This window comes from Tamandua tetradactyla, chromosome 7 (genome assembly GCF_023851605.1).
Source record: "Tamandua tetradactyla isolate mTamTet1 chromosome 7, mTamTet1.pri, whole genome shotgun sequence".
Lineage (NCBI taxonomy): Eukaryota > Metazoa > Chordata > Mammalia > Pilosa > Myrmecophagidae > Tamandua > Tamandua tetradactyla.
The window spans coordinates 161,914,101-161,976,356 of NC_135333.1; the positions used below are offsets into that span (position 1 = coordinate 161,914,101).

Here is a 62,256-nt window from a genome sequence, read left to right on the forward strand (position 1 = left end):
GCCAAGTCATTTATCCAAGTCCCTCTTGGCCAATGGAAACTTGAAGGCAGAAATAATGTTTAGGGAACCCAGCACTGATCTACTTCCTCTCTCCTCCCCCACTGCAAATAAAGAAGAAGACTTGGACGCAGCAAGTCAAATGTTTATAACATTCCCTCAAATGAGTTAACAGAAGGAATTAGTCTATATTATTCCAGAAAGGGGATGCAGGCCCTGAGTTTAAAAGAACAATGCTGTTGTAAGAACTGAGCCTCCTTCTTCTGGCAGGACCCTACCAGGTTCAGGGTCTCTGGAGGCATATGTCCTGATTAGGGACAGGGAAAGGGGGACAACAGGTCTTTTGCTGAGATGGGCTATATATCTCCTCTTGCCCTCATGTTTCCTCCTATTTCATATCCTTGGCAAACCAAAGATGGAGTTCATCTAAGCTGAGAGTGGTTTTTCTTGTTTGTTCTCATTCCACCATTTTCTACCTTACCTGAACTGCTGTGTTCCTCATCCCCACATCTAGTCTGTCATTCAGTTTTTTCATCCTCTTCCATTTTTTCTGTCATTGATCAGTTCCCTGGACTGTGGTGATAGTCTAACTTCTCTCTCCATTGCCAATCTTCACTGCCTTCTACACTCTCTCCACTAGAGCAATCTTTTTTAAAATAAAATTTAATCCAATTATTTCTTCCTTAAGCCTTTCCATACCTCCTCAGGGCTTACAGGAATGCTCGAAATTCTTTTGCATAGCATTATAAGACTTTTATCTTACGGTCCCTGCTTATCTTCCATGTTTCATCTTTCAGTACTGTTCTGGTTTGCTAGCTGCCGGAATGCAATATACCAGAAACGGAATGGCTTTTAAAAGGGGTGATTTAATAAGTTGCTAGTTTACAGTTCTAAGGCCAAGAAAATGTCCCAATTAAAACAAATCTAAAGAAATGTCCAATCAAAGGCATCTAGGGAAAGATACCTTGGTTCAAGAAGGCCGATGAAGTTCAGGGTTTCTCTCTCAAGTGAGACAGCACATGGCGAACACAGTCAGGGCTTCTCTCTCAGCTGGAAGGGCACATGGCGAACATGGCGTTATCTGCTAGCTTTCTCTCCTGGCTTCCTATTTCATGAAGCTCCCCGGGAGGTGTCTTCCTTCTTCATCTCCAAAGGTCGCTGGCTGGTGGACTCTGCTTTGTAGTGTTGCTCTCTCTGAATCTCTCTGAATCTCTCTCTCCAAAATGTTTCCTCTTTTATAGGACTTCAGAAACTAATCAAGATCCACTCAAACGGGTGGAGATATGTCATCCCTAATCCAGTTTAACCACCATTCTTAACTAAATCACATCAACCAGGGAGATGATCTCATTACAGTTTCAAATATACAGTATTGAATAGTGATTATTCTACCTTTAAGAAGTGGGATTTATATTAAAACATGGCTTTTCTTAGGGGGCATACTTTCTTTCAAACCAGCACAAGTACTCTCTTGCAATTGAAGTTGAAGTTTGAAAGGAAAATCAGTAGCAGTAATTGAGAAGACTAAGCAAGCAAATGACAACAATAATCTAAAGAAGCAGCTGTTAACTGGAGGAGAATTGAAAAGCGGCACAAGAAAAGGAATGCGGTCATACTACTAGGCTGAAGTCACTGAAGTCACAGTCATGCCACTTGCCTTGGGTGTGAATAATCCAAAAAAACCATAACAGGGTATTCACTGATTATCGCTTTAACAAAACATTATTATCTAAGCTCGATAAATCAAGAAATAACAGTACAAGTCTATTATTTAGAAAGAAAAAGGTAAATATCAGAAGAAATGAATAGAAGTAGAAAAAAGACGCCTTAGATAGCAGACTCAAAGTAGGGCAGGACGGATCCAGGGATTGCGTTTTTCTGTACAGGTTTTGTAGCCATTTAAAAAACATGTACTGCCATTATTATCATAAAAGTTAAAATTAAAAATAAATATATAAATCCTTGTTAAGGATTTGAATTTGTGCTATTATGAATTCTACATGCCAGTCTATGTGCCAGGTACCATGCCTCTCACCCTGCATTGTTAATCTTATTTAATCCTCTTATTTCCTCTCTCTCTCTCTGTCTCTCTCCCACACACATACAAAAGTTATACAAAGGTGTTTTTTTATATGAACTTTTTATATGAATGGTTATGTCATTCAACCAAGTCAATTTTCACCAAGAAGTCCTTATTTGGATGAATTTCCAGTAGCCACCTAAATCCTAATCTCCCCACATATTCTCCAAAAGCAATCGAGAACAAGAAAAACAAATAAACTACACAAAACCCACAGCCTCAGCACAAATTCTTTAAAAAGCCCAAAACCCCAATTCCCTGTGAGTCGAAAAAGAAACACCACATCCCAGGGAATTATCGCTCATACTCCCATGGCATGCCTTAGCAGAGAACAAGAGCCAACTAGATAAACTGTGCAGATGAAAGAAGAGAGGAGCTGGAAGAAAGAATCGGCTCGATTGCTGATTGATTTACAGTCACCTCCAGAAAGAGAAAATCTACTCTAAGGACAAAAAATCCTGAAAGAGATCTGGTAGATCAGAGCTCTGATTATAGAAAGGAACAAAAAAGTATGTGCAATTTCTGGGTGGCAATATTAAAAAGTCATCATTTCTTGGGGAGAAGAAAGATTGAATAGATTAGTAAACACATTGTGGATAACGGAAAGCGTGTTTCTCACTGTTGGGGAATGCAGGTACAAACATGTAAAGGGGAAAGGCTAAAATGAATCCTGTACATTGGACTGAACTAGAGGCATTAGTACAAGCTCATTATTTTTCATAGAAATGGAATAAAAGATGTAGATATATGTGATATGTATGTACACACTCACACCCCAAACACATGTGTGTATGTGCATATATTCCCCAGCTCTATCACTGAGAGGGTCAGGAAGAATGGCACCCCAGTAACAAGAACATACCTTGTACTCAGATGTTGGTTTCTAAATTTCTTCTCCACTTAAAAGAATCAGAGCTCTTTGGAGAAATTGCCTATTCCAGAGATAAAGCAGTGCATGTACAACATGAGTCTAGAATATCTTTTTGTGGCAGAAAGGAAGGAAGTGCTCATACAATGATGGGATACATAAGAAGGACACGGGAGCCAGATCAAAGAAGACCCCATTGGTCATATTTGGAATTATCTGAGCAAAAATTTAAAATGGTAATAATAATAGATTATTAATGGAAAAGCTCTTTCTTGCAGTAGAATTCTAACTAATACATCTAGAAGGAATGATGGAAATTAGAAAATGATGTGGCAGCAATCATAATAGTTGATTCCATTAAAAATTATCAATAGATCCTAATGAAAGCTTGATGAGAAATAGAATTTTTTAATATAATCTCAGAGTTTCTCTTCACAAGATACTTATCAGTTGCACAGAGTAAAAGTACAATTTTATAATGAAATAGAAAATACCATTTGATCAAAGTTAACATCACCAGCAGCAGGATAAACTCAACACATACTGATAGTCTAATACAAAGTTAATGCCAAAATTCATAACCAAATCTAGTCATAAGGAAACATCACAGAAACCAGAATTGAGGGGAATTCTATAAACTAACTGGCCTATTGTCTTTGAAAATGTCAAGGTCATGAGAGATAAAGAACTGTTACGCATTAAAGGAGGCTAAAGACAACAAGTGAACCTCTACATTATTGGGACAATTGGCAAAACTTGTATAAGGTCTGTAGATAATACTATTGAAGCAATATTAATTTCCTGATTTTGATTATCAGTATGCAAGAATATGCTTTTAGGAAATACTGAAGTATTTAGGGGTAAATTAGCATCTGCAATTTACTTTCAAATGGTTCAGAAAACATAGACACACACATATATACATATGAAGAAAGAGAGAGACAGTTGCAAAGTAAATGTGGTAGAAAATTAACTATTAGAATATCCAAGGAAAAAGGTACAGAGGAATTCTTTGTACTGTTCCCACAGCTTTTCTGAAAGTTTGAAATGATGTAAAAATGTTAAAGTTTTATAAAAGGAAATTGCTACTGAATAGTTGGGGAATGAACAGGAGCATTGCTACTGGACAGCAGTAATTCCTCAACAGGCAAAGGGCCAAATAGCAAATATTAATAGCATCACAAAACTTCAAGATGTAACTGCTAAACCATGACTCAATCATTGAGGGTTTTTAAATTAATTTATAAAACCAAATTTATAGGGCTGGCCATGGTGGCTCAGCAGTACTCACCTGCCATGCCGGAGACCAGGTTTGATTCCCAGTGCCTGTCCATGCAAAAAAGAAAAAAGAAAAAAAAATTTTTAGAACAGCCTGGCAGTTTCTCAAAAAGCTGAGCATTGAATTATCATTTAACTGAGCAACTCCGCTCCTAGGTATATACCCAACGGAAATGAAAACATGTCTACACAAAACCTTGTACATGAATACTCAAAGCAGCATTATTTATAACAGCCAAAAAGTGGAAACAATCCAAATGTCCATCAGCTGATAAATGGATAGACAAAAGTGGTCTTTCCATACAATGGAAAGTTATTTGGTCATAAGAAGGAATAAAGAATGTTTCATGGACGAACCCTGACAACACTGTGCTAGTTGAAAGAAACCAGACATAAAAAAGGTCACATATTATATCAAATATACAGAATAGGTAAATCTATAGATAGAGTAGATGACTGGTTGACTAGGGCTGAAGGGGACAGGGCTTTGGGTGTGGTAACTACAGAGTACACAGTTTCATTTTGGGGTGATGAAATGTTCTAAAATTGATTATGGTGGTGGTTGCACAACTCTGTGATTATATTTTTTTTCTGTGATTATATATATATATATTTTTTTTTTTTTCTTTTGGAAAAGGAATTATTGACCCAGAGTAGCTGAAAGTGCAACCCATGCCTCCCCCAAAAAGAGAAGCTCAGATCTCATTAAAAAATGACTTTCACTTCTGATAGAATTCCCACCCGATTATCTGGTTGGCCCTAGGCTGGTGGCATGGCTGCTAACTGACTCAAGGTTTTGGATATCTGATGCCGGGAACTTACAGTGCGCAGGGACTCTCACAATAGCCAATAAAAGTATTTTGTGAGTCTGCTTGTTTAATGTGATAGTGGGAAATGGGAAAAATATTATAATGATTATATTTAAAATATAAATGATTATATTTTTAAAAGCATAAAATTGTACACCTTAAATGGATAAACTCTGGCATGTGAATTATATTTCAATAAAACTGTTAGCAAAAAAAATTATATATGGAATCTAAGCTCTGAACTTTGAGGAACTTAATAGAATTGTAGCATGCAACCCTATTTCATGCACAAGTAACTCCTCAGGAACAAGAGAGAACTATGCTGGCACTGACGATAATGGTGAGCTGCTGCTCAGCTGGTTATTAAAGCACTGGTCAACTGGGGTTCAGCAAGTCCCCGTTAATGAGGGCTGGCAATATGCATGCCTAGAGGGTGAGTTCAATGGCACCTACTCAGCCTTTTGAAGACCAGAGACCTGATAAGACTAACGAGGAAAGTGGACTTTGGTCCCATTTCAGTAAAATCCAGGAGGTGCCGTTTATTTAAGGGGGATTAATTTTTATTATGTTCTCCCCATCAATCTTGCTCAATGCTTGATCTTCTGAAAAATGTTTAAAATTTTAACATTTTAAAATCTGATTTTAAAAAAGCTTTGATTTCATTTTTGCTTTATGTATTTTTATACCATTTGACAGTTGGCAAAAACGATATATAATTATCATTTGGTTCTTTGTGTTCAAAGCACTTTCATACTGGAGAACTGGGTAGATTTTTCAAGCTGGGACTGTACCTGGATCCCTTTGTATGATAAGAATAATGGAATATCCCAATTAACCTCAAATAACCAACTTGGAGGCTGGCTTCTTAGGAAATGCCTGCCCTTCCTGTGTGTGGATAAAACAATTGATGAATTACGTGGGATTTCTTATGGACCCATATAGCATCCTAAAGTCCCTTCTGGAAAGAGGTGGGGTACTGACAAAATAAAGCATCAATAGGAATTGATAAGACAAATAGGGTGCAATTCCTTGTTCCACCCCATAATAGCAAAGTCTTTTGGTGTGAAAAGCCAAAGATTAGTGGAATCTCTTTGGCTCTTTCTTGCTTGTTTTTGGCTTGGTTCAGAGACTAGCCATTTCCAGAAGGATTACTGCTCAGATACAGTATCACCAGGGACCCTGCACACACAGGCTGAGAAGAAATGCTCTGAAATTAAAACCAACCTGGACCTGACTCCTAGCCTCAACATTCCTTAAGATTATGACACAGGCAAGTTACTTAACCTCTGTAAGACTGCATTCTCATTTGTACAAAGGAAAAAAATATTAGTACTACCTCTTTGGGCTTTTATATGGATGAAGTAAAACAATCCACAGAACAAAACTATAACAGGGCCTTGCACCTAAGAAGCCTTAATCTGCACTAGTTGTTATTGTGATTCTAAGAGAAAGTTCTATTAAAATCATTTGGTGCCCAATAATGAAGGTGTAACCCCTCTGAGCCTCATTTTCCCCATTTTAAAAATAAGAATATTTTAGCATCTAACATATAGCAAATGTAAGAATTAAATATGACAGTAATTATATATTACATGGTTCTATTTGCCTTATGTAACAGTTTTGCCATCAGTGTTACTGTTGTCATAAACCTAGGCAAAATCCACAATGAATTCTCAATGTTCAGCATCAGGATTAAAGACAATGAAGCTATATTGGTTTCATTTTTTTTCCTGATAAGAAAAAAAAAAAGACAATAGAAATGAATCATAAGGGAATGAAATCACACAAGTTACTATGAAATTTTTAAAGGGCCAATTCAGCTCATGTTTTCAACTTCACAGTTTGCAATAATGAATAATAGAATCAGGTCAAGCATTTTATGCATATGCAGGCAGAGTAAGAGAGCCAGATTCAGTTTTAAGAAGGATTCCCAATCCAGTTAGTTTCTCTACAGGCTAAATGAGGGGAATATGACAAAACACAGATAAAACAATCAAGAACATCATGAACCTGACCTCAATAGCTGAGTTCATGGAAACAAGCACCAAAGCATTGCCACGGCACAGAGGTGACAATGTTGAGGACAGAGGAAGTAGTTACAAAGCCAGTGGTTCTTGAACATGACAGAGCATCAGAATCAGCAGGAGGACTTGTTAAAACACCAGCTGCTGGGCCCCACCATCCCAGGGTTTCTGATTCAGCAGGTCGAGGAGGCGCCAACATGTGCATGTTTCACAAGCTCGGAGGTGATACCTCTGACTAAGGAACCAGACTGTGAAAACTATTGACCTACACGATAGTCAGTGCTGCTGGGATAATCCTCAACTCCACAAGGATAGTTAGTGGCGGGACATAATACTGTCTGATTTCAAATAGAAGTATCTCTGTTCAAGATGAGGAATACGAAGTAAAGGGATTGAAACTATGTTCAAGACCTGCAGTTACTGGTGTAGACCGATCTGTTTTGTCAATCAGTGGAAACCAGAGAGTCCTCTGTCCCCCTGCTTTGCTGGAATCTCCAGCTCAAAGGTGAGCTCTTAGATGGCTGCACAACAGTAGCCTCTCTATCTTCCCCAAGAATGCAATTTAAGAGCGGGGGGGGGGGCAGATTTGACCTGATAGAGACACCCCAATCTTACATTAGAAGGATATGAGGATCCCGTCAGCACACAGCAGTAGAGAAGAGCCCAGCTTTTTGTTCTGTCTTTTTTGGGTGATTTCAAATATCACCTGATTCCCAACTGTGACTGAATTCCTGGCCCATGAAAGCACTATTGTGGTTGTAACTGAGCAAAGTTATTAATGATGACCAGCATTTATCTAAGGTCTACTGTGTGCTAGGGATTTCCCGGGCATTATCCTATACAATCTTTTAATCAGCCTGCAAGGTAGGAGCTACTATGACTTGCCCCATTCTTCAATTGAGAAGACTGAGATTAAGGAACTGGCCTGAAAACAAACAGCTAATAAATAACAGGTGTCAGACCAGAGCATCCACAGGCCTAATTCTACATTACATTCAAACAACACTGGCAAGTGTGAAGAATGATCTGTGAGATACACATCTATAAAATTTAACAGGTCCCTAAGAACATTTGGAAATTAAACATTTTTCTGCACCTGTATCTTGCCTGTCCTCTCAAGAAACATGACAGTTTCTTATTGTCTCTATACGACAACAAACTCCCAAATCACCTAGACAGATAAACAAAAGTCCCTTTGTTCTGCCAAGCTCACAAATATTCTTTTATGTTATTAGAGCAGCAAGAATTCTCCTTGGCCACAGAACGCGTGTTGATTTCTGCACTGGCTGTGTTATGCCCTTTCCTTCTCGGATATGAATCCCGGTCCTTCTCTTAATCACCATCCTCTGTAGGCTACAGGAACAAACATCCAAAGAAAACACATAATTTCCACGATTAAGCACTGCAAATGCTTCATGGCATTGCCCCATTTAATATTCCCTACAATCTGCAAGACAAACACCGCCCTCTCCATTTCAAGCACGACGAAATGAGTCCAGGGGTATTGAGTGTCCTGTTTAATATCACAAAACTAGAAAGGAGCTAAGGAGCTCTCTGAACCCATGTCCACTGGTGCTAAAGACTTTCTCTCTTTTTCTCCTTATCCTCCTTGCTCTTTCCACCACGTCTGTACTTTCCAAACATAGATTACATAAACTAAAACCTAAATAGGGAGCAGAGCGTGAAGGGAGATGATGCAACATAGTTTTAAATGTACTGCATTCCCTGGTTTCTTTGAGGTCTTGGTGGGCACTTATCCCCTGAGCCCCACAGCACTGGGCCACCACCGTCACTTAGCTGATGCCTCCACTGTCCTTCTGATCCTTCGTCCTAGGCTTAGCCAGTGAGGAACACATTGCATATGTCTGCACGTATGACACAATGAAGGGCTAACACCAGTCTTACTTTCAATGATCTGTCGGTCTGAGATTTGAGTCTTACCTGTTTCATGCGGTTTGGAAGATGCATGGTCTTTTCCCCGTGTTTGAACTGTGTAATGTTATACTGCCACCCTGTGGCTTCTCCATCTTCAGCTCAGAAACCCAGGGCTTGACAAAACAAAACGTAATCCAAAGGGGATTTGGAGCACCTGAAACAGAAATGGAGGTTTGGAAAAGAATATGGAGGAGAGGCCCAAACTAGTCCGGGAAAACAGGTCACGTTTGTCACAAAATAATTTACAGAACTTGAAGTCAGAAAGATCAGAGTTTAAACTAACCAATTAAATAACTCCCTCCCTCAGCCTCAGTTTCTGGTCTGTATAATGGGGATAGCAGTAACTTCTCGGGACTGTTGTAGGAATTACACGAGGCAATGCTCAGCCTTCAGCCCACCACACAAGAAGCTTTAGCTGTTGTTTGGGATCTGAAACCAAAATCTTGCTCCCTTCTTGGAAGCCACAAGGAGGCCTCCCTTTCATCTCACTTCCTACAATTCTCTCCACTCTGATTCTCTGCTCAGGGCTTCAGCATGTCATCCTTGCCCACGCGTGAAGCACAGGCTTCAGGGAGTCAAATAGAGCACATTTCAAATATTATCATCACCTCATAATTCTGTGACCTTTCACAGTCACGTCAGCTTCTTGAGCCTTACTTTCTTTATCCATAAAATAGAGCTAATTATACCCATTCTTCTGATTATAGAAAGATTTGGAAATAAAATATATAAAAAACATCTGGTTCAGTACCTTGTACACAGCTATTTTTCTGTATGGCAGTTGTCATCATCGTACTTGTTTATTCCAATTCTCCAATCCTTCCCTTTTCCTTCAAGAAGCCACAAAACCCTTCAAGTTCACATCAGCCATCAAATACTCACTGAATATCTGGAAGAGAAACAACCAGGCCTTGTGGTGGATAAAATCTCAGCAAAACATCACTTTCCCATGATTTCATAATATATTTAACTTCTCAAGGCTAAGTATAACTTTTTCACACTTTAATATTTGGATACTGAAGTATATTTTACAATCAATGTGTACTTGTAAGTTTTTGTTTCTTTTTTTCCTGCAAGCCCCAGCCCCCTTCAAAAAAGATGGAATTAAATCAGAGTATATCTTATAATTGTCAACAATTTAGGACTAAGGAATATAAGTGGCTTCTGTTCTCAAACCTAATATCCAAAAGTCTAGATTTATGGTGGCATCCTAAATATTCCTAACCATAAAAACATGAATTCACAAAACCACAAGGCTCCTAGCTTCCAGCCTCATTGTTCCAAGACCTAAATATAATAAAGAGAAAAATCATTCGTTTTTCAAAAAGGGATCTCATACAGCTCCTTTAAATAAGAGATTTTTTTTCTAGGGCATACAAAAAATATCATTTAACAAAAACTTACATTAATTCAGCTTCATTTCAGATATATACATGTGCATATATATACAGATATATTTTATCATGTGGAACATATAATCACATTTACTACATTAAATATAATAAATTGCAATCTGTAAATATATGTATGCAATTTACATTTATACATAATTTTAAAACTTTTATAATGTCAATAGTTAATATTACTTAGGTCTTCCTATGGACTACAAATATTCATTAATGCATTTAACCTCCACAACAACGCTAGAAGTAAATACCCTTTTTAGTTCACCTGTATAGATGAAGAAAGGGCACATAACATTACATATTTTGTCCAGCTAGTGAAGAGGTAAGCCTGGCCTTGGATCTGGGCAGCTTGGCTCCAGAGGGCATCTACAGAGCCCTTCTCTCTTCCTTGTCATCCAGGCCAGCCTGCAGATAAAAAGAGCTCCATGAATGTGCTTTGAGTGACGGCTGACAAATGGTCAACCCTAACTTTGATGCAACATCCCCCTAGCCCTGCACACACACAAATAATTTTCTATGTCCACTTCTAAGGCAAGGCTCATTTTCCTTCTGGAAAAATTCAGAATTCAAAATCGCTAACACTTTTTTCAAGGCAAGAGAATTGGGAGCAGAAGTTCCAGACAGATGGCCTCCTGCATGTTTCTAATGGAGTAAATGCTCATTTTCAGCAATCACTGTGAGTCTGGTCATCCAGCCATCCAAGGTGTCACCTACCTAGCAATATGACAGTTCCCTCTCCTTGAAACAGAGAGTGAAATTGGAATGCATTAATTTCCCATTTCTCCATATCCCAGAAACATATTACAAACACTGAGCCCTTTAAACACAAGTGGGAGAGATTCCACTCGGTTTCCTGAATATGCAAACATTTAATCACTCCCGGGATACCTGAGCTGGCAGCACTGATGCTGAACACTGAAATTGCTCAACCTCAGGCTGACTTGGGAGCTGCACTTTGAAAGTCACTGAAATACAGCTGGGAACGCTGCCTTGGTTTCTAATGAATGGGGACTTGTTGTATAATTGAAAACAAGCTTAACATGCTTCATCAATTATTGTCAGAAGGAAAAAAAGAAGAAAAAGTCCTGATGCCAACTTTTTAAAAGTTCCTCTGGTCAATCTGCCTGCATAAATCTGGTTCATCATCTCCAGCCACTCCAAATCCTGGCAGCACCTTTTCCAGTCCACACCTTGGCACTGAAGAAAGGATGATCTTTGTAGTTGCTGTTCTGGAAAGGTAACTTCAGGGCAGTGAAATAACTCATTACCAAGGAGGAATAACTAAACATTTCACTCTGGCCTGTGCAGGCTGTTTCAGCCACAGGATACAGCTGATAGGTCAGCCAACCAACACCTTTTTCTCATTCTTCCAAAGAAAAACAAATCGAACTTGGACACGTCAGGGCCCTAGAGAACGTGCTGGCAGCCGAGCTGAGCTATAGCCTGTAAGTAACTCTTGATATCTGAAGATTTGATGGCTTACTCTTTCTCCTCTCCTCTTGCAGCCCCTCTCCTGATGTTCATTCTCCTGGCCAATTGCCCAGGACACCTGGGAGGGAGTGGCACCTCTTCACACACAGGTGGAAGTCATCAAACTGATGGTCTTTAGTTGCCATCCCTACATGAGCTAAACAAAAACCCTGACACCAAAGCACAGATTTTGTGCACAAGCCCCCTTCTCAAGACAAGCCGTTAACAGGCAATTAGAGTGAGTGATCACAGCTGAGCTATTATGTCCAGGTGCAGCCACTGCTGTCACTTTGTAGCAAAGCAAAAGCTGAAGAGGGCTTGGATTCCAGTGGAGAAATGTTCCCGAGAGATGCCGAAGCCAGCATCCCTTCAACTTGTGAGTGTGTGAGAAGAGATCCCACTCATACTTCTATAGCCAAGGTCAATCTCAATAGAAATAAAGCTTATAAAAGAGCTTGTCTTAAAAAAAAAAAAAAGGCTGTGTTCTGGGCCAAAGATAAGAAAGACCAAAAAGATATTAATCCCAAGCAAGTGAAAACTCTGTGGCTGAAGAGTACTAAACTGGAGAGAGAGAGAACAAAAGGATCGTATAAGGTTTAAGGACATAAAAATTGTATATCACTTATCTTCAAGACACTAAGCTCTCTTCCTGGAGAAGAGAATCTCAGAAGATGAATTCATTGTTCTCCTCACATCTTTTAACCTCATTTCACTCCCTGAAAGCATTAAGGAGTTTAGCCTATTTATGATGTTGTAGGCTTCACTTATTTAACAAATATTTATTGTTGGCCTACTGTACACACTAAGCATTTTACATCAGGGGAAAAGCTAAATCTAACTCCAGCCCTCACAGAGTTCATCTGCTGAAGCCAGCTGCCCGCCCTCAAACAATCATGTTATGTGGCAATAAGATAATGTGGAAAGAGCACTGGATGGAGAGGAAAACTTTAGGTCAAGAGTTGGCTACATTGGCTACATAAATGGCCATGAGGAAATCACCAGGCCTTAGTAAAATGAAGGATGTTTTTGAGTTGCAACATACTACTTTTGTTCCGCACGACTCTACAATTTGAAGGCCAGATGGAGATTCAGGGGACCGGACATCAAGCCTCCACCCTCTGTTTTAACCACAGCAGCTCAGCTCACTTCTGTTTTAACACATCATGGTTCAGGGAAAGATCTTTTTGGAAGAAGCAGGGAGGAAAAAAAAAAAAAGCAAACACTTCAATAATTAAAATAAAGTTTGAAAATTACCACCCTAAATCATGTTAAAGTCCACTCCTGTTTTGAGGTTTGTTCTCCCAAATTTCATCATTTCTACCTCTTAGAGCTTGCATCATTCTTTCACCTCTGGCAGATCAATCACTGAAGGGAAATCTCTTTGGGGATAGTAACATGAACTTCTTTTGTGAATATTATCCTACCACAACCGTATATGGCCTCTCCATCTCTCCTCTTATCCCCAGCCCCATTATGTACTTTTTCCTCTTCTCATCCTTCAAATAAAAGGTCACCAAAGCAAGGTCATCACCACAATGAACAGCTCATTTCCTCTTTACCTTACTGTACTTGACAGATTTCTCCTCACATAAACCACTGTGTTTCCTATTTTGGTAACTCTTAAAGGCTGTTTATTCTCCTTGGGAAAGATTCTCTGTTTTGCTTGTTTATATTAGGCCTTATACTAAAAAACAAGGTGGCTTACAGGAATACATAAAATACAAGATTGCCAAAGTAATACATGCACACATTTTTAAAAATATATATACCACACAAGATGAAAAAAAAAAAAGGCCGATTTCCAAAGGAAAGTACTTTAAATCTCTTCACAATTTTTTTTTTCTTTTGCGTGGACAGGCACGGGGATTCGAACCTGGGTCTCTGGTGTGGCAGGCGAGAATTCTGCCACTGAGCCACCATGGCCTGTCCTCGTTACTGTTTTTTTTTTTAACTCTGTTAACTGCCTTCATATCTCTAAATAATATGCCAACATCGCTATTTCTCTATTTTTACATTTTATACCTGATCTATTGACTTCTGCTATGATAGACGAGGAGTTAGCATTTACCTTCTCCATCCTCCCAATACAGGTATCTCACTATTTTAGCTAAAACAATATAAACTGTTTATACTATTATGATTATGTGAATATTGTTCCTGGAAAGGCTAGACAGTTTGTTAAGCGATGAGTAGTAAATGAATACCTAAAAATGGAAAAACAAAGGCTGGGGGAAAAAATGGAGCTAGAAATAAGATTAAAATGCATACTCAACAATAAAACATATGGGTATTTCTAGGGTCCCAAGTATGAACCACCACTTAGATCACTCTCAAAACATCATGTGCATAAAAGTAATCTGGGTATCTTGTTAAAATGCAGATTCTGATATAGCAGGTCTGTGTGGGCCTGAGAGTTTGCATTTCCAACAAGCTCCCAGGTGAAGCCACTGCTGTCTGTTCCTCAGACTACACTTTCAATAGCCAGGTTTTTAATGGGTTCCCAACTCTTCTACTTGTACTTTTCCTCTTTCTCCCTCTAAATCTGTTTTAGTTTGTTAATACTGTCAGAAATGCAATATATCAGAAATGAGCTGGATTATTAAAGGGGAATTTATTAAGTTACAAGTTTATAGTTCTAAGGCCATAAAAATGTCCAAACTAAGGCATTCAATAAAAGATACCTTGACTCAAGAAAGGTCAACAGGTCCAGAACACTTCTGTCAGTGTGGAGTGCATGTGGCTGGCGTCTGCTGGTTCTCTGACTTCTGGTTTCAAACAGCTTCCAGCTTCTATGCCAGTGGTTTCCTCTCTAAGCATCTGTGGATCTTCACTTAGCTCCTCTGGGAAACGACTCCGGGTTCTGGCTTGCTTAGCATCTCCTGGGAAGGCACACAGAGATGCCTGCAGGGCACTGCATCTCCAAAAGTCCCTGTCTAGCCATCTGCTCTCTGTCGGCACTCCAAGCATCTCCAAATGTCTGCATCTCTGTCAATGCTGAAGCTACATCTATGTTAGCTCTCAGCCCTTGTGTCTTCTGAATAATCTCATCTGTTCCATTTCTTTCTCTACAGTGAGAGGTAACTTGGTATCAACATAACTATTGGCCCAGTGAGGAGGAACTGGTATCTTTCTCCTTGTTTTTGCAGATGAAAACACTGTGGCAGGGAAGGGACTCACCCAGGGCTGAATAGAAAGAGGAAGGGTTGTTTCAATTTCTGCTTTTCTTGCTAATAGACTCAGATGATGCTGAAGCACCTAGAAACAGGCCAAAGAACATGACTACCCTGAGTAAGGCTGATGAAAGTCAGAGTCAGCAAGCAAAGGATTGGGCGCACTTCCCGTTCCTTTCCTCTATCTCTGCCCCTTCCTGTCTCTCCAAGGTGTTCTCCCTTTGCTCGTCTCCCACGAGGCCACCAGCTCCCTGGAGACAGGGGTTGATGGAAATGCCACCGAGGGAACCCTCCCCACTTCCTCCTCTACCATGGCTGATCTCCGTCATGAAAGAAACCTTTGCATTTTTCTGAGAAATAGGGCCTTTCTTGGTTCAAGTGGTTTATGTATGTGAAGGTCATTGGCACAGTCATACTGTAAATGTTCAGTAACGACTTTCAGGGGAAAAAGCCCTGATTTAGAGTAGCTGCCATTTTCTGTGGTGTAAATACTCCCACTCTAGCCAATTTCAAGCTATCAATGTGCAGTTACAGATCATGGAATTAGAAAAGAGACAATGACGATTCAGTGCAACATGTGATCCTGAACTAGATCTAACAGTGGAGAAGAAAACGCCTAGGAGGGCGTTATGGGAACAACTGGAAAAAAAAATTGGAATATGGACTGAATGCTTTAAAGCAACGTTACATTTCTGGAACTCCATGGATGTACTTAAGGTGATTCCATAAGTTCCTCGTTCTCTGGAAACATGGAAGCGTTGGGCGTTAGCGGAGCTGATGGATGCAATGTACTCTCAGATGTTTAGAAAATAGAAGCAGATGGGATTGCCCAGCGTAGCCGCCGCGGCGGTGGCTTCCGGGGAGAGGATGAAGGCTCTGCAGCGCCGGGAGGAGCGGCTCAAGCTGGGGGCCAGCGTAATGGGGATGGAGGTCCCTCCCGCGACTGCAGAGCTCCAGCAGTGCTGCCCCAGGACACTGCAAAGACAGCCTGCTGGCTGGGTGCCCGCGCCCCCCCCCCCCCCCCCCCCCGCCCCCGGAGCCCAGGACCTGTGCTTTACTCTGAAGAGCGCAGAGAAGAATGAGCAATGCCTTCGAGCACAAAGGGAATGACTGGCTCCAAGTTTCAAGAAAACTCTTTTCCTGTGGCCTGGCCCGATAGCCAAAATTCTACAAAAATTGATATGTTTCTGTTCAAATACGGAAACTGGGTGAAAGAGTGGACCTTTTAAATAATAATGACCTGGTTCTTTTGGATAAGTGCTGTATTCTTAAACAAAAATCCTACCACCAAATATACAAAGATAAATCTCTTTTCTAAGTGAATTACCAGCATTTCCATACCTGGAATACCATGTTTTTTTCACTGGATGTTCACATTTTAGGAAGGAAAAAGTTTTTGCTTTTAAAAGTGGACTATTTGTAATTTATTGTCCCAAGGATGTTTATACCGTAACAGAATCTGTTCTTATCTCATAAATTTAGTTTCTACATGAAGATAAGCAACTATAAAACTGAGGGGAAGAACAGGCTTTACTAATCAGATGGTGGCTTGACTTTTCTAAATAAGAAGACCATTTTATTTTTAAACACTAAACATGGGAGCTGTTGCCTGCAAACTTTTCTGGGGAAAGATAAGTGTTATGTGATGTATGGGGTTGCCCCATCTTGTATATGAAACAGATTTGATCTTCGTCTACTTAAGTTCCTCTATTTTATGATTGTGCTTTAACAAATATTACATTATTTCAGGTCTTTAATAAATGTTTAAATGTAACCTACATTCAAATGATTAAAAGCAAAGTAATGTGAAAATGTTATAGCCTCAAAGAATTCTTAATTTCACAGTGTTCTATTTTGATGAAGTGCCTTCAGTTTACTTGAAACACTTTTTTAAAAGGATACTTTGTGTTTGTAATAAGTCTGAAGAGTTTGGAAATAAAATTTATGCTTACTAAAAAAGAAAATAGAGAGAAAGAGAGACAGATGAGTAAATGTAAAATGCTAATAGTTCCTAAATCTGGGTATGTGCTGGGAATTACATCGGAGTTCTATGTATTGTTTTTGTATTATTTTTACAACTTTTCTCTAAGTTTGAAATTACTTCAAAATTTAAAAAAAAGTTAACGCTTTTCTAAAAAGAGACAGTACAGCTGATTCAGGTATGATTCTTAAGCTGGTATGAGCTGGATCCAGCACAGAGGTAAAAGCTGTAAGTTTAATACCAGACAATTAAAGCTGTATATTCAGTAAGGATTTACAGCTGTTTTATAAACCTTCTTATCACCTCCCTATAACTACCAAATTAAGTTAACATGTCAAGGTCTTTAACAGTTGGTCATTTTTATCACAAAGAATTTGGCAGAAATGTTATCACCACATAAATTAGACCCTTGGTCTGAAGACAGCCTCTATAAATAGCTTTCTTTGTGTCCAGTTGAATTATTACCCTGGACAAAAAAAATAGAATGTACTTTTCAATGGTTCCCACACTTTGATAACTCCCTGGAAATGCTGAAATTAAAATGACTTAAAGCCTTATATTATGTTCTAGTTATATAGCTTAAGGAACTTTTTCAGACATTGTAGAGGTGAGTTTGAAATAAATGAAACAACGAATTTAACTTGCTATTTGAAAGAAACCTGAGATAAAAATTTTATACAGGAACACAGAAATCTTATGTCCTGATCCAACATTTCTTAACAATTCATAAGTGATCACTTCCCACTAGTTTAAGAAAGAATAGTTAGTTTGAACTTAAAATATATGCTTTAGGAAATGTGTTCATTGATAACTCTCAAGGATTATGGAAGTTGTAATATATTTGCCTGCCAATAAACAGAATTTGGCTATGGTAGACTGCTAAAATGGCCAGAAGTTATTCTCCTTTCTTTATACCCAGGTCCTTTACAAAATGACTATGCAGTTTCTTCCACCAAAACGTAGAGTTTATGTCCTTATTTCTCCAACATGGGCTGATTTTGTGATTTGTTTGGCCAATGGAATATGACAATGTAGCAGGTGCAGTTCAAATATCAGCTACAAGGGTCTTGCCAGATTTCTCACTGACAGCTCAAAGAAACCTAGTGCCATGTGATCAAGCCAGGTTAGCCTACTGGGGGTGAGGAACTAAGAGCAGATGGACCCTCTCAAGTGAGTCTACTGCTGCCGCTGCCACACCCAGTCCAGCCAGCCTTCAGTGCACCCAGTAACTTAACACACCTGAGCCCAGCCCAAATTGCAGACCCACAGAATCTTGCACTAAAATATATAAAAGTTATTCATTTAGGGCAGGCCACAGTGGCTCAGCAGGCAGAGTTCTCGCCTGCAATGCCAGAGACCCAGGTTCGTTTCTTGGTGCCTGCCCATGCGAAAAAAATAAAAGTTATTCATTTAAGCCAGTGAGTTTTGTGGTGCTTTGTTAACAGCTGAAGCTGATACAGCGACTTTTGGATTAGAGGAAACTCAAGAGACAGAACAACCAATGCAATATTTGGACTTTTTTAGATGCTGATTCAAACCAAACCAACTATAAAAAGACATCTTTACGATAACTGAAGAAATATAAATGTATTAGGTATTGGACGTTATTGAAGAATTATTGTTAATTTGTGAGATGTGATAATGGCATTGTATTTATGTTTAAAAATAAAGTTCTTATCTATTAGGAATATATATACTTAAATATTTACATATGATGCATAGTTTAGAATTTGCTTTAAAATACTCCAGCAATGAAAAGGGAGAGGGGAAGGGAAAGAAGTAAACTAGGAAAATGTTATAGTGACAATGTTTGAAGCTTAGTGATGTGGCTGCATGGTGATTTGTTATGCTAGTCTCTCCACTTTTGTATGTGTTTCAAATTTTTCATAGTAATTGATTTATATATATGTTTGCCTGGGAAGAGGTTCTTAAGATTATTTCTGGTACTTTCCAAGTAGCTGTAAGGAAGGCAATCAGTAAATAGAAAGCTCGTGTGATATGAGCAATGTCTTGGTTGTTTGGTTAAATAACCAATACTTCATAGCATGTTCTGTGGAGGCAGAAGGAATCAAGTAATGGAAATGGAGATTAGATTAGTTTAAAAGTCACGGTAAAAGTTGAATCCAAGAAAGAAAATCAGTTTGCAGATGTAAACCAAAAATCCACTTAATGAAATTTACTTTGCAGTATAGTAGGGCAAGAACAGAGAACTTAAGATTTTCTATCACATCTAGTATTTTTCCACTGCAAGACTACCACTCTCTAATGTTAATTACATTCAAGTGGCCAAATGTTGTAGGCAGGATATTTCTGCTTGTGAGTAACAAAAATGCAACCTAAATTAGCTTAAGCAATAAAGTTAATTTGTAGACATAGTAGTCGCTAATTGCTGAAATAAACAATCCCCTAAATGTCAGTGTCTTAACACAATAAACAATTTATTTTTCGCTCATGCTGCTGTTCCATCGTAGCATTCCTGCTCAGATGGCTCCAAGATCCACCCTGCTCTAAGCTTTCATCTTTCTAGCCAATGGATGGGGGGAAAGGAAATGCAAAATCTCGATGGGATGTGTTTCTGGACTTGGAAATGCATTATAGGCGTTCAGCCATATTTTGATGAGAACTAATAGGAGATATCCAGCTGCAGAGACTGAGAAATGTATCCAGTCGGTGTGCACCAGAGAAAGAAGACACGGGTGGGGTAAACACAGTGCAGTGTCAGCCCCAGTAGGCCTCGATGCCTGGGAAGGTGGAAGTGGTACGTCAGGCACAATAGAGCTAGGGTTCCACTACAGCGTGCAGTCCCTCTCACACTCTCACTTGATCTCTCTTACTCTCTGCCATGTTAGTTCTCAGCTCTAATGTATTCTTTCAGCTGGCTTCTTTTTTCTCTACTGCAAGATGCTCAGGTATCCACACCTGTTCGGAAAGCAGGCTAGCATGTCTGAGGTGGGTACTGAATTTTCATACATTCAGCTCAGCCATTCATTGAAACATTGTGGTTTCCTGGAGAGTCAGATATGGTGGAAATGGCAAAGGTGGTACGTTGAATACTGGCATTTAGTTTTGATTGTTTTTTTTTTTTTTATTTTTGAATACTGGCATTTAGGACAAACTGAGATTAATTCTTTCATATTAAGGGTCCATTCTTAATGCTCAGTTTTGTTGGAAGGAAAGACATACAAGTAAGCAAGACAGCAAGACAAGACAGAATGTCCTACGGTGGAGGTATGAGAAAAGTTCTTTAAGAATCCAGAGGAGATGGGTAACTGGCCCCCAAAGTTGGAAGAGCTTCTCAGAGGGGTTAATTTTTCTCTCCTCTATAGTAAAAGTGTTATTCAGGAAGAGGAACCAGCACATGCAAAGGTACATATTTGAGAAAGTATGTGTATTTTAGGGAGAAATTCAGTGGTTGGAGCTTAAAGGCCACGGAATGAGTGTGCAGCACCAAGTCACGGGAATGAGGAGCAGGTTGTAATCTAAATAAACACGGTCTTATGTGCCTTATGTTTCCTGATAGGCAATGGAGACTTTTGAATCAGAAAGTAAGCTCATGTGGGTTTTTCTGTTTGTTTGATGTTTTATGTCTAAGGAAAAAAATCTGATGGGGTATATGCAGTGGATGAGCTGGAGCAAGATGATACCATCGGCATGAAGTCCAAAAAGAAAGCTGATGGAAACACTGCAGGCAAGAGAAGGTGGAACCTGAACCAAAACTGTGGCAGCAAGGAATAAAGAAGAGGAATTTCTGAGTTAGTATTTACAGAATTTGGTTTCTGCCTTGGTGAGGGCAGTAAGAGACCAAACGGAGTAGGGAAAGTCTCTGAAGTTTCTAGATGGGGATGTAGACGATGTCCCCACTGATTTGTTGCTTCGAGAAGAAACATAGTGTCAAGCATATTTCTACAGGCTTGAACTATAGGAAGGAAAATACCAGAGGAAAGTTCTTCTGGGTAAAGGTTTTGGTATCAGAGTTTTGCAAAGCAATTCCACAAGACTTGAATTAAAACAGCAGAAATCACACTGCACAAAATTTGATTTTGGATAGCCTGTGTGGTGTTTCCAAAAGAAAACCAACATTAGAAATCAAAGTCAACAACAATGATCTTGCTAAATATTCTCACTTTGGAGAGATGCACACACCCTCTCATATACACGTGCACACATCCAAAATGTTAGGCTTTTATGAAAATGTTCATTTCCTTCTTACATTTAAAGCCTACAAAGAAATTAAAAGTCCAGAAAATTATGCTGTTTACTTCCTGCACTAGTTTTAGTTTGTAAATGTTTAACAGGAAACAAATCACCAGACGAAATATTTCAATGGAAAGTTTTGAAATGGCATTACTTGGAATAGTGCATAAGAACTGGCTAGAAATATTTTAGGAAACCAGTACCAAAGCCTTTAGGAAAATGAGGGCAGAGTTGTCTATCTACTGGGAGCCAGAATTGAGAAAGAAATTGAAAAACTTCATTAAGATTTTTCTGAAAAGTAAAAAAGTCCCCATTTATATGATACATAACATTATACATACTGTTAAAAAGGACAGGATATTTGTACCCTTAACTGTTTTCATTTGGTCACCAGTCCCAAATGCTAAAATGTCAAATATGTAACAAAACATATTTATGTTTTCTTCATTCTTCGCTATGAAATTCCCTTTTCCCTTGTTTGTTGCCAGCACCATGGACCCCTCACAGAAGATGATAGTGGGGCAGGGAGCAAAGACTTGTTCCTGCCAACTTTGAAAAGTCATCTTACACTCACAGGCAAAGCCCACAGGCAGAGTTGCCCTGGGGAGAAACTGGGGCAGTAATGGGAGGCAATGCGGTCCCCTGGAAAGCATCAGATTTGCCACCCCACGGTAGGGATGGACCACCCAGCCTCCACCACTCACCATCTAGGGGATCCTGAGTAGGCCACTGGAACTCTGTGATCCTCTCACATAGAGACTTGTTAAAGTCTGTCTTCACTAGCAATTTTGTATTGTGTGCACGTGTGAGAATTAAATGAGATGACGGGATGGAAAAGTGTTTTGTAAAATATGAAGTACAATATAAAAGCTGAATGGATCTTTTGTTGATATTGTTGCAATTATTGTACTATTCATATTACTATAAACTTGGAGAGATGTTGAGAGTATGATGTTGAAGCAACTTAATGCCTTCCACCTGAATCTTTTGTAAACCTCAGGATTACACGTTATACCTCTCAATGCAGCACACTTACTCAATTTACAAGATAAACATCAACTGAAGATTATCTCAGGATTTCATTTCTTTCCTCTTCTAGAAATAGGTCTCTTTTCTTGTAAGTCATACTGGCCCCAGCTCTCTATCAAACAAAACATGCAGGTCTGTGGCTATAACCTGCTGAATTAAAGGAATAGATAAGAGAAACAATATTTTTGGCATCTCTTCCCTTCTCACAAGGGGTAATTCCATGTGCAGGTATAAATCCTGTGCACATTTCCCTTTGCCTCTTTTTCCCTATTGAAGCTAAGGGTCCATATGTCCAACCCTCTGTCACCTGCCTTTATCCTTTGTTCTTAAATTTATAACTCTCTTCCACCAAAACAGACTTGAACTGTGCAACTGATTGGCTGCCCAAAATTCCTGGAGTGGTAAAATTCAGCTGTCATTGTTTCATAGGGCTGCCATAAGAAAGCACACAAACTGGGTGGCTTAAAACAGCAGACATTTATTGTTACACAGTTCTGGAGGCCAGAGTCTGAAATTAAGGCGCCAGCAGGGTCATGCTTCCAAACCATAGCATTCTTTGATTTATGGCATAACTCAATCTCTGCCTGTGCCACATGACTGTCTTTCTCTGTGTCCATCTTTCTTCTTGACTAAGTTCAAATTTCCTCTGCTTATAAAGGCACCCATGGTATTGGATTAGAGCCCACTTTTTCCAGTTTGCTTCATATTAACTAATCACATCATAAAGGAAACTGTTTCCAAATAGGGTCCCATGCATGGAACCAGGGATAAGGACTTGAGTGTATCTTTTGGAGGGACATAATTCAACCATAGTATCGGCTATACTTGGTCTCATATGATTTTGTGTCATTGGCTCTCCTAGTTGGTAAATGTCACTGTTTCTTCATAGCTTTGCATTCACAGGTTGGCCCTCAATTTAGATATGATCCAGAGAAAAGAAATTGACAGTAGTGACATAGATGGGGGGAGGCTTAACCTGGAAAAAAGGAGGGTTGTTTGTTTTGACTACCATCAGATTTCATTCATATACCCCACAAAAGACATGTTCAAGTCTTAATCTTCACATTCCATTTATAAACAGGATCCTTGAATGTGTCAGTGTTAAAGTGTGGACATTTGTGAATATGATCCTAAGGGTGGGCCTTAGTTCATATGACTGGAGTCCTTATGAACAAAGGAAATTTGGTTACAGAGAGTTAGAAGAAGCCAGAAGTCAGGAGAAATCAGAGGAAGGAGACACAAGGAGAACTCACTCACCATGTGACGGGGTCTTACCAGAACACTGCATACTCTAGGTAAAAGCAAGCCCTGACAATACCTTGATATTGGATTTCCTGCCTCCAAACTGTCAGATGAATTTCTGTTGTTTAAGCCAACCTACTGTGTGCTATTTGTCATAGCAGCAAACTAAGACTAGCACATTCTCCAAATTGATGCCTTATCAAAAATTTTTCACCAAATATTTGGGAATAATGATTGTTAAGATGTATTAAAGAGGGCAGGCCATGGTGGCTCAGCAGGCAGGAATGCTTGCCTGCGATGCCAGAGGACCCGGGTTCGATTCCCGGTGCCTGCCCATGTAAAAAAATAAAATAAATAAAGATGTATTAAAGATCATAGCAGAGAAGAGTGCAAAGAAAGACCCCACAGACAGTTAGATAGTAGTTAAGGGGGCCTCTTTTTTGTGCTCTTTCCCCATCAGTCATGGAGCATCAGCACAGGCCCCTCCCACACATCAATTTTCCTTCCAGCCCCATCCTCAAAGCTGAGACTTGCATTTTCTTGTGTGCTCTCTTCCCTGCTTTAAGGATCTGACTTTGCTTGTATTTAATATTGGAGTGAAATTTAAAGATAATGTGTTCTCTTGAGGAAACTGAGGATGTGGTGGTGGCTGAATTTATCTAAGCTCACACAATCATCAGACTCCAGTCCCTGGACTTCAACTCCAAGATTCTTGCAAATATAAGAAGTTGGCTCCCAAAAGGGTCAAGTTGGATTAACATAAGGCTAATGGGTCTTAAATTATGAAAGATGTTAAACAGAGTCTAAAAGGAACTGGGCTAAAGAGAAGTGAATATTTTAGTACTTTTACTATTATTATTTTCATTATTATTAATGACTCCCTAGCGGCATATTTTAGGATATTGATGAGCCTTGACCTTGGCTGCCATAGCATTATGATATTATTGAGTGTCAGAAGAATTGATAGCTTTTAAAAAGTAACGGCAAGGCTGAAATTAACTCCCAACCAGTGTGCAATTGGCAGTGGCAAATAGATGAGAGTAAGAGGAGGGAAGATGTGGCTCTGAAGAAAATCACAAATTTCTGTACCCTGAATTTCCCAAATCTACTTAACTTAGCTAAGATTAGCATCCTATGTTCCCCACCACCATTTTGAACTCAGATGTAGCAAGAGGTGAAAGCCTCCCTTTTCTCTTCCATCGACCACTGGACTGGCAGATATCTACCTGTGGAGTCCCTTGTTAAATGAAAAGTAATCCTTTGAGCTTGGAAGAGGTTTCACAGCCAGATGGAGCCTCTGAAGGCTCTGCTATCTTATGGTTTTGACAGCATGATGTGAATGTACATTAGAAATACAGTAATACCACTAGATTAAAAGTTGGAAAGGAAAAAGAATTCCTTTAGCACACATGGATTTGGGGGTGGGGGGTGGGAGGAGGTTTAATCAAAAATACAAACAAATCCTGAAGGAGTATTTTCTTGTTATCAAATGAGCTTTGACCTTTGCCATATTCTTTCTGAGGGCTCTTTTAATGGAATGTGTACTCACCATTGGATGAGTCTGAGCCTAATTCCTTGGATAGGAGATAGGAACTCCTGGGTCAGGCTCTTGGTACATGAGCTAATACTACAATCCCATCTTGTCGGCAGGTCAGAGCTGAATCCAAACCCTTTTGCAAATACAAAAACTCCAGGAAGGCATCAAGAAGCCTTGCAACATCAGTCTTAGAAAGGACACTGTAGAGCTGTAAGCACCAGCCTGTACACAAACTGGATGTGGAGACACTTAGCCAGAAAACCTCAACCACGTAATCAGGAAGATGATTATCACTGTTCTTCTGTTCTGGCAAGACCCTCTGAAAAGAGGAGGAAGTAAGGGTTTGTATAATGTGTAAGGTCTGGTTCATCGAGGCAGGTTTCCTCTACAGGACTGGGGAGAAAGCAGGAAGTAGAGGAAAGGGAAGGGGATCGAGAGGGAACAGATGGAGGTAAACAAGAAAAATTCACAATTTAGCAGTGTCACCCACATGACAACTCTGTAATAGAAGTCGTTTTGCAGTTTAGAGAGAAGATTCCTAGATGGGAGTGCTAGATATGATGGCTGGTCACTAAAGGAGAAAGGAAGGGTGTAAGTTAAATGCAAAATAATAATTAAAATGTGAAAAGCAATGTCCTTCAAGTACTGCTGCTTCCCTCAAGACCCTGTGCCCTATGTCTTAATAGCCTTCTCTCAATAGCCCTTCCTTGTGCACTGTGGTTAGAATTGGTGATCAGTGTGAAACTTCTACGTCCCAAGTAGGAAATTGGGCCTGAGAGTTACAGAGGGATTTGGGGGCATGGGAGAGTAAACAGGGGAGACATTCCACAGCCAGAGAAAAACTGGCAGTGAGAGAAATGATAAGCAAGAGTTTTCAAGAAGTTAAGCTGGGGGTTGTGAGGGAAGTCCCCATCAGGCACTGGGGAGAGCAGCTGCACTGAAAGAGTTACACTGCTTTTAATACTTTTGAATTATCCCCTAATACACTTTTGAACTTGAGTTGTGGGAAATCCAGAGATAATGTATAAAGCCTCAGCTGGCTCTTACTATGTACTACAAGAAAAGATGTGAGTCAAAGAAATAACTGCCCAGCAAGTAGAATTTAGAGGGTATGTAAAGGTGCTAGAACCTGCTAGAATGAAAAATAAAACTGTTTCTCCTCTACAGTCTACTCAGCCATTAAATGAATCTCAGAGTAAAATAAAACCTGAGCGCTGAGATAAAATCAAGGATGTGGCTGGAAGGCTTTCATTTAAAGATCTTTGAAAGCATTATGGCAATGCCTCTTTGCCTCCCCCCTGCCCCCACTTCAACCAAATGAAAGCTCTTTTGTGAATCTTATGAGCACTTTCCCACAGCAGTCTGACATGCCCAAAGTATCTGAGACATACCTTGAAAGAGTGACTTGTCTCAAAAAGTTGAGTTTTTTCAAATGAAATGGACTCAAATTTAGATTCACAGGAAGCTACAAATGTTTAAGGAAATACACAGGCAAAAATGATACTAGCCTAAACTAAGAGGGATTGAGATTGTTCAAAAGATAAAAGCACTTTGAGCCTAGCTTTCTACAGGCAGAAGCAGGTTGTGCTGGTTTGAAACGATGTATGTACCCTAGAAAAGCCATGTTTTAATCTTAATCCCATTTTATAAATCTAGCCATTTCTTCTAACCCCTATTCAGTACTGTATGTTTGAATCTGTAATTAGATCATTTCCCTGGAGATGTGACTCAATCAAGAGCAGTTGTTAAACTGGATTAGGTGGTGACACATTCAGGTGGGTCTTGATTAGTCTACTGCAATCCTATAAAAGAGGAAACATTTTGGAGAAAGCTAGAGATCATAGAGAGCAGAGAATGACATAGCCACGAGAAGCAGAGAGTCCACCAGCCAGTGACCTTTGGATAAAGAAGGAAAATGCCTCCTGGGGAGCTTCATGAAACAGGAAGCCAGGAGAGAAAGCTAGCAGATGATGCTGTGTTCACCACGTGCCTTTCCAGATAAGAGAGAAACCCTGACCATGTTCACTCTGTGCCTTTACACTTGAGAGAGAAACCCTGAACTTCATCAGCCTTCTTGAATCAAGGTATCTTCTCCTGGATGCCTTAGATTGGACACTTCTATAGACTTGCTTTAATTGGGACATTTTCTTGGCCTTAGAACTGTAAACTAGCAACTTATTAAATTTCCCTTTTTAAAAGCCATTCTGTTTCTGGTATATTGCGTTCTGGCAGCTAACAAACTAGAACACAGGTTTAGAAAAGTCTTCCAAGGGCGTTTCTTTCAATGCCTCTTCAGCACTGGCCAAGGAGAGTGGAAAAAGAAGCATATCTTAGAGGGTAGAAATAAAAGCTGTGGAGAATGATGAACTTCAGAGCCACTTGGGGAGCAGAACTGGGCTTGCATCAAAGGATTATTCCTGGACCTCATGACTGGAAGACTAGAGATGGTTTCCTTGGCAGGATTTCAGAACGGCTATGGGCTAGTGTCTGTGTGTGACTCCCACTCATCTCATTTGTGAATAGGAGCATTTATTAAAGCTACCCTGTCCCTCTATCACCTTTTCATTTTGAATTTGTGAGTGGAGAATGTTCTCTTGTCTTTTTAGTTCACATGTTTCTGATTTAAGAGAAACGCCTTCAAGAGCCACAACTGGATTTGATAATGATCGCAAGATTCTGGATTTTGAGCCTGGTTCTGCAAGAGGATGAGACTTCAGTGGGACCGCAGTGGCAGGAAGCATATTTTTTCTAGAGGGACAGGAATCATTCAGACCAGAGAACAGAGTTTGGGGGACTGTTTGAAAAAGGCTTCCTAATCCTCCCCTCCCCCATTCCCCTGTATCCATGCTCTTTGCACTGTGACTTTGTAGTTCCTCTCATGAAGGAGTGAAATTTATTTCCTGCACCTTGAATCTGGGCTGAACTTGTGACTTGCTGTGGCTGGTAGAATGTGGTGAAGCCCCCAGAGGCCTTGTGTCCACCCCACCCCATTGATCCTGTGCCTTTGTCCTGACAACATGCACGGAGCCATCTGCTGGACTGTGTAAGGCACCCCCATTGTCCCAGCTGACAGTCACCAAGCACCAGACTGGTAAGTTAACTGGCTGAGACTGCGGGACCAGCCAGCTAGTCCAGTCCACATCACTGACCCTCAGATGACTGAGCCAAAGAAAACTTACTATTTAAGCCACTGAGTTGTGGATGGTTTGTTACGCAGCATTATTGCAGAAACAGGTAACTGATAAATTATTTATGACTGTATGTTGTATATTGTCCTCGAAAAGTTATTTATAAGGATCATTTGAAGCTTAGGATGAAGCAAAGATGAATGTTTGCTTGTGCCAGCTTCCTAAGAAGGTTATCAGATAATGTGGGACTACTTTCAATCCATGTCTTGAAGTTTGTTTAACCTATCCAGTTGATACATGCTCTAGACAGAAATCTGTATGAGGATTTGCTTGTGGTCACAAGTGCCCACCCTACGCACCCCAAACACACACACACTCACACACATGCACACGCAATCGGCCCCAAGCCAACTTTCTTTCTTATCCCATGGGGCTGGATGTAATTTACTTCATTTTATCCTGCCTTCAATATTTGGTAAGCTCCATGCTTATTTTATTAAACCTCCACAAAGGTCAATACGGCAGTAGTACATCCAAAGGGCACCAATTCAGAGACCTGTCATAGACTGAACCTGTTTTATCTGCTGCCTGAATGAGGCCCTTTTCAAGCTAGATATTTTGGTGGGAATGTCATAGTAATATTCATCCTTAAGCTTTCTCTTCCTATATTTTTCTTTAGAGAAACTTTATTGAGATGTATTTACATACCATCCAATCCATCCAAAGTGTACAATCAGTGGCTTTCAGTGTAATCACAGAGTTGTGCATTCATCACCACAATCAATTTTAGAACACTGTCATTATTCCAAATATAAAAACCTCAAACCACTTAGCAGTCACCTCTCAATCCCTCAATCCTTCCCCAGCCTTATATAACTACTGATCCAACTCCATCTCTATAGATTTACTTCTATTTTCAATTTATATAAATGAAATCATATAATATGTAGTACTTTGTGTCTGGTTTCTTTCACTTAAAATAGTATATTTAAATTATTGCTATTTCTTTTAATTAGAGAAATTGTAGATTTACAGAAAAGTCATGTACAACACAACATTTCCATATACCATCACCCTCATTGTTGAAACCTTGCATTGGTGTGGTACCTTTGTTAATGGTAAAGAATATTAAAATATTACTGTTAACTATAGTCCATAGTTTGTATTAGGTGCACTTTTCCCATATGCCACCCTATCATTAACACCTTGTAAGAGAGATGTACATTTGTTCTAGTTCATAAAAAAACATTCTTATATTTGTACTATTAACCACAGTTATTGTCCACAGCAGGGTTCATAGTCCCATATTTTATTTTCTAACTTTTTTCTAGTAACTTACATGACTTTAAACCTTCCTTTTCAACCACATTCACAGGCATAATTCAGCACTGTTAATTACACTCACAATAAAGTGCTCATAATAATCACCATTATCTCTTTCCAAACATATACAATCAACCTCAATAGAAATTCTGCACAAATTAAGCATCAGCTTCCCTTTCTCTACTCCCATCCTATCCCATGGTAACCTACTAGATTCTAACTCTACAAGTGTGCTTATTATAGTTAGTTCACATCAATGAGGTTATATCTATTTGTCCTTTTGTGCCTGGCTTATTTCACTCAACATAATGTCCTCAAGGTTCATCCTTGTTGTAGCATGAATCAGGACTTTATTCTTTCCTACAGCTGAATAATATTCTATTGTATGTATATACCACAGTTTGTTTAACCATTAGTCAGTTGATGAACATTTGGATTGCTTCCATCTTTTACTAATTGTGAATAATGCTTCTAAGAACATCAGTGTGCAAATGAACATCAATGTCTGTTCAAGTCCTGGCTTTCAGTTCTTCTTCTGAGTACTTACCTAGTAGTGGGATTGCTGGATCATATGACAATTTTATACTTAGCTTCTTGAGGAACCATCAAACTGTCTTTCTCAGAGGCTTTACCATTTTTCATTCCCAACAGCAGTGAATGAGTATTCCTGTTTCTCCACAACCTCTCCAACACTTGCAGTTTTCTGGCGTTTTTTTTTTTAATAATGGCCATTCTAGTAGGTATGAAATGATATCTCATGATGGCTTTGATTTGCATTACCCTAAAAGTTAATGATGTTGAACATCTTTTCAAATGCTTTTTAGCCATTTGTGTTTCCTCTTTGGAAAAATACCTGTTCAAGTCTTTTGTGCATTTTTAAGTGGGTTATTTATCTTTTTATTGTTGTTGTAGTGTCTCTTTATAATTCTGGATACTAAACCCTTATTGGATATGTGGCTTCCAAATATTTTCTCCAATTGAGTAGGATGCCTTTTCATTTCTTGACAAAGTCCTTTGAAGCACAAAAGTTTTAATTTTGAAGAGGTCCCATTTATCTATTTTTTTCTTTTGTTGTTTGTGCTTTGGGTATAAAGTCTAAGAAACCATTGCCTACCACAAGATCATGAAGATACTTCCATCATTTTTTTCTAGGAGCTTTTTGGTCCTGGTGCTTACATTAAGGTCTTTTATTCATTTTGAGTTAATTTTTGAATAAGATGTGAGACAGGGATCCTCTTTCATTCTTTTGCATTTATCTCTTCTTGTACCTTGCAACTGCCAGTTGTAATTAATCACTGTAACCCAATGTAATTATCAAGGGCATGGATTCTAGTGTCAGATGTTTTGGACACTTAGTGCTGTAACCTTAGTCAATTTACTTAGTCATTCTTTGCCTCAGTTCCCTCATCTGTAAAATGAAGATAATACTAATACTAACCTCACAAGGTTGCTGTGAAAAATTAAATGAATTTACCTATATTAAGCATTTGCAGCAGACCCAATGCACTGTAAGTATATAAAGCAGTTATATAATTAAATGTTCTATTATTTTTAACTCAAGACTTGGGGAATGGGAGAAGATTGTAAGGGTAGTAACCCACAGAATTGAAAATTTGTGATACTGAGCATGGTGATGAGACAAGCATGAGACTTGTCCTTTCCCTTTCTCTCACCTACCATGGGGTGATGGAAATACTAAGATGGTCACAGTGTATGTCCCTGTCCTTGAAGAGCTCATAGGGAGAAAAGGAGACAGTCCAGTTAGCAGCCTTCATAGCAAAAAGAGCCTGGTGCTGGAATAGAAGTGTGTGCCTGGAGGAGCCTCAACTCAGACTGGAGGAGTCAGGTGTGGTGGCCTGAAAGAGATGACGTGAAGTTGGGCCTTGCCCAGAGAATTGGAGGAAGTGTTTGAGGTAATGGAACATGACCAAAGACATGGAAGCATGAAATAGCCTGAGTTATTCAGAGAATTCCGACTAGTATGACAAGGGAAGGTGGGCAGGGAAGAATAGAAAGAGGTTCTGACAATGTTCAGCCAACAAAAAATTATGGAACATCTACTATGTTCCAGGTGGTAGAGATACAGATAAAAGAAAGTCCCTGTGCTCAAGAAGATGCCAGTGTGCAGGAGACGACAGGTAAGTAAAGGTTCTGTCGCAGTACGGGGCAATAACCAAAGCAAGCACCGACACTCATGGGAACGCAGGAGCAGATGTCAGGGAAGTTGTCCCAAAGGAACAAGACTCTAAGACTTAGGCAAGAGCAAAACTCCTATAGGAAGGACTTTATGTGCCCTATGTGGGTCTATGAAAGTAGGCAAAGTCAATGAAGGATTTCAGGCCACAAAACGAGCTGAGACTTGCATTATAAAAAAAAAGTTTTAATTAATTAATTAATTAACAATTAATTAATTGTTAGGGGTAAGGGGCAGGCTGCAGGCCAATTAGATTCCAGAAGTAAGATGGAAAGGAAGAGAGAGTTGTATTGAATAAATTGGGTAGAAAAATATCAAGGTGGCTTGGTGACAAAGTGGATGTGAGAGATGGGAAGCGTTGTTGAGGATAACCTGATGACAAGACAGAAAGCAGTGATGTGAGATAAGGACTATAGCAGGAGGAATAGGAATAGGTTTGAGGAACAAAGGGATCATTTTGCTTTAAGACACCTTGGGTTTGAGATGTGGTTTGAAGGACACCTTGTCACAGGCCCAGGTCTCAACACCAACATTTAGGAGAAGTTCCAAGGCTTCTATCATAACACCAAGCCCTTGAGTTTTCTTCCTACATGTCTGGCCCACCTTCTGCCTCTTTCCTGAGCACCTTTCTCTCTTTCTCTTCCAATTTTACCTCCCTCCCCACCCCACACCCCACCCAGACCCCCACATTAAGAGCTTCTTCATGTCCTATTCTTGACCCTCTTTTCTTTCCCCACATTTTCAGCAACCTCAGAAAACCCTTTTTCCCTGTCCCTTTATTATTTTTATCTTCTCTTTACTTTGGATGGTTTGGGTTTTGCTGTTTGTTGTCTTAAGCCAACATACAGTCATTTATCTAATTAGTAGGAATAAATAAACACACACAAATAATTTAACAAGGGAGGCCTTAATCTCAACCAGTCTTCACAGGGTTTTGGCTCTCCCTGTGAAAACGACCTCCAAATCTGTGTCTTCAGTCCCAGACTTTCCTCCCACCACACAGGTGGGAGGCTCAGCTCTCTGTTTAACATCGCTCCCTGAGTCCCCTGTGAGCTAACTGCCTGCAGGCCCAATAGCCATTCTCTACCCAGCGAAGCCAAATCCGCTCCTGTCCCTGTGCTCCGATTTCTGTCTTGAGGATCATTGTGCACTCCGTTAGACACAAACTTCAAATCATCTGTGTTTCCTCAGGGATTCTTGCCCCTGACTATGCAAATATTTCTTAAATGTCATCAGCCTGTTGCTGCTGTCTCTCTTGAATCCATCTTCTATTTCTCCCAGCCTTTCCTTTCATCCCCAAACTCCTCATCTCTCACTTGGATATTGCAACAACCTCCCTTCCCACCCCAAACCCTTCCCATAGAGGGTGACCATTTAATTTAGCATCTAAACCAAGACAGTTTTAGGAGTGAAAGAGGGCATTATTACTAATCACCTCAGGGCAACAGGTATAATTAGGACAGTGCTGCGTTTATGGCCACACTCATCCTGTGCCCTTCTGACACACTCATCTTCCTAAAGCTGGACCCTGATATTGAACAGCCCTTGATGAAAACTTTCACTGCCTCATCACTGCATAGCAAATAGATCCAAAGCTTCTTTTTTCAATTTTATGACAAACACTCTATACCCACCAAGTAAAAACTCCTCCCTTCCTCCCATCCCCTGATAGCCAATTATCTACTTTTAGATTTCTCATATAAATGACATCATATAACATTTGTCCGTATATGTTTTGCTTATTCCACTTGCTTCTGCTAGTGGCCAGCAGATTCAATGCCTCTAAACACAAAATTCAAGAACTTGAGTCTCTCATTTCAGCATGATGTTTTTCCCTCTACATCCCGCCCCTCCACTTTAGACAAACTCCATAACCGATGTTATGTTCTACGTTTGCCTTTGCTGTCACCTTTAAATCCTCCCCTCCCAGCCACCGCATCTCTCTCTATCCAAAGCCTACCTAATTTTCAAGATCTACCTTGAAGGTCATCTCTCCTGGGAAGCCATTCCTGCACCAGTGTGGCAGGCCCTGAAACCAAGCCACTGAGCTAAGATTCTAGCTCCTCCACTTGTAAGAAGTGGATCCTGAGACGTTTTACCTTAGTTTCTGCATTTGTAAAACCGACAGGGTCACAGTGAAGACTAACCGAGTCAATACTGGAAGCTGTTCCAACTGAACCTGGCCCATAGGGGATGCCTGACATCAGCACCATGTGCTCTACCCACCTCTGTTTCTTGGGTGTGCCCAGTGCCCCTTTCTGATTACTCTTGTAGGACCCTCATCTCATTCTACTTTGTACTCGAATGTTTCCCAGCATGGACTGGCCTGAAAATATTTTGAAAATAATAAAAGTCTTAACAGTAAACAAAACAAAAGCAACAAAAACAGCATCTCACTGGTCCCACCCCTTCTCATTCGTCGGCTCAGGAGCCACCCACCCTGGGCTTCTCCCACACAGTCCCCAAAGTTTCTGGGCAAGGGACTCCCTCATAGATCTCACTGTACAGGAGCGGGTCAGGCAGTAGGTAAAGAGGCCCTCAGTACGGGCTGTGTCCTGAGGCTGTGAAGGTCCCACAGGAATGGTATCACATGACCCCGGGCCTGAGAAAGTAGCAAGGGAGTGAAAAGAGGAAACAGGTGAGTGGGGGGGGGGGGAACTTTTAAAAGCCCAGTGGCAAGAGGAAGCAGTCTGGCTCAAGCATCTGAAAGGCAGCCAGCCAGGAACAGCACCAAGAGAAAGCTGACCATGGAGCAGTGGCGTGAGGTGAGCGGACCAAGACTTCTGAGCCATGTTGAAGAGATGCTCCTTCATCCTGAGAGCAGTGGGGAGCCACCGAAGGGCTTAGAGCAGAAAGTGAGAAGATCACATCTGCCTTTTGAAAAGGTCTAGGTGGTTGCAATGTGGCCAATGGAGGGTCCCTGCTAAAGCCGTTTGGGAATGTGAATTTAAGGAAAGGAATCTTTCTTGAAGGCTATAAATACGGAACATGCATTGTGAATCTCTATGAAGACAAAGATGGAACTTATTTTTTCCTTCAAGCCATCTGTTATCATCTTCTCAAATACTGCTCCCTGGAACATCACTTTGGGAAACACTGATTGCACTTAAGCTAAGATCCTTCCTGCTTGGGTGTTTCTGTATCTGAAACATAACCCAGGAGGACAGGATGGGCTTCATCATTGACTTTCCCCACTGCCCCCAGCAGGCTGCCTTCCTTATAGCAGATCCCAGAAGGACTTGTAAGAGATGAACCTATGGGCAGGATTAGTAGTACTGGCTTCCATTTATGGAGAACTTAACATGGTGGCAGGTAAGTACTTCTCAGATTTTATCTCATTTTATCTTCATCAAGTCCCTCTGAATTTTCTGAATCTTTAGGAGGTAAATATAATTTTCACATGGATTTTGCAAAGGAATGGTGAAACCATCCAATATTTGCCTCATATCCTTAGTAATTCATTTCATTTAAAAACAATTTTCCTCCCTATTCTAATAACTTTTTTAAAGAGTTACTTTAAAACTATCAGCAAAAGCTCTATGTGGCATCCTCTGCTGCCTATGTCAGGTGTGGCTGCTTGAAAATTCTCTAATTACAATTAAGACAAACATGGATGCCTAATTTTAGAAAATGTTTTTTTTCCCATGAAGCAGGAGTGAAATGACAGCTTACTCACAGATGAGAGATGATTCAATATGTAAAGGACTTTACTTTGAGAAAACAGGAGCTAGAAGATTTCATGATCAAGTACTAACATCCCTTTTGCCCACCCACCCACCAGAGTCTCCTAATGAAGCTCTCATCAGCAGTGGAGTCAGAAAACCCACATTTCGGCACAGCCAGTTGCTCTCCCACACCCTGGGAGGAGGGGAACTCTGCGTGGGAAGTCCCTTGGGCTCGTAACAACACCATCTGCCTTCAGAAATCGGACTCACCCTATGTACTCCAAACAGAAAACAGAGGGGAGCTTCTCATAGTTAATTCAACCCCAGGATCTCATCTGATTTACACCACCAGCAACCCCGAAAAGGTGCGAGAGCTCTCCAGACAGTAGAGGCAGATTAAGTTTGTTCCAAAGAAATGTTTCCACCTTCATCTTTATCTTCCAAATACCTGTCCAGTTTACACAACTGACTAAACAACAATAATAATAATTTGGTGGGTTTTAAGAAGCTGAGAAAGAGCAGCATTCTTACCTTTGTGAAATTAATTGAAATATACAGATTAGGTGAAGATCAAACTAGCAGTGATGTTACCATTAAAGATTGAATTGGAAAATGTAATTACAGTAGGCTTTCTGAATAGTCCTCTTCAGGAAGAAAAAAAACTTGGACTCCCTAAAACCGGGATAGAAACTGCACAGATAAGCTTTCAAAGCAGAGAAGAGCAAACAAGAATTGTTCACTCTACAGAAGGGCAGAAACAAAAAGAAGCTGAACATGCTCAGTTTCTCCTTCTCAAATCATCACTCAGAGAAGCCATTCCTCTTCTCCTAGGGAGGAATGAGCAGAGGTACAAAGAACATGAAAGTCTTCCTCCCTGGAGGCTGGAGTAAAATTCCTGCTCTTTCTATGGAAGCATGAAAGGGAAATGTGTTTTCCTCCATCATCATCATCATCATCATCACCATCACTATAGCCATAGGGCTAAGACCTTACGTAGATTATTATAGATGGTGCAAAATTTCTTATCAAACCTAGGAGAATGGTACAATGTTGTCCCCATTGTACAGGGAAGACAGTGAGACTTTGTTAAATTGACTGATCTCCATTTACCCAGTTAATAAGCCAGCAGTCAAGCTCAACTCTGACCCTGAAGATCATTTCAACCATTATGTTATACTGCCTTCAAATGCTGCCAGGAAGTTAACCCAAGTAAGTAAACCCAAGCAACTCTCCTTAAGAGATAGTCAGTTATGCAAAGAAAGATATTTTATCTGCAATTATAATCAGAAAGTTATCTACAGATTAGGGCTTCTGATTTCCAAGGGCCAGGAAAGCCTTCTAGTGGCTTGGCCTTATGTTAGGAGACTTCAAAGCTATATGGCCTGTTTCCTAGCCTCTACTCCCTGAGAATGCAGTGCACCATTGCCTGACTTCCTTCTGCCAGCTGACCCACACCACCGCTGGCATGACTTCAGAGTTGGATTAAGAGATAAGACCCATCTTCAACAACAAAAAACAACATAATTAAAAATATTCAAAGGACTGGAACAGACATTTCTTCAAAGAAGATGTACAAATGGCCAATAAACACACAAAGGGATGTTCAACATCATTAGTCATTAGGGAAATGCAAATCAAAACCACAAAAAGATACCACTTGACAATCACTAGGATGGCTAAATTATTTAAAAAAAGAAAATAACAAATGTTGATAAAGATGTGGAGAAAAAAGAACCCATCCGTTATTGGTGGGAATGTAAAATGGTATAGCTTCTGTGAAAAAGGCTTTGGCGGTTCCTAATAAAATTAAACATAGAATTATCATGTGATCTAGGAATTTCAATTCTAAATATATACATGGAAGAATTAAAAGCTATGGACTTGGACATATATTTGCACTTTGATGTAAATATCAGGATTATTCACAATAGTCAAAAGGTGGAAGCAGCCCAAGTGTGCAACAGATAGGAATGGATAAACAAAATGTGGCTGTACACATACAACGGAATATTATGCTCCCATAAGGAGTAATGAAGTTCTGATACATTCTACAACACAGACAAACCTTTATGACATCACGTTGAATGAAGTAAACTAGACACAAAAGGACAAATATTGTATGATTTCACTTATACAAAATACCTAGAAAAGGCAAATCCATAGAGGCAGAAGATAGACTACAGGTTACCAGGGGCTGGGGATAAGGATGGTGAGCAGTGAAGAGTTATTGCTTAATGGGTACAGAGTTTCTCTTGGGATGATGAAAAAGTTTGGGTATTGGATGGGGGTGACAGAAGCACAACATTGAGAATGTAATTAATGTCACTTAATTGTTCACATGAAAGTGGTTAAAATGGGAAATTTTGTGTTGTATATATGTTACCACATTTTTTTAATTAAAAAAACAGAGATAAGGACCATAGGTATTAATCACAGTAGCTTGAGATGAATCCCACACTTCAGAGATAAATGGAATGGCTCAGAAGCCAATGCAATAAAGAGCCCACAAAGCAGGATCTAACTGTGGTTCTGGGCTCCCGTTCCCCCCTTGAGTTCCCTTGCTATGTAATTTGGGGGGACTCATTCTCTACTTCATCACTATAACTATATGGTGAGTCCATAAGTATGATAGGCTTATAGCCTCTAAGATGACCCCTAATGGCCCAATTCCTGGTATTTACAACACCTTGTACATCCTGCCTTTTGGGTGTAGGCAGCCATAGTAACTTGCTCCTAAGAATAGGATACAGCAAAAGGGATAGGCTGCCACTTACAAAACGACTTACAAAAAGACTGTGACTTCTGCCTTGGGCATTCACTCTCTCCTGCTCTCTAGCTTGCTCTCTCTAAGTGAAGCCAGCTGCCATGCTGTGAGCTGCCTTATGCAAAGGCCACTTAACAAAGAACTGATGTCTCTGGCTACTCGAGGTCTGCCAACTGCCATATGAGTGAGCCTGGAAGTGGCTCTTCTCCCAACTAAGCCTTGACATGACCCCAGCTCTAGGGGACACCTTGATTGGAGCCATGTGAGACACACTGAGTCAGAAGCAGCTAGATAAGCTGCAACTGGATTTCGACCCACAGAAACTGTGAGATAATAAATGTTTGTAGTTCTAAGTCACCATGTTTTGGTATATTTTGTTTTGCAGCAATAGCTAACCAGTACAATAGGAAGTTCCATGCATAGATACCAAATAGGTGACCTCAAATTCTTCTCAGCACATTAACCAATGAATACCCTCCTCCCCACAGCTTATCTGTTGAAGAGTTTTTGTGTGTCCCCAGCATGATAGTGGGTGGGCAACAGGAACTGAGCGTTTACCTCAAGCTTAAGAGGCTTTAAACTTAAAGAGCTTTTAAGTCATTGCCCATATACATCATCTGTCAAGCACAGCATCTGCTTCTTCTAGAAGAGCAAGGCAATGTCTTGTCATCTTCATATTTAAGGACCTCTACTTAATTATTAGTACCTTTGTGTGTGTGTGTTTCTGTTCTTCTTTAAACCTACATGTCTATTCATAAACATATATGTGATATAGTTTTCTTATATGTTGTCACAAGCTGTCAGCTCAATAGTATGAATAAATGAACAGACTTTCATTAAAATGTATTGCATACTTAATAAAGATGTGCTATATCCAGAGAGGCTCCAAAAAGAGTCATGTTAACTGGTACGTGATAAAGAAAAGTAGGACTGAAAACTTGGCTTTGCTTTACTGAAAAGCAAGGGAGCAAGTTTGCAGTATATATAACACTATCTTCCAACAGAATATAAACATAAGAATCATTAAGAATTATTTCATTATTAATTAGTGAAGCATTAAGCATTATTTTCAGTGTCTGTTACTTCCCCCATTATAATTGCCTCTCCACAAATTTTACTTTCCTCAAATAGGGAAATATTCATTGCAGAAGAATTCTCCCACTCTCTTTCCCACTTGTTCAAACCCTATTCTCAGGCTCTGAAAAACTCATGACTATGTTTCACACTAGGAAAAAAAGAGAATAAATGATACCCTAAATGAACCCTTCTGTAAAAGAGCAATTCATCAGTCTTCCATGGAGGGCCAGAGGGATGATCTTCATGAATAAAGAACAGCATATCCCTATTCTCATACAGACACACATATGCAACCCCCCAGAGAAGCTATATTTTTCACAATTAATATTTGAAAATTATAAGGATTCAAATCTCAGGGTTTAGTTGATTATTATGGTGATGCTTAAAAACCTTCTGAAATAAAAATGATTTTCCAAATCTGGAAAGACTCTTAAATGCTAAGGGTAAAGCATTAATGTCACCAGAGAATAAAGTAGGTATAATACCCAGATTCATAAGGCAAAGGAGGAACTGACTTTCATGCTTGAGGGACCACATTTGCACATCTCAGAAACAAGCATTGTGTATGAAACTGCCACCAGATTGACCCGTTCCTCACAATGCTTTCACTTGGTACAATTTCAGTCTCATTAGTGCCATCTATGCAAATGAGATGGGAAAACAGAAGCTAGGTTACCATTCACAATGAGGTCATGCAGTGCAGAGGCATCTCATGCTCGCTTATGCACAGCTGCTAACTGAAGGGGTTGAGACCAGGTGATCTACAAGGGTTGCCAGCTCTGCAATTCCTCTGTCACACAGCAAAGACAGCAAAGTGGTAAAGCCCAGCCATCTCCAAGAGGGCCTTAGAACCCCACAGCACTGAAGCCCCACACCTTTAGTCTGTTCTGATCTGCTTTGTTGCTGGCTCAAAGGTCTTTCTAAAACCCTGGATCCAGGCTTGACCTTCAAGGAGCCTTACATCAGCCCTGCCCAAGAAGTCAGAGGCTCTCACAAAATGTCCATGCCAAGTGACACTGGGTGTAAAAAGGGCATGTTCAGATTGTCCCAAAGTTCCCATGGATGTCTTTGATTTAATCCTGCCCCTTTGCATCACTTCTTGGAACAGAGCGGAGTTCTTGGAGCATGTAGGGTAAGATGATCATCCCAGGGCTGCTCTAGAGCCTTTCAACCCATGCCCAGCCCTTCTTGGGAAGTTATGGGTGAAACACAGAGCCAAGGACCACATGCAGACCACATGGTTAAAGTGCTCTAGAGTCAGAGGGCCTGGATTCAAACCCCTAATCCATATATTCTACGTGACCTTGGGTGAGTAACTTAATTTCTCTAGGCTTCAGTACTGTCAGTAAAATTGGGACAACAAGAGTACTTAGTTCATAGAGTTATTCTAGAATTTCAGATAATCCTTGTGCAATGCCTAACAAGATGCCATAGCAAAATAAGTGCTTAACAAATGTTTGCTAAGAAAAACACAGATTCGCATGGAAATTATCTCTGCTCCCTGATAATAGGGATTACTTTTGTTGAAGAGACCATCAATACCCATGTGTAGTAAGGGTCTTAAAAAGAATCCTATTCTCTGTTCTCAGTGTTCACTTCTAGAATCAGGCATGTCACACACCTCCTGGATGCAGGAACAATGATAAAGTTGATGGTTGCAGTTGATGATCAACCCTCAGGACTGACTTCCAAACTGACTCCTCAAAGGGAGGGGACAAAGACTCTGATTTGTAAACTCTGAGACATTGTATCAGGTGGACAAGGCACTCACCCTCTGAGGAAGGAGCCCCAGAACAGTTCCAAGGACATGGGTGGCTTTTGGTACTCACAGAGCTTTGATTATGACCCACAGAGTCACTAGAATTAACTTAATCCAGCTCCACACCTTGGGTCAGACCTTGAGTCAAGTATTAATAGCTGATAAAATGCAATAATCATAACTTTAAAAGTATAGTAAGAAAGTAAGAGTGTGCTGCCACCATGTTTAACATTTCGATACTTTTTAAATGAAGGACCTTTTCCCCACCATAGTGGGACACCCATTGGAATAAACACCAGTTGAGACCAAGCTAAGGCAACAAACTCATCCAGGGGGATGTCAAGAGGGATGACAGCATGATTCCAGGGTTAGGAAAAATCATCAGTGTGGCCAAGTGGAGTAGATGTGAAAAGATGGGAGGGATGACAGCATGTAGTAGTTAGGTTCAGGTGGTATCAACTTGGTCAGGTGATAGTGCCCAGATGTTCTGCTGCTGGGGACTTAAATCATCAGTATGTGAAGTTCTAGAAAGTGAGACCAAAACATGGGACCATCAGCCATTACAAGACAAGCCAGGATTGTAGATGGTGTTATCCAGAAAGGACTTGTGGAAGGTCCTATTGTCTGATGGCTTCCATCCATGTATGCTACATGCCAAGTCAGCAAATTTTTTGTGAGATCTATATAGCTGCCAATCTGGACTGGAAGAGACAGGAAATGGACAGTTGGAAGGAAGAATAACCTCAGAGTCAGAATCATAGAAGCTAAGGTCTGAAACCAAGAAATCTCAGGACAGGAGAATGAATGCGCCTGTACATATGGAGGGGGTGAGTTTGCTCTGGAGGCAGAGAGCAGGCCTTCTGCCTTGATATTCAGGAAGGGTCCTAGTGTCCCGGACCTTGGAGCACATTCCCTGGAGGTTGGGGGGAGCCTGGCTGCCACCCATTTTTCTGAAGTGGTTAAGCATGTGCCCCAGAGATAGCAGAGAATTGAAGGCTGCCTAGATGCTTGAGGAAGGTGGAACTGAACAAAAGGTGGTCTTCCCAATGTTCCCCAATGTTGCAACCCTCATCTGAGTGTTTAAAGAGAAGAAGGCCACTGTGTAAGCCCTTGGAAAGGAAGGGATTGCCTCTTTCTAAAGCCCCAAGGATGAACGATTCTCAGACTTAGAAATCTAATGGAGTTTGCCCTGAAGGTTTTTGGAATGGTTAGGTCCAGTGACCCTGTTTTCCCTCCAATTTCTCCCTATGGCATAAGATTGTTAATCCTATGACTGTTCCTTCTTTGTATACAAGAAGCAGATAACTTGCTTCACAGGTATACTTCACAGACAAGTTCACAGGTCCACAGCCAGAGGAGAATTTTGCTTCAGGACAGACCATATCAGTAACTGACTTTGATGAGATTGTGTACTACTTTTTAGTTGGTATTATATTTTAATGGTTTAAGGCTTGTGAGATATTGTGATGAAACAAACGTATTTTGAATATGGAAAGATTTAGTGCATTGTATGCAGGACAGGTGAGCATCGTAGGGAAAAAATGTCTGTTATTGTTTTCCATTTACAGACTGTGAAAAATATGTCTGTTATTTTGTTCTATTTAGAGATTAAGGATGATTGAAGGTGACATGTAGAACTACCAAGCTGACAAGGAGTAGAAACTGTGGTAATTAGGTGCAGCTGTCAACTTGGCCAGGCAATGGTGCCCAGTATTCTGCTGCTGTGGACTTAAATCACCAGCATGTGAAATCCATCTATGTCTGAATCCATCTGCCATCGACTAAGGGGTAGTGCCTTCCACAACAAGTGACATTAAAAGAAGATCAGAAGAAAGCTCAGCAGCTCAGCACAGCCCAGCACAACACAGCTGAGAGCTCAGAGTCAGCTCAGACCCAAAGCTTTGGAGACACAGAAAGGAACCACCCTGGGAAAAGCCATTTGGACCAGAAGTCAGGAGAGAGCCCAACAGGTATCTCTATGTGCCTTCCCAAATTAGTAAATAAATTCCCCTTATAGAAACCAATCCATCTCGGGTGTCTTGCATTCTGGCAGCCTAGGCAAACTAAAATACAGCATGATGCAAGGTCAGCAAAAACCAGCAAAGTGGTCAAGTGAAGGAAACCTGGAAAGACAGACGAGAAAGACCATGGTCATAACATAAAATATTACTGAAGAGATAGCATGACTCCAAGAACTATCCAAACATGGCCTCCCCTTGGCATCCCAAATAAGATTCCAAAGTTTCCCAGGAGAAAGAAATCACAACCTTTTAAAACATCCTAGAACCGTTTGAACACATGGAATCAGCTACGTGAACTGCAAAACATTTGTGTTTTCATTAGGACACTTTCAGTTTCAAATATGAGAATCCTCCTTATGCTAGCTGCATTAGTTAGGGTTCTCTAGAGAAACAGAATCAACAGGGAACACTTGCAAACAAAAAATTTATAAAAGTGTCTCACGTGACCATGGGAACGCAGAGTCCAAAATCCACAGGGCAGGCTGTGAAGCCAACAATTCCAATGGAGGGTCTGGACAAACTCCACAGGAGAGGCTTGCCAGCTGAAGCAGGAAGAGAGCCTCTCTCTTCTGAATCCTTCTTAAAAGGCTTCTAATGATTAGATTAAGCATCACTCATTGCAGAAGGCACTCTCTTTGGCTGATTACAAATGGAATCAGCTGTGGATGCAGCTGACGTGCTCATGATTTAATTCTATGAAATGTCCTCATTGCAACAGACAGGCCAGCACTTGCCCAACCAGACAAACAGGTACCACCACTTGGCCAAGTTGACACGTGAACCTGACCATGACACTAGCTTACACAAAAAAGAATGTATTATGTGGCCATTGAAGTACCTACTGAAACCAATGGATGACCTCAGAAAATGAACTGAAAATTGAGCAGAGACTTGAATAAACTGAGGGATCAAGTGAGCCATACAAATTTCATTCCAAGCAGAGGAATAAAAAGTATAAAAACCACAAGATAAGAACTAGCTTTAGGAGGAGAGTGCAGGAAGGTCAGAGTGGCTAGAGCTAAGTAGCAGAGAGGTCATAGTGGAGGAGAGGTTGAGAGGCAGGTAGAGGCCAAATTTGTAGGTCTTGGAGGCCATGGTCAGAAGCTTAGCTTGACTTTCAGTTTAAGGAGCAGCTACTGGAGGGGGTTATTTAGGGGAAACTGATTTTTTTTTTTTTGAAAAATGTTATTTTGTCTGCTGTGCAGAGAAGAAACTATAAGGAAGAAGAGAAGAAGCAGGGATTCCAGTGGGAAAGCATGGCAGTGATGGGGACAGGACCAGATGATGCAAGTAGAGACAATAAGAAGTATTTAGATTTGGGATTTTGAAGGTAGAGCCAACAGGACTCGCTGATGGATTTGATGTTAGGATGAGAAAAAGAGAGAAGCCAAGGATGACCCCAGATTTTTGTTTCAGCCCCTGGGTCATAAGTTCTTTCAGATGAACAAAATATGTATGGGCTCTGCCTTCTAGGAGCATGTCATTTAGGAAATAAAATAAGACAAGTGTATAAATAAATATCTCCTACAACATAAACAATTCTGTGCTGGTTTGAAAGGATGTATGTCCCCTAGAAGAGCCATGTTTTAATCTAAATACCATTTTGTAAAGGCAGAATAATCCCTATTCAATACTGTATGTTTGAAACTGTTATCACATCATCTCCCTGGAGATGTGATTTAATCAAGAGTGGTTGTTAAGCTGGACTAGGTGACAACATGTCTCCACCCATTTGGGTGGGTCTTGATAAGTTTCTGGAGTCCTATAAAAGAGGAAACATTTTGGAGAAAGAAAGAGATTCAGAGAGAACAGAGCAGAATGGCATAGCCATGAGAAGCAAAGTCCACCAGCCAGTGACTTTTGGAGATGAAGAAGGAAAATGGCTCCCGGGGAGCTTCATGAAACAGGAAGCCAGGAGAGAAAGCTAGAAGATGACGCTGTGTTCGCCATGTGCCATTCCAGCTGAGAGAGAAACTCTGACTGTGTTCACCAGGTGCCCTTTCACTTGAAACAGAAACCCTGAACTTCATCGGCCTTCTTGAACCAAGGTATCTTTCCCTGGATGCCTTAGATTGGACATTTCTATAGACTTGTTTTAATGGAGACATTTTCTTGGCCTTAGAACTGTAAACTAGCAACTTATTAAATTCCCCTTTTAAAAAGCAATTCTGTTCCTAGTATATTGCATTCTGGCAACTAGCAAACTACAACAAATTCCAATGGGCATTTTATGTGGATATGTCTGACTCCAGACTCTTGCTTTGCTGCACACTTGATTTGATTTGGCATCACTGCAACACAGACATGAAATTCAGCTCATTCTTAAATTTTCACACATACAAACACAAATGCACAGACAAGATTTCTAGGTATAGTAGAATTTGCTGAAGGATTACAAAGGAGAGGGTTAGCAGTGAATTCGACTTCAAATGGAACTTTAGGTTCAGGTTACGCATTAGATTTCTTTGTCCTTATGATACCATTAGCTATCCTGGCATCCGGAACTTTTGCTAGCCACCTCTATTCCACATTAAACCAGCACTCTCATACATCTGGCTGGCTTCTTTCTACCTGTGTGCACACCCCTCCCCTGTCCTTTCTCTCTCTCCTTCCATTTTTCTTCTCAAAAGCACAAAGATGTTAATCTCATTGTCTCACTGAAAGGAGACATCTTAATTCTCCTGGTTCCTGCAGAAGTCAGCAGTACCTTTTACCCAGAAGTAGCTTCTCAGTGTGTTTTCCTACCAAATACAACTTCCTCCCTAAAAGGAATTCCAGAGCCAGCTGTTAAAATAATCTACTAAATCCCTTGCTCCCACCTCAGTTAAACTTTCACCAGAACCACAACTCTCCTGTCTAGTCCTGCCCCGTGCCCTCCCCCTTATCCAAGATACAGTGTTTATATTCAACTCGAGTAGTGTGCTAAAGCCACTTGCACTGGCTCAGGAGAGCCAAATATGCACATCTCTCTCCAAGTCTGCATTCGGGAACTTCAGGTTGGTAGCCTGACATCAACCATGGCAGGAATATTTATACATTATATATCAGCAAACATTATAAATCAGGCTTTTTTCCTCCATAGAGCTGGTTGTTAAACATTTGACCAGCACACCACTGATCCACTCCAAGACAGAGGTAATCACACCATTCTCTGAACTACTTTTACTTATTATTACTTTTAGATTTAAATTTTAACTTTTCTGCTCTTTGGTAATGGAAGTTACCACACTACTGTCTTCGTGAACCTTTCACTCCCCTTACTCTGTTTCTTCAGGGAAGGGATTTGTCTTATTCATATTTTTACTTGACACAAAGCAAGAACTCTATGATTTGCAGTTGCTATGATGATTGCTTTTTTGTTGTTATTATTATTTAAATACTTGCTAAACCAAAATGGTAAATTAGTATGTCAACTTCAGGGTGTGTTTATTTATCATTTGTATGCAGAGAAACTCTTTTATAACATTGGGGCATGAAAAAAAAAGGTAAGAAAATAGGCAAAATGTAAATTAAAATCATTTTAAACAGGCTTTCACTAGTATATTTTAGGGGGCATGATTGATTAAGAAGTACTATGGCTAATGAGCCAAATATTAGAATCAGAACAAACTGATAAGCTTATCAGAGCCAGAGACAGGAAAGAAGGAGAGGGGGATCAAAATCTAATTCATACCGATTACATCAAATACAGATACAACTCCATTTTCATTTTACATGTCACAAACCAAACCACCGTTTCTCACTTTTTCTTTCGTTCAGCAAGCACTGTTGGCTTATGCCAGATAGACTCCTAGACAAGTCCTAAGTCTCATCAGAGTGACCTCTTTTTCCATAGTCTGCTGACCATGATGCTCAAACGTCTATGTGATATAAAATTCTTTAAAAAATAATCAAAGACATTCGATTCCTGGAGCCTGCCCATGCCAAAAAAAATAAAAACAAAAATAAATAATCAAAGAAAGCATTTAGAACAAATTTTGCTATTAAGACCTCTGGTTTCACGGAAGATGGTTATAAAACTCTTGGGTATATGGCCTTAGACTGGGAAAGAGAAAAATGAGGATTCCTGAAATGTTAAACTCTGAAGAAACAAGTCACAACTCCTACACAACAATATAATCCTCCTCAGCATTATTTTGAGCAGCTTTGTAACGAGGCCTTGGCCAGTGACAGGTTTTAGAAAGAACCCTGAACCAGGACTCGGCTGGATTTGGGGAAAGTCATCTAATCTCCCCAGGCTGTGCTCCTGTGCCTGAGAAATGAAGGGATTCGGATTGGTGATGCCTCATCCCTCCCCCACCCCCCCGTTTCTGAGTCTCTGATATCCATGGAGCCTAAGACATTAATGTCCTGAGAAGCTCGTGCCTGGAGTTGCAGATGCTGCTGCCATCCACATTTTCTGTGATTTTCTCTTTATCTTTGCTAATTGGAAATTACTAAAACTGATTTTGCTGCAGGCAGAGATTACGGAAAAGAAAGGAAGGACTCATGGGAGTTGGACAAGGGCTTGTAGAAGCTAGAAAAATAAATGAGGAAAAAAAAATAGTGAGCTCCACATACCACAGCCGTGGACCTTCTAACAAGACAATCATGCCTGAAAAACAATGAAGTAAAACCACATTTGAGAACCAAGAAAAGCATGTGGGAAGGATGAGTGGTGGATGCTTCCACTTCCCTAATTTCTATGTTATCCTATATCAGGGAAGAGTAATTTACAGCAGTGGAAAAATCTAGCAAAGCTAGCCTTACTCCATGAATACCCTGAATTAAAATCACTTTTACCTCTTTCCCACAAACTCAAAAATACATGCTTCTGCTGCAAGAAAGTATGATGAAAATCAACCCGGTTCTTAAGTGCCTTAAACATTTTGAAACCCTGTCACTGAGGGAACGGCAAGAGTTCATTTGCAATAAATAGCACCAGAAATGAATAATATGAAGACTCTTGTCCTGGTAAATTATTCATATATTCTTCATAGTATGTCTTTAATTAAGGATTATATACAGTAGTGAGTGCACACTGTAGTAGATTCTGTGTACTACACAGATACCGTAGTATCCACCTTTCAGGGTAGAAGAGTTTGTTACATATGCCAGAGGCATCGTTCTTATGCCTCTGACACGTGACTTCTAGGGTCCTTCTTGGGACCCAGGCTTATGGTACAATGATTAAAGTAACAAAAGTAAGTTAGATCTGGTTTGAATTATAGCTCTGTCATTTATTATTGAAGAACCTTGGGCTTCAGAGTTTCAATTTCTGTATCTGTAAGATAAGAATATAATAACACCCTCCTTATTGGGCAGCACCTAAAGTATAGTACATATTCAATAAATTGCTTTTATTTTTTTGTTGTTACAACCTGCAGTGTGTATGGTCCTGGGGGATTAAAAAGTGGTGCCAACGTGGGACATGACTCCCAGGGATAAACCTGGCCCTGGCACTGTGGGATCGACAATGCCTTCCTGGGCAACGTGGGGAAAAGAACTGCAACAAAATTAGGTATCAGTGGCTAAGAGAGTTCAAAAAGAGTTGAGAGGTTATTCCGGAGGCTACTCTAATGCAATCTTCAGCCAGATATTGCTATTTACCATGTTTTGCCAAACCCCAACCAAAATGATTCCTCCCAACCCTAAAGAACACCTAGAGCTCTATCTCAGATTTTACAAAGGTTCCATGCACTAGGGTTACTTTTCAGAAACCTACAACCTTCAGATGCATTCCTAGGCTAGATAGGTCCTGAAATCCAGAGAGGCCAGCCTCTCCAGAACTAGTTCCATCCCCCTATCCCATATTATCGATGTAAGGTTTAGGAGGCGAAAGAGAGAAGAAGCAGACCAAAAAACCTTAGAGTGAGCGAGTTTATTCCTGCACTCCCAGGCAGAGCTCAGAGAACTCCAGGTAGGGAGTTCGCCGCTGGGTCCTGGTGCGGACGGATTTTAAACAAGGGGGTTAGGTGACATCTGGAAGGGGCGGCACATTTTACACAGCTCGAGTCATGGTGACCTTCCCTGTTCCCCCGACCTAACAATCGACAGCCCTTTCCTACATGAAAAAGTTAGAATGGGAGTCGCCCAAATACCCCTAAACATTGGAAGAAAGATCAAAGGAGAAGTTGGAGTTATAACAGAGAAGATAGGATTTAACAAATGAGTATGATCGCTGCTTCATTACACTGATATTTCTTTTAGTTTCCAGTGTCTTAGAGCAGCTACATGGAAAAGCCTAAAATTGTGGGACTATAACGCATACCAAACTCTGAAATCTGTTCTATAACTTATTGTTATAGTGTGCTTTGAAATTTATTACTTTCTTTTGTATATATGTCATTTTTCATATTTCAATTTAATAAGAAATTAAAAAAACATTTGTTTGTGTATCCAGTTGTTTGTAATTTCCAAGGTCACTGGAGAGGTTTAAGTGTATGAGCCATGGATTCATGCAATGTTGACAGGATTGGAGAGAAGCTGCTGTGAATTACTTCCCTTTCATCCAGGTAGGAGGTAGTAGATGGCAACAAGCCACCACTCCAGCTGCAGCATCAGGAAATACCCTTCCTATGTGTACTGAATTTGCTAGTCATTTTTTTCCCTGAAGACACATGCTAAATCTCAGCCTGAGCCAAGGGCTGATTTGTCATAGGTGGAGAGACACTGCGAGGGGCAAGAGAAACCAGCACAGATTTTGAAAGATGAAATCTAAAGGAGTCTCAAAGGCATGGCCATTTTCCCGAAGAACATTGGCTGAGTACTAAGGCAGCAGGAGGCTGGGGTGGGCAAAAACCACTGAAAAATCATCCACAATGTCACAATGCTTAGGCAACAAAGTACCACTAGAGGGAGATCCTCTGTAACAAACACCATAGAGCTCATCCTTGCAGTATTTGAAAAGCCGCAGGTGGGCTGAATTCAATCAACGCTGCAACCCAGCCCTAACACAGACAAAATTCTAATTAGATTGAGTTGACAAATACTTCAATCTAGCTGTCAAACAGAGTAAATGTTAAAACTCCCCAGGAAAAAGTAATAGTGATGTTTTTATATGCAATGTATGACCCCAATCAAAAATTATAAGGCATGTGAAAAGGCATTTAAAAAGTGCTACTAATTAAGAGGAAAAATAGACAATAGAATCAGACCTACATTAAATCCAGATATTATAGTTAGAAGATAAAAATCTTAAAATAGCTATAACAAATATAATTCATATGTTAAGAGGGAAAAGATGGGGAAAATGGAAGAAAAGATAAAGAATTTCAACACAATTGGAATCTATAAAAAGAATTGAAGTGGAAATTCAAGAGCTGTACCAATAATATATCTGAAATTAACTCACTGAATGGGCTTAACAGTAGACTGGGCATAGTAAAAGAAAGAATTAATAAAATCCTAATTAGGTCAATGAGAAACTTTCAAATTGAAGCCCTGAAATTTAAAAAGAGGGAAATTGAGGTGGAAATAATAGAACAGATCCTGCCACACACGTGGGAAACAGTCAACGCGTACATATCAGGGTCCGAGAAGCAGAGGACAGAGCAGGAGAGTGCCGACCACAAACAATAAGATACTATCATAAGGTTCTTCTTTATTCTACTAGCCTTGTGAGTGGCATGCATTACATTCATTTTCAAATGCTGAAATGACCTTGAATCCTAGAAATAAATCTTGCTGCAGTAGGTCAGGAACTCCCGAGTCACCTCAGCCCAACTCCTTCCCACTTACAGCTCTTTCCCTTCTTAGAAAGGACAGCACACTAGGCTCCCATCCCTTGGCTGTGTCCTCCCACCCCCATCACTGCCACCCCTGCTGACCTAAGGACATGGCTGGGCCACACCCACAAGTGCCCTTTGTACAGAGCAGAAGCTTCTTGCTGTTGTGTTGCTGCTCTAGGACCTGGCCTTTCGGATGCCCACAAGGCAGCTCTTCATTGTTGGGCAGCCCTCAGTGTTAGAAGTTTTCACTTACATGGGGCCAAAATCTGCCTCTCTTTAAATTACAATCTAATTCTGTTTCAAAGCCACTCAGAATAAACCTACTACTGTAAATTCCACATAGGAATGCTTCAAATGCAGGAAGATAGTTCTCATATACCCCAAGGTGTTTCTTACCCAAAGTGAACATCCCAACTTCTGTTGACGTTCCTTACTTCTGTGTTAACTGGGACTCTCTTGGCTACTGCTGACAGAAACCTAGCTCACATTGGTTCTAAAAAGAAGACTTTATTACATAATCGGGAAAATAAGGGGTTAGAGCTGGCTTCAGGCAAAGTTCTCGGTGTTTGTCTTCATCTGCATCTATACACTTTGCTTTCCCTAAACTGACTTCACTACTGGGCAGGCGCTTCCTCAGGATAGCGAACTTGTCCCTGAGCAAATCCCAGGGCACACAACGCTCGCGGCATGGGGTCCAAGACCAGAGGGCGCCTGTGTCTTTGAAGTCCAGTAAAGTTCTGGGTGGCAATCTGATTGGCCTCGATCGTGCTACCTGACAGCTCCTAGCCAATCATACATGGCCTGGGTGATGAAGTAGGCTGATGACAAGCCAGGATCTGTGTTGGGATGGGGAAAAAGAGATGCCAAATCATCCCCACCTCAACTAAAGGGAAAAAGGGTGCCACCATCAGTTGAAGGGGTGGAAGAAAATCTGTCTGGTTCAGCAATGTCCTCCCACCAATTAGTGACAATGACATCCACAGGAGAATGATTACATCAATTATAATTCCATATTGTGAAATAGTATGCACCTCAAATATATGACACGGAAGGAAGTCCATATGGTGTTGAGTGAAAAGAAAAAACTGCACTATAGTATATAGATTATTTCAGCACTTTTATAAATGATAGATACATATTTTACATGCACTTAAATGATTTAGGTATATACCAAAAAGTCTAGAAAAACGTACTTTAGGAATGGCTACTACTAAATAGTAAGTTGATGTAGATTTTCAATTTTTACTCTATTGCACTTGTGTGCATATTTTTACAAAAGGCATGGATGATTTTTAAATAAAGTCCAATAAATTAATACAAATTTGATTATCTTAGTTTATTAATGTTGTTTCATTTCATAAAATATTCCAATTGTAAAGGAATAGAGTTAAGCAAAAAAAAATATATTAAAATCATCCCTACTTATCACTCAGAGACAATGTCTGCTATCAGTTTTGGTGATCATACATCCAAAGATTTTCAATGCAAATATTATCATTTTCTTTATAAAAATGTGCCCTTGGTGAAAGTATTGATTTGGTACTTTTTTTCATTTGACAATGTACTGTAGACTTATTCCTAATCCCCTAGTCTTTTCTTTAGCTAACAAAGTAAATGCCCCCCACACATATAAATATATAAAATAGTAAAGGACACAAAGAGACAGATACTCTGCTGGTGGGAGAATAAATTCTTACGGAGGACCAATTGAAGACACTGTCCCCAATGTCCCAGCACTCACACAGTTGCACGAAGGGACAGGTGGTAAGCATTTTCATGGCATCATTTTTATAATAGTAGAATATTAGAAACAACCTAAAAGGCCATCAGTAGGGAAGTGAATGAATAAAAAGAAGGCTGTGGATAAGATGGAATAAACTCTAGCAGTTTCGTTCTTCATTTCTTCACTCATTTAGTCTACAGTTCATTATTGGGTGTGCACTGTGCACTAAGGTCCATCTAGGAGCTTGTGAACAAAGTACACAGACTTCTGACCTCATAAGGCCTAAATGCTACTGAGTTGGGACAGAGTGAAAACAATAAATATATGTATTTAGTATGTTAAAAGATGATAAGCTCTATGGAGTAAAACAGTAGAGTAGGGGAGAGCTTGTGATGGTAAATGGTATAGTCGAGTATGGAGATAGGCTTTATTGAGAAGCGACACTGGAATAAAGGCTTAAAAAGCATGGGGGATTATATTAGTTAGGGTTCTCTAGAGAAACAGAATCAACAGGGAACACTCGCAAATATAAAATTCGTAAAAGTGTCTCACGTGACTGCAGGAACGCAGAGTCCAAAGTCTGCAGGGCAGGCTGTAAAGCCAACCACTCTGATGGATGGTCTGGATGAACTCCACAGGAGAGGCTCGCCGGCCGAAGCAGGAAGAACCTGTCTCTTCTGAATTCTCCTTAAAAGGCTTCCAGGGATCAGATTAAGCATTACTCATTGCAGAAGACACTCCCCTTTGGCTGATTACAAATAGAATCAGCTGTAGATGCAGCTGACATGATCATGATTTAATTCTGTGAAATGTCCTCATAGCAACAGACAGGCCAGCACTTGCCCAACCAGGCAAACAGGTACCACCGCTTGGCCAAGTTGACACATGAACCTGACCATGACAAGGGATGCTGAATCAAATATTGATATTTCTGTTGGTCTCCAGTGGCTTGGAGCAACCAGAAGAAAAAACAAAAAATCATGGAACTGTAATCCATACCAAACTTTAAAATCCGTTCTATCACTACTGGTTAAAAGGAAATTTTATTGGAAATTTACTGGAGTTTTTTGGTATATGTGTTATATTTCACAAAAATAAATCAACAAATAAAGCGTGGGGGAGATAGGTGTGTGGATTATTGGAAGAACAATCTAAGTAGAGGAAACGGCCAGCGCCTATTTATTCCATCTTATCCACATGCTTCATTTTATCCATTCATTCCCTACTGATGGTCTTTTAGGTTGTTTCTAATATTTTACTATTATAAAAAATGATGCCGTGAAAATGCTTAACGCCTGTCCCTTCCTGCAACTGTGTGAGTGCTGGGACATTGGGGACAGTGTCTTCGACTGGTCGTCCGTAAGAATTTATTCTCCCACCAGCAGAGTATCTGTCTCTTTGTGTCCTTCCCCGCTTTATATATTTATATACAGGGGAACATTTACTTTGTTAGCTAGAGAAAAGACTAGGGGATTGGGAATAAGTCTACAGTACATTGTCAAATGAAAAGAAGTACCAAATCAATACTTTCGCCAAGGGCACATTTTTATAAAGAAAATGATAAATATTTGCATTGAAAAGCTTTGGATGTATGATCATCAAAACTGATAGCAGAGGGCGGGCCACTGTGGCTCAGCAAGTAAGAGTGCTTGCCTGCCATGGCCAAGGGTGCCTGCCCATGCTAAAAAAAAAACAAAAAACTGATAGCAGGCATTGTCTCTTGAGTGATAAGTAGAGATGATTTTAATATTTTTCTTTTTGCTTAACTCTATTCTTTTACAAATAGAGTGCTGAGGCGGAAGCAGCCCCAGTGGGTTTGGTTCAGGACACCACAGGAGGCCTTTGAAGAGGGAGGGACAGCACAGCAGGAGAGAAGGATGGAGAGGGAAGGGGGGACCACATCAGGTAGAGCCCCCATGCCACTACCAGGACTTTAGCTTTTACATACTTATACCTCAAAAATACTGCTGAGTCAAAAGCACAAGTGTAAAATAATTGTACAATATGATGCCAGTCATCTACGTTCTTAAGGCATATAAAACAAAAATACACATTGTTTTAAACAATCCTAAAGTAAATCAAACTCTTGGGGGGTGGGGGGTGGTTCTTTGTTTTGGATGTTTGCTCTTAAAAAATATTCAAGTAAATAATTAATACTTTACCATTAAGACACATCCATTTCCATTCTTCTTTGAAACAAGCCCGTTCACGCGACGGGAGCACTGACCCTGAGCTGGCCCCGCAACCCTGAACCTCCCCTCCCCCCAATCCTGGGTCCTCCCCTCCCTGCATCCTGATCCTCCCCTCCCCCTACTCCTGGGTCCTCCCCTCCTTGCATCCTGGACTTCCCTTCCCCGCACTCCTGAACCATCCCTCCCCGCATCCCTGGACCTCCTCTCCCCGCACCCCCTGACCTACCTTTCCCGCCTCGACTGCCCAAAGCTCCATCCGGTGTCCTCAAAAGGCCGCGGTGGTTCTGGGCCCTGCGCGACGTCTTCGCAGCCTGAAGGGCCGGCCGTGCCATGTGCTCAGCCCGCCATCCGCCCTCTCCTCGGGCCTCACCCTCCCAGGCTCCGGGCCTCTGGGCCCCTAGCGAACCGCAGCCCTTGGGGGAGAAGCGGTCCTGGTGGGGCTGAGCGTGCCCCCCTACCCCAGCCTGGCCAGGTGCCCCTGGTACCGCCCTCGTGCTCTGAAGCTGCGCCCCCGCCCCCCGCACCCCCCCCCCCCCCAAGAACCCAACGATTACCAGCCACCCAGGAGGCTACAGGCCAGGGAAGGAAGGAGTTTTTTTAGCCTTAGAAACTGTGAGCCAATGATTGTCTGTTGTTAAGCCAACCCATTGTGTGTTATTTGTCTTTCCCCATTTTGTCCAGAAAGATAAGTTGGAGAATCCTTGTCAGATACTATGATAAAGTCATAGTATATCACATCTAAAAAATTCCTCTTATCGATGAAAAGCAGAAAATAAGAATACAAATCATTGGTTCTTCAGCTTAAAGTGGACCTGTGGAATTTTTCTTGAGCTAATACGATTGACCCCATGAGATGAGAGTCTTTGACTAGAATATTAGACAAAGAATACTTCTCTAATATTTGGCTAGAATATTTGACAAAGAATACCCCAGGGTTAAACAAAATGTATAGACTCCAAAAGAAGTCAAGCCAAGTCATTGAAAGTAATTATTTAATTTTCTAATGTGATGTAAGAAGCTTCAATAATGTGAGCACCCTTGCACACTGATCATTCCACAATGATTGTGCTCACCACATGCTTTTCAGGCACAAATCAATTTCTGATTGTTATAATCCCATAAAGCAACAACCTCAGAAGTATTTCTGCATGCAAAGGAAACAAAAAATAAAATCATGTAAAATGCTTTTTGATGATAAAAGCTAAAAGATGACTCTATGTGCAATGGCTGTATGTTGTCTAGGAAAGAATGCTTATTACATTTTGAAAAAGCTTTACACACATATATAATATGGCAGTAAGATGACCTTCTCACAGAGCGCCTTGCTTGAGAAAGTTCCAAGTGTCAGTTGAAAAATTGGATCCATCTTGCTTATGTAACAAACCACTTTTCTTTCTTCCCTTCCCATTTCCTTTGCTGTCCTCAGGAACATTTCCAGAGGATCTGAAGGTTTATGTCTCCCTGTGTCTACAGCTCCTGCTTCTTCTGCTTATTCACCACCTGAAGTCTTAATTCTCTGTTTCTAACACGACAATTGGCTACTGTGCAGATAATTCTGACATAATCATACCGGATTTACGGCTTGGGGACAGAGATCATAGGAAAAATGGATAAAGTCTTACAATTGGTTCTAAATCACAAAGAAGAGCCAGAAACAGGATAATTTTCAGCCTAATTATTTTTTCTAGCCTTACTGAAATAAAAGTCACCAGCTTTCCCCCCCCCCCACCCCCATACTGCTTTTAAAATACCTTTTCAAGGTTGTCATTGCAGTCATTAATTTCTTCACAGCTAGAATTCTGACGAGAGGCAAGTTCGGGTCACTTTAAAAATGTCAGAACTAAAAGTTGGTTGATTGAGCTGGGTGAAATGCTCTGGATTAATTAGCAGCAGCTTAGGACTTCGGCACAATTCAGAAATAATTTCACACCTAAATCTCGTCTCCACACTTTCCAAGATAGATGGTTTACCACTCCTTCAGTCAACATCAGAACAAACTCATTCAGTCTAAGCTTTACTCTGAGCTCCTGTTGAAAGTAAAAGTAAAATTCAAGCAGCCCAAGCTAAAATTAAACAGAAGGAAAAAACCCCACGATGTTTCCCTTGGGTGTTGACAAACACAAATGGGCTGAGACAGAGTGAGGGCAGTCAGGAGAAGTGTGAAACCTTAGCTGTGCCTGCTTCACGGCCTCTATGAAGTGCAGTTACTTGGTTTGCTTCCACTTTTTCACACTGGCTTCTATTCATCAGAAACACTTGAAGCTATTATTAAGGCCAACTTGATGTCAAAGACAGAATAAAAGGAAGTTATAGTTAGAAGTTGAGAACATAGCCTAGCAACATAGCGCTACTAAAGAAAAATGAAGGACCATGTGTTAATGTAACCCTTGAGTCTGAGTGGGACCTGTGATTTGCTTCTAACCAATAGAGCATGGCCAAGGTGATGGGATAGCACTCTTGTCATTAAGTTGCAATACATTCATGGTGGCAGACCTAGCAGGCTGGAGGAGAGGACTCTCCCACTGGCCTTGAAGGTGCAAGCTGCCATGATGTGAATTGCTTATGGAGAGAATCATGTGGCAAGGAATTGTGGGTGGCCTCTAGGGATTGAGAACCTAGGTTCTATGACCTCAAGGAATTGAATTCTTCCAATGTAAGATTGGAAGATGTCCCCAAGCTCCAGAAAGGAATGTAGCTTGGCCAACACCCTGATTTTAACCTTGTGAGACCCAGAGCAGTGACCAGGAACAGTTGCACCTGGACACCCGACCCACACAGAATCTGTTAGATAATACATGTGCATTGTTTTGAGTCCCTAAATTTGTGGCAATTTGTTATACAGAAAAGAAAATTAATACAATGACCAAGAAAATATTCACATTGAAAAACATCTGCATGAGCACTGGAAATCAAGGATTGGTGCCATCTACATACCAAAAACCGAGAGGAGTTTATTTTCCAGGTGTGGTCCGGGTGGAGCTGGATCTGTGGACAGTGCTGAGAGCTGCCCATTCCCCAAGAGGAATGTGTCTGGAAAGTAGGAGGAGGAACCAACTGATTCCCAATGATGCCTCTCTATCATTGAGGAAGCTTTTTAGGTGCAAATGATGAAAACATGACTTTAAATGGCTTATACAGCACTCTCACTCTCCCCCCCCACCCCTCCTTTCAAGGTCATAAATCCTCACAGTGGCCTCTCCACTCCTGTGGTCCCAAGGCAGCTGCCCACACTTCCCGGTGCCGCATGCCTCCTCTTACACATGCATCAGGAAAGAGAGTCTCTGTCACCTTGACTTCAGCAAAATTCCTGAGAGTCACATTGATTGGACTGGCTTAGCTCACATGCCCATCTCCTAAACCAATCCCGTAAGAGAGGCTTGTAATGCCCATCTGGCTTAGCCTGGGTCACATGTGCCATCCTTCAAGCTGGACATGGAATATGCATCATGGGAGCACCAGAATCTAAATGAGAATTACAACTGTTGGGAAGAAGACTGGGTCAGGAGAACAGGGAGGGTACTAAGAATGGTCTACTACAACCCCAGTTTAAGATGTAGGGTTGGCACTGTCCTGAGACACAGAAGGGAGAAGGACGTTGGGAACTCAACAGGAAGCGCAGCCTTTATTCATCTAATAAATAGCACTAGGGATGCAGCAGCAGCAGTGTTGAGTCTGAGAAGGCCTCAGACTTCCCTCCAGGTAAAAAGTCTTGCAAGCAAAGAATTGGGCATGATGGAGAACCCTTCCATCCTACGTATGCACAACAACATGAAGCTCACATGCTGGCTGTGGCTATTGATTTTGTTTTTCTCTAAAACAGATTCTGTTTTAAAGAGTTTGGCATAAACCCACCTACGACTTTGTCAGAACACAGTCCAAATCTCTCTTGACCACAAATTGATAGCAGACAAGAAAAGATACCCCTCCATAAGAAATGGCAGATAGGATAATAATGGAGCCTAGTAAATAGTCATCAGATCATAAAATTAAAGTAAAAAACTGAGATGGCTCAGTAGAGCTACCTTTCTTTGAAATAAAACTATTTCGAGAACCAAAGAAAATTAGAAGTTATACAATCTGTGGTTCTTTAGACTTTAGTTTTCGTACCACAAGTGCACAGTTGAGCTAAGTATATGCCTCAGTTCATAACCTGCTAAATAATTCACATTTCCAATATGATTCAAGAACCTAGAGCCTGCCATCATGGAAAAAAGAAATATTTTTCAGTGAAATTGTATATATTTCCATGACTGCTATTATGAAAGCAGTTAAAAGCAATTTGGGCTCTACAGAAAATGGAACAAGCAAAAATAGAAAATAATGTCAAGAAATTATCTCTGACTATAGGGGAAAATTTAAAAGCAATGAAATAATGTAGAAAGAATATGAAAAAGTAGAATCAAGAGATAATAGTAGATCCTCTTAAAGTAAAAGAACCAATGAAAGAGAGCTAATTATCAACTAATGGAGAAAACAGGCCTAATTTGAAAAAAGTATTTTAGATAATTGAGAGTATACCACAGATCCTATGCAAAATAGAACCTTGACATATGCTGGCTAAACATTTCTATCTTCAAATATAAATAATCATTTTTCTAAAAAAGAACAAAAGTAGAAATTAATGTATCACTTTAAGAAAACATACAAAATATTGTAAATAAGTTTAAAAAAAAATCTAGAACACCCATGAAATATTGTGTTGACCTCCTATTTCTCCACAACTACAAATGACTGAACATAATGTAAAAATGTCGACAGACCTTTAGAGGAAAATATTGTGGCCCAAGAATTCCATATCCACAATTCATATTAATAGCAGATTAAAGACAATTTTTGGATATGAAACACATGCCTAGAAAACTTCATTGAATAAATAACCCGAAGATGTCAATTCAACAACATATACTGAAATATGAAGATACTTTGAAATAATCATTTAACCATGACATTATTGGATTCTAGCAACCCTGAAACCTACAAATTATACCTCTTTTCAAGAATTAAGAATATATTTTATATATTTTTTTAGGAATTTGTTAATTCAAAGGCATATATTGGCCAGCAGATCATGTAAACAAGCAAGCAAGCTGAAAGTAGTCTTTTAGCACAGACGCTTTTTAAAAAACTTTTTGCTGAAGCAAACAATGCATAAACAGAAAAGGGCACACATCATAAATGTACACGTGAATAATTTTCTGCAAGGAGAACTCATTTAGGTGCCTGCACCCAGAGCAGGAAATCAAACATATTAGCAACCCAGAAGCCAGACTCCGGACTTCCAGGCAGTACCTCTCTTCAAAGATAAAAACTACTGCCCAACTTCTAGCTCCATAGATTAGCTTTGCCTGTTCTTAACATTCATATAAACAGAATCACACAGTCTGAACAATATGTTTGTGAGTACAGCAAATTTTCCTTCATTTTCACTGGGGAATATGTTGATTTATCTGTTCATAATGAAATCCTTCTGAAATGGGCATTGAGGTTGGTTCCAGTTTGAAGCCATTATTTACTATGCTGGTAGAAGAAATAAAACTCTGCAAACACAATGATAAATAGCAACATACATTAGCTTCAACGTCAGGGAAACTGTACAGAGTGGTGGAGGCTACAGCGACATATGTAGCATTTGCCCTGTCTGAAAAAGAGACCCAGTACTCAGTTCCAGTCCTTTGATATATATGGCAGCGTGGGAATATGAACACGGTGTTGTCAGACTGGCTGTTTAAAAAGAAAATAAAAGCCTGCAATCATAATCGTTCCAGAAAAATCTCTCAATTTTTAAAGTTGGATTATTATTTTTTAAGCTGGAGAGTCAATCACAATCCACCACTTACAGCCTCAGCTCTGTGCAGTCACGATACAAAAACAGCTTGTCAGCCTTTGTACATTGCGTGGGCACATCCCAGGTGGCTTTCTGTCTAGCCATAACTTATTCCAGCCCAGTAACCTGGGCAGTAGGCAAACATGCTGAGTGAAGCTGCCCCCTCTTAAAGAACTGGGGAGAACCTCTGTATGTCACACTAAGGAATATAGGGTTGCCCTTGCTGCACCATATTTTGGAGGAGGAGCTTCCCCCAGAGATCAGCTTTCCCCCAGAATGTTCCCTCCCCATCCAAAATGCTGCCCTGCCCCCTCTTTTCCTTGACAAAATAGATGGAGGTTGCACCTTTTTTTCCTAATAATCCTTTGCCACCTTTCTGGAAACTCTATTTTCTTATCCAAGTTTCAACTAGAAGTTAGAAACCTGCATTGGTATCAAATATTCCACTATCACTGCCCTCTGGGGGAGCCAGTTTTACAGTCACGTATACATGAGGGGACTAGTAGATACATTTGATCCTCCTTCCACAAAGCTAAAGCTAAAATAGTTGGTTCATTTTCTTTGTTCCCCAAATGAAGCAATTCCTTTCTCGACAGCTTTGGCAAGAGCTCACACTATATTATGCTGGCTCTGTCCTGGCAAAAATAGAGACGTACCCTTCATGTTCCAGTTTGGATTTGGCAGTGGTGACGGTCAAGTCATTTTTCAAAACTCTATATAAATGATGTTCTAATAAGACCAATATTAGAGAGTTAAGGACTAATATGAAGGTTATCACAAGGACAAGATCTATAATTTAGACCTTTTCCTTTTTTCTTTAAGACAGTGGTTCTCAAATTTTAGCATGTGGAAAAATCACTTAGATAAAGAGACAATGACAATTAAAAACAATACATGAGGGCGAGTCACAGTGGCTCAGCAGGCAGAGTTCTCACCTGCCATGCCAAAGACCCAGGTTTGATTCCTGGTGCCTGCCTATGCAAAAAACAAAACAAAACAAAACAAAAAACCATACATGATATCCTGGACTGAATCTAATAATGGAGGAGAAAAGGCCTGCTTTAGTTTATTAAAGCTGCAAGAACACAATATACCAAGAATGAAATGACTTTTAAAAACGGAATTTATTAGGTTGCAAGTTTACAGTTCTAAGGCCATTAAAATGTCCAAGCTAAGGCATCCAGAGAAAGACACCTTGATTCAAAACAGGCTGATGGGTCTGGAACAGCTCTGTCAGCTGAAGGCACATGGCAACATCTGCTAGCTTCCCCTCCAGGCTTCCGGTCTCAAAGGACTTCACCAGGGGGCGTTTTCCTTCTGCCTCTCCAAAGGTCTCTGGCAGTGTGGGCTCTAAAGCTCTTTCTAAAATGGTTCCCTCTTTAAGACTTCAGTAAGCAACCCCACCTTAAATGGGTGGAGACACATCTCCATGGATACCACCTAATCAACAGGCCCATCCACAATTAGGTGAGTCATATCCCCATGGAAACAATTTTATCTGAAGGATTCCATCTGGGCGGGCCATAGTGGCTCAGCAGGCAAGAATGCTCGCCTGCCATGCTAGAGGACCCGGGTTCGATTGCCGGTGCATGCCCATGTTAAAAAAAAAAAAAAAAAAAAAAAAAAAAAAAACCATTCCATCTAGCAATATTAAATGAAGATTAAAGAACATGGTTTTTCTGGGGTACACAAGAGTTTCAAACTAGCCCAAGGCCCAAAAGGACAAGAAAATTTGAATATAGACTGAAAGTTTTATATTGATATAGCAAGTTCTTGAACTTGCTAACTATACTCAAGGTAGGTACATCAGTGTATATCCTAGTCCTCAGGAAATATTCATGGAAGGATTATGTGTTC

General features: G+C 40.3%; 1 long non-coding RNA gene across 1 annotated transcript; it reads left to right on the forward strand.

Annotated features, from left to right (window-relative positions):
- Positions 1–37,425: 37,425 nt before the first annotated feature.
- LOC143690293 (uncharacterized) lies at positions 37,426–38,451 on the forward strand. The gene is made up of 2 exons (XR_013179122.1): positions 37,426–37,539; positions 38,167–38,451. It is a non-coding gene; the product is annotated as an uncharacterized LOC143690293 (long non-coding RNA).
- Positions 38,452–62,256: the final 23,805 nt, after the last annotated feature.